The 72,089-nt window shown below is 37.2% G+C and overlaps 3 protein-coding genes across 3 annotated transcripts; 1 reads left to right on the forward strand and 2 right to left on the reverse strand.

Annotated features, from left to right (window-relative positions):
• Positions 1-8,025: 8,025 nt before the first annotated feature.
• Positions 8,026-10,776, forward strand: si:dkey-1k23.3 (heat shock protein beta-1). The gene is made up of 4 exons (XM_059336647.1): positions 8,026-8,389; positions 8,782-8,845; positions 9,058-9,178; positions 10,285-10,776. The coding sequence occupies exons 1-4, from the start codon at positions 8,026-8,028 to the stop codon at positions 10,774-10,776; spliced, it is 1,041 nt and encodes a 346-aa protein (XP_059192630.1).
• Positions 10,777-12,589: 1,813 nt separating this feature from the next.
• On the reverse strand, positions 12,590-33,477 carry hspb8 (heat shock protein b8). The gene is made up of 3 exons (XM_059337780.1): positions 32,821-33,477; positions 23,425-23,488; positions 12,590-14,807 (listed from the first exon to the last, which is right to left on the reverse strand). Exons 1-3 carry the CDS (start codon positions 33,236-33,238, stop codon positions 14,633-14,635), a joined length of 657 nt encoding a protein of 218 aa, XP_059193763.1. The 5' UTR covers positions 33,239-33,477; the 3' UTR covers positions 12,590-14,632.
• Positions 33,478-39,140: 5,663 nt separating this feature from the next.
• Positions 39,141-57,979, reverse strand: srrm4 (serine/arginine repetitive matrix 4). The gene is made up of 12 exons (XM_059336648.1): positions 57,963-57,979; positions 57,252-57,335; positions 56,054-56,134; positions 55,932-55,958; positions 54,360-54,410; positions 51,753-51,836; positions 49,579-49,744; positions 44,025-44,344; positions 43,608-43,802; positions 42,914-43,015; positions 42,646-42,801; positions 39,141-41,150 (listed from the first exon to the last, which is right to left on the reverse strand). Exons 1-12 carry the CDS (start codon positions 57,977-57,979, stop codon positions 40,892-40,894), a joined length of 1,542 nt encoding a protein of 513 aa, XP_059192631.1. The 3' UTR covers positions 39,141-40,891.
• Positions 57,980-72,089: the final 14,110 nt, after the last annotated feature.

Here is a 72,089-nt window from a genome sequence, read left to right on the forward strand (position 1 = left end):
GTTTAAAGTATCATGTGTTTTGTAACAATGTGAATTATTCAGTTAATGTAATGTATATAATGTATACATGTAGATGGTATTGGGGAGGCAAAAATAAGCCTTGTGGCTTCAGCCTAGTCCTTTTTCGGTTGCTGTCTGATGGATTCTTTTGTAAAAACATGATTTTATTTTGTTGTTTTTGGGTTTTTTTGTAACCGAAATAAAGCATTCATTATCATTATCTTTATCATATATATGGAAAAAACTATTTCCCAGATGGCCTGTGAAGGAGGAGCCTTCGCCTGTGTGTTTCCATCAACACCCAGGAGTAACACACATACAGCAAACAATGTTGTTAGTATTGTATTTGTCTTAACAGCACCGCAGAGAGCTGAATCAAACGCACTGTAAATGGGTGGTTGACGTGAAAAGTGAAAAACAGAATAATTCAAAAACTATATGTCAAATGACATACAATTATATTCCCTTATATGTAAATAATTCAAAACTGAATGTGTCCATTTCTAATTCTTCATATATTTAGCATATTATTAACTTTTTGGTGTGGTAGTCCTAAAATGTGTCCACCGGTGCAACAAAATAAAGAATGTCATGATTTAATTCAGAGAATGTTGGACAGATAAGATAGATAAGCCCAAGGCATATTAGTTATGAATATTTTTATCAATTTACATTATTTTCAATTATCAATAAATTTAAATTGATAAAAATATTCAGATCAATACTAAACTGCGTTGTACCAAAGGACTACCTTAAGACGACCAGTTCCAACACTGCACGGAAATATTAATATTATGAAAATATTTGAGACAGAAGTGATCTTGTGTGCAGTCCACCTGCTCCAGAGATGTCTTCTGTCTTTCCTGGTTCTGGAAGGACCCCTCTCAGTAATGGGGTGGTCACATTAATGCCTGTTTTATATCTACATAATGGCGTTGCTCCAGGAGGACACCAGTTTTGCGGACAAAATGTAATGTGTCATAATAACTCTACATAGGGACCTTAACACTTATGTCCTCTAGATTCATTAAGTAAATACTCATATGACATGCATTCAAGTATTTTAATGTATTTAGATTAATTTTTCATTAAATTACAGTTGTTTTAAGATAAGTAATGCTACCTAGGACAGTTGCACCGGTGGACATATGTCATGTTCAAAACAGAATATTTGCATAGTTGAAGAACGATACTCATTGTTTGCAGATGGATTAGATGTAGAAGAATGAACTGCATATTAAAACATTAATTTTAATGAAATATTATCAAATTTGTCACTGGGAACACAAAAATTGAGCGTCACGTCAACCACCCATATATCGAAAAAAACTATTTTCCAGATGGCCTGTGAAGGAGGAGCCTTCGCCTGTGTGTTTCCATCAACACCCAGGAGTAACACACATACAGCAAACAATGTTGTTAGTATTGTATTTGTCTTAACAGCACCGCAGAGAGCTGAATCAAACGCACAGTAAATGCAATAACAGAGCAGGAAACTGCACAAGATGAGATTGCCTTGTTTTCCCTCCTTGGTGATTTACAGTGTATACGGGGAGATTCTTGTTCTCTGCAGCCATAGCGACAATAGATTGGCACCAGGCTAAACCAATTCAGCCAATGCACTTCTTCTGCCAATATCATCTTTTTACGTTAGATCGAGGTTCAAGCGTCACTCTGGATTATTTCTGACTCATTGCTGGCCGCAAAAAACGGCTTTCCAAAAAAGATATTTCCATAGATAAGCCGCTCCATTCTTATGTGTCAGTTTTGATATGGACCGCGTCTCTCTATTCGCCGGCCAGCCTCAACGACTGAGCCAGCCGAACAATAACTATGATGAATGCAGTGTCCACAGGAACAAACCAGCCATTTGACACTTCATCCCCCTTGATGCATTAGCTGCTAATACCCCGTGGATCCGTGGCGGGCTGTTTGAAGCGCCATGAGTCGCTGTGACTTGCCTCTGCTGAGCCCTCCCTTGAGCATAGGTGACTGTAATCATCGTACAATTGGCTATGTCTTACTTCAAATGCATTTGTGAGTGGGAACAGGCTTTGGGGGATCAGACGCAGCATCTGTGTTACTGATTATGAGAACTGACTCTGCAGAGCCCACCGGGCCTTCAAAACCATCTCTGAGATCCTCTCCAAACTCAAATTGCACACCGAGGACGGTTAAAGCAAACTGGGTCATGGGTGTGTTTCCCATCCTTTGACTGCAAGGCTGAAATTTATTCTCATCGGGGCTAGAAATTCTGATTTGCGACACACTTGATGCGCTCGAGGGCGGTCAGTGTCCATTAAAAAGCAACTGGTCTTGGATGGGACTGCTCCGTGCAGTCAGGGGAGACTGGGGTTAGAGATGAATGAAAGATAGAAGAGCTGCTGTGAAATGAAAGGGATCACACACGCATACATAGAAAGATATGAAAATATCACTTGAGAGGGGCATTAGCAGTTCAAGGGAGAAAAAGCAGCGGGGACCGTAAGACTTTCTGATCTTTGGCAACTGCCAGATGGGATGGGATGAATCAGAAATCATAAAAAAAGATAGCAAAGACTGACTTTGGGTACCCTTTAAATGAGCCGTTTTTTAATTTCGGTTGAGATGAATAAACTGCCAGCCATCTTTGAAGTTAATCCTGATCCAAGGCATCAAAATGATTTGGTGATGATGTGTTTACAATCATCTGAGAGAAGATATTATAAAGTCTGTCTTTCTTCCTTTATAAACACAAAGACAAACAAAACAAACTGCACTGCATTCGGCTGAAAATGAGCAGCTTATTGAAGCTAATAGTTTAATTACCTTTTACATGTAATGTTGTCCCATATTTTTCAGGATCACTGCTTTGATTTCCAGATGTGAAGGGAGGTCTGGGTGTTCCACTCGGTCTCCCAGGGGCGCTTCCGGGCAGCTCTGCCGGCTCAGCTGCAGCTGTCGGCGGTCATGATTCTCCCGGGAGTCGGGCAGCTTTCTACCGGGGATGCCGGACTTTTACTGTCCTCAAACATAACGAATCCACCATAGGATTTCGAATAATCAATATACATTTCTAATTTAGTTAGTAAATGAATGTTGTACATAAACAATGACAGTTTAAAGTCTACAAACACTTCGACAAACTTCGGCTCCGACCGCGCGCTTTTTCCGTTTTTCTCCACCTGCTTCGACCTCCGTAACGGCAACTGAAGCTCCGCCCACATGAAAGTGAACGTTACTTTATTTATTTATTTATTTATTTATTTATCTATTTATTTATTTATTTATTTATTTATGCATTCATTTATTTATATGAGATGGGACACAAAAAAATAAAAACCCACACAAATTTAAAAAAATACACAAACATTAAAATTAAATGTCCGGACTTTGATGGGTAGTTATTAACCGCTACATATTCGTACATCAAATGTAAGAATAATAATAATAATAATAATAATAATAATAATGATAATCAAAGAACACATTTACTGTTCCATAGGACTATATTATGAATTTTGTATTAAAGCATTTTTTAAATACAGTCTCTTAAATTGATTTCAAATTTCCTTTTAATTTCTCATGTCCTGTATTATTAAGTATCACAGTAAGTGGCCATAAGTATGTATGACACCTTTATTTACAGTAAAAAGCCATAAATCTGGTGAAATATATAGCGCTTATATGAAGTTATTAACACTTGTTTGGGTAGTGGTTGCTGCTACTTGCTACTAATTATATGCAGATTGCGATTTAAACAACATTATCATGAAGGATTGTAGCAGGTGGATGAAAATCTGACTAGTTAGTGTGATGTCGAGGCTAGTAGCATCATGACTGGCCAATGTCTATTCATATCACAAGCTATATATAAAATGGTTGTAATGATTTATTTTAGGTTGGTAATTTCACATTGGCTAAAAAATTGCCTGAAATCTACACAAAACATCAACTAAAATGTAGTCTTCAGAGACTGAGAGTGGAAATGTACCAGCATGTGTTATTTATGCTTTACATTATTTCACTATTTATTTATTTTAACTACAATATGTGATATAAAGACATTTAGCCACACAAAATCATCTTAATTCCACTAATAACGTCCAACAAAGTGGACACCCTAAGATAGCTAACGTTAGCAAAAGTTTAGCTAGCCTATGCTAAAGGTTTTTTATTCTGCATCATTATGGACTTGCTTCATGTAGTTGTGTGTTAAATATATATAATTGAATATTCAAGATGTCAGTTAATCAAAATACACTTTATTTTCAAATGCATACTTATTGTTTCAGTCTTACATAACTGTAAGACTGAAACAATAAGTACACTTAGCTAAGGCTAGTTGTAGGTATCTTAACCGTTAGCTTGTGCTTGACCATAGCCTAGCCTAGCATTAGCACTTTTGCTTTAGTAGTCTGGTTGGTTGTTGTTAGTTAGGCCTACACAACCAAAGTGCATTTATTGTATCTTGGCTTGATTTTTACAGCTGTTTTCAATTACATTTATGTAAATGGTAAATTAAGTGCACTTATATAGTACTTTTATCCAAAGCGCCTTACACTACGCTCATTCACCCATTCACACACACATTCATACTGGTGGCTGAGGCTACCATGGCACACTGGTGCCACCATTGGGAATTTCTCCACACACAGATGAATGCAGCATCTGGAGCCAGTTGGGGTTCAGTATCTTGCTCAAGGATACTTCAACACGTAGGCTGCCACAGTCAGGGATCGAACCACCGACCTTCCAATCAGTAGGCGACCTATCAACTGAGCCACAGCCGCCCTATGTGGCTGAATGTTGTTTTTACAGTAAAACACATGCCAAAAAGTCACATTAATTGCGTAACTCAATTGACCCAATATGTATTTACTGCATTTTGCCTATATATAGCAGTATAAGGCAAGCAAGATATGTTTGAGGGTTCTGCATTGAGAAAAAACAACTACCAAAAAAATAAATAAAACAGATTATAATACACTGTAAATTGTGGTCACTTTTTTAAAATTAATAGAAGCCATTTTCAAGATGTTTTTCTTTCAGCAGACAGTGCAACAATAACAGTTATGATGGCTCTGTTCCATTTAGAGTCCCAGTAAGCCTTGCCAATGAGCCAGCAGACAAGACCCTGAGAGTAACACACATTGGAATCCTATTACTATTATTAATTAAACATGTGTTTTATCCATAGTAGGAAAAGCACGGGTAGCATACTAATGACGTTAACAATGGCTCTGTACTATTCAAGACATGACATTGTAACAAAGAAACAGTGCTGCACAATGCCAGAACCCCAACACTGAAGCAGCTAAATGGAATTCAGCCATCATTAATTTCATTAGGGATAGATCTTTCTTATTCAAAATGTCTGCCAAAGTCTTACAACCTGTAAACATAATTGATTTTTGAATGACATGAACGATGAATGCCTCTGCTTGGCTTCATTAATTTGTTTTCTACATCTAGATTTATATCACTCACCACTGGTATTATAGACGTTATGAAACCATCAATCACATTCAAAATATTATGACTTTATTGATATTGGCTGATCTGAGCCAAAGCTTTTGCGACAGTTGGCATTGCCAGAATCACCCCACTGGGTGGGACTGTGTGCAATCAATCCAAATTAATAAATCAAGATAATGTTGCAGAATCAATAATAATTTTCTCGCAGTCTTTTAATCTACCTTTTCATGCTCCATCTCTTCAGTGCCATTTCAGCCCACGCAGCTCTGAGATCAACCTGGAAAACCTGCTAATTGTAAAAATTACACTCTAATCACCTTGTGATCATTTATCTGATCCAAAACATGTTGGATAACAAGAAAGACAGACACAATGAGTTTACTCCGTTGAGCTGCATTGACTTGACCCTCTAATTATCAACCAGAGAAGAGGAACTAATCAGTGAAATCAGCTGCCGGTGTTTGGATGCAAACCTGCAAGTGTTTAATTGTTGTTTTCTGTTATTTACAACAGCAATCCCACACCTCGTGTTTCGAATGTTATCAGACAATTCAATTAGTGTTATCAGTGGTTATCAGCAGTAAGAATGGGCGAGCAGGTGCCTGCTCCACCTGCTGGCAGGTTGAGAAGGTTGTTATCAGTCTATTTAATGTCCTATCATTGAAAACAAGGCAGACATGTTTAGTTAAAAAGCTGCAATTTCCTTACAATTATGTTACAGAGCTACCTCTCTAAGGTGAGGTCAAATAACCTCCTGGTTAGGTCTTATAAAAGGTAGTTTAAAAAGTTGAATAAATCCAAATAAATGCCGGAGATTAAGGAGGACGATGTGAGCACAGTAAGTGACACAGTTGTGTTGGTAAAGTAAAAAAACATGACACATGGATGCTAACTGACGGACCCCCAGTTCCTTTCTGAAAGTCCTGGTTTGTTTGAGCCATCCACCCCACCCCACGCACTCCCACTCGCCTAAACAGCGGCTTTTTGTGCTTTATACTCCATTACCTCGCTTCCACAATCATTTTCACACTTCATAACGTCACTTCTGCCTTGGCTGCTGGTAAAAAAAAAACACGTTAATACAGTATAGCAGCATCTTCAATGGGCTAATAATGATCTACTGGCCTACCAGCAGGTGGAAGAGGCCCCTATTCACCTATACTTATGGGCCGATAATGCACATTCAATTGTCTGATAACGTTCGAAACGGGTGCCCACATATACTCTATAGATGTACTATTTATCTTGAAAGAAATTATGCCATAAAGCAAAACGATCAAAAATAGAAGGATAAGAAGCTTAGAATAACAATAGACTTGGGTGAATGGAGGAATTGTACCTTTTTTCAGCAGGAAAAACTCCCAACATTTATGGTACATTAGTTTGACATTGTAAAAACAAATTGGAAAATAATACCATTATTTGGCTTAACACATATATTTGAGGAAAAACAGAGAATAATTTGTCTCTATGGTTAAATAATCTCACCAAAAAGTTTCATCTTCCATACTCTCTTCCGACATATTTGCCTTAGCTTTCCAAACTAGTTTTGAAGCATGAACATCTTGGTGCACCGTGGGCATATGTGCTTTTAACGTGAACAGGATGGAAGTGTCTATTGATGGTTGAAACGGAGGAACCAATTTTTCAGGCAACTCCAGCAGCAGCGGCAGCAGCAACAGCAGCAGTGAAACCCAATTTAACCTCTCACAGCATATCCTACAGACAGAATCTGTGGGTGAGGCATCACACAAAGTGTCAGAAACATCTGTTCAATCTGTTTTGTGCTCCAGTGGACAGAATGCCGAGATCTCAGGGCACACGGCTCTAAAAATGAAACACTGACAAGTCTGTCACACTTGATAAAAGAGGGAACAATAATAATCCTGTTGAAACTGCCGAGCGAAAGAAAAATGGAGTGGAAGGGAGCTTTTGCACACTCAGTGCACACACATGCCGCCGAAACGTTTCAGATAACACAAAACAGATAATTTTGGTGTCCTCCTCAGCCCTGAGCAGAGGTATTTCATGCTCCAGACAAACCGCTGCCACTGTGAGGGGTGAAATGCACTCTCACTGGCTCATGACAACACTGAGTAGCCCAGTCACCGCTGACAGAATAGAGTTCACTGGGATGTGAGAAGAACGGTCTTCAGGCAACAGATGCAACAGTTCAAACACAAACTAGCCTCGGCCAACTGCACGCTATTTGCCATCGCGCCCTTAAAAGTTATAAATACAACTAATTAGTCTGCCGCCTTCTTTTTCGGGCCAGCAAGAGGTAACGGCCTCCTCTCCACACCCATCACCTCATGCCCACACATCCCTCTCATGGGATCGGCATGAGTGCTTAATAAGTGCTAAAACAGACAGGAGCGGTATATAAAGCCCCTCTGAGATTTCTCCGTCTCACCACCCTGGGCTTTCTTTTATCATTCCCTCCCTCATTAAGGAGTTTTTTTTAATTGCAGAGTCCAAAAGATACTCACTGACTGTCATCACAAAAAAGGGCCGCCTGTTTTCAGTCTACAGAGGGGGTGTTTTGTGTGTAATTTAATTTCTGGAATTATGAGCGAACAGGCCAAAACAGAGCCGTCGTGCGGGGGGTACGACAGTGGAGTCCCCTGGTACCCTCTGAGAAAGTGGTGGCAGTCCAGCAGGCTTTTCAATCAGGATCTTGGCCTGCCGCCTTTCCTGGAGCCAAGGGACCCTCGGTGGATGGATGTGGACCAGCTCCAGAGGAGTCTGGCAGCCTGCTCCTGGCCAGGGTACATACCCGCTCCACTGTTTGTGCCCTACATCTCTGGGTCGATGCATCATCCCGGCCAGATTAGCAAGGAGCAGTACAAGTGGAGGGTCAGCCTGGAAGTGGCTCACTTCTTCCCCTCAGAGATTTTTCTCAGCGTCATAGACGGATTCCTGGAAGTCAGAGGTACAGAGCATTAGCGTACAGTCCTGCTAATTAAACAGCCCTAAAAAGTTCACTTTATTAGCATTGCTAATTACTTTTTTTTTTACACACTGGATACTCTCTACTTTTAATGAAGTAATAATAATCTTATCTATCTAATATTATTATCTCTAACAGAGTTATCTAAATTGACTTCTCTCACAGTTCATGGAATAAACCCCCTTAAAACTAAACACTGATAGAAAGAAAGCTGAATGTAACAAAATTAGAAAGCTGCTTAAATAATGTGCTCGGGGAAATCACAGCTCTGTGGCAGAAATTAATTTCTGTGTTGAGTGGTTTTTCTGTGTTGCTTGATTTGATTCCTGTGTGTGTCCTCACATTCTTTCCCATAAACGGTAATCCATCCCCAGGGAGACACGAGGAGAGGCCAGACGAGCATGGATTTATTGCCAGATGTTTTACAAGGAAATACAGGTATGCAAAGTAAACATATTAACCCACAGATGATGACATACCCACAGTTCAATCTATTCTAAATTTTTGTCAGCAGCCACAAATGCAGCTTTGAGGGTCTGTTTTTTTGCCAGTATCATTCTCTAAAATGCTCACTGATCTGAAAAATTGAATTTGAAAACACTGGCACTTTGCATGTAGAGACATTCTAAACAGGATCCTGTCTTTTTCAGGCTCCCAGCTGAGATTGATGCTACCAAAATCGTTTCCACTCTTTCTGTTGATGGTATCCTGACTGTGGAGGCTCCAGTTTCTGAAACCTCGGTTCCTGCTGCTATCATCATTCCCATAAAGGTGATCGGGTTTCTTTACATATAAAGAAATGATTTGACAGTTTGGTGGATGTGCTTATTAGCTTTATTGGCAACAGTTACATGAGAAGGCCGATCCCACATGTGAATAAGTGTATGTCTACAGTTAATTAGTGAGCTTTAAAGGTTAATTTTGTTATCTTTGTATAGAGCCATGCTAACTCTTTCCCCATGTTTCCAGTCTTTATGCTAAGCTAAGCTAAGCTAATCAGCTGCTGGCTTTAGCCTTAAACCGTTTTAAGCAGACCGTTCTCATCTAAAAATGGCTGTATGTCAATGGGTCATCTCTGCATGCAGTTAATTACAACCCATATTTACGTTTGTTATGAGATGGCGACCTCTAGTGGCCAAAGTCCACAGATTTCTTATTTAACATAAATAATCCCTGCAGCATCTAACGCCACATTCCGGTTGTTTGCAGATGACACCGACCTTTTTGTCTGAAATAAAGATTTAACGACTATAATTAGAAAACAAAGTCTTTATCTTCGCAATTATATAGCACAGTTTAAAACTAATACTTTGTCATTAAAAGTAAAATATAACCATGTCATGTACTATGTCATGGAATGTAACCATTTGTTGCGTAAACTTAACATTTCATTTCATTTGTATATATATATATATATATATATATATATATATATATATAGTATATATATATCTGGCCAATTTTCATGGTTTTCTTGATAATAACCAAAATCATTATAAAAAAACCCATGAAAAATGGCCAGATATCAGCTTAAATTAAACTCTTATGAGCTATTTTTGTTGTTATCATTATATTTGTCCAAACATGTACCTTTAGTTGTACCAGGCATTACAATGAACAATAAATAAAATAAAACAAGGGTGGTCTAATCATTTTTTCTTTGACTGTATACGGTTTAAAACTGGAGATTTTCACAGTTCTGAACAATATCTGCTGATTGCATCCTATTCAGAGTGCCTCTTGAGTTCTCTCTTGTACATTGACAGGCAAGCCGGTTCAGTGTTGAGGTGGAGCATGAAAGCCGAGTTAACCTTTAATCATAGCCACTTATTTGATTTCACTGATGACCTTTTCTACATATTTATGCACAAATACAGGTGGAGCTGGAGGTGACAGGAGAAAAACAGGAGAAAGAAGAAGCTCCTGATACGGAGCCCGACAGCAGCAGAGCACCAGAGGATGATGTGGAAGAGTCTCCACCAGAGGTCCGTGGTGATGAGGCCCAGTCTGGCGGCGCCACAGCTGGCCTTCAGCAGCATGAAGAGAGGAGGGGACAGGAGGAGGAGACCCATGAAGAGCCAGCTGGAGAGTCCCACCCTACAGCACCGGTCGATGGCGAAGGCCCAGAGAGTCTTCAAGATTCTTCTGAGCAGCGTGAAGCCCAGGAAAGCCCAGATACAGATATGTCCAAACAGCCGGAACACAAAGAACCAGCCGTGGATGGAGAGATCCAGGTAATGGCAGGCTCAGGGGAGGCTGCTGAGGAGATCACCCACCCTGAGGAGCCGGAGCTGGGCAAGGGTCCACCGAGTGAAGTCCCGAGCCAGGAGCTGGAGGGTCCAGACATAAAACAAGGACACACTGAGTAGAAAAAGATGTTGAAAACACTGAACCTGCCTGCATAGCTTGCCCTGCACCAGTCCTACAGATGCATTCTAGTCCATAAAGATAACAGCCATATATAACCATGCTGTCTTTGGAGCTCCAATAAAGCAATAGCATGTGAAAATGTCAAATACTGTGTTTCTCATTATTTCTACATGCTTCCATGTCTGAGTATGAACGATAATTATCACATTCATGAGCATCATATTCATAGCTACCTCTGAAATTTAGTCACCAATTAAACCTAAGTGCATGTTTTTGGACTGTGGGAGGAAGCTGAAGGACCCGGTGAGGATCCACGCTGACACGGGGAGACTGAAACATGGAAACTCCACACAGAAGAGCTGCAGGCCGGAGTTGAACCAGTAATTCCAGTGATACACTATCATGCCATTTCAGCTAAGAAGTTAATCAGACATTAATCAAACTAGTGCAGTGCCCGTAGGAAGTATGTATTCGTATAGAGGGAGATGCAACATAATAAGTGAATAAAGCTAAATCTCCGCTTAGCATGCTAATCGCGAATAACAGAATTTTCACATTGCATGTAGACCACTACAACGTCTGCAAACACTTACTTTTCATAAGGTACCACACAATGCAGCACATACACATTGAACATTGATATTAGCTGGAAACTATTAGAATATTATTGGAAAGTCAAACCTTGTAGCGCACTTTAAAGCTCTGAAGGAGGTAGGTAGGCTAAATAGACTTACAGATGAGATGAGTCAGGGTGTAAATCCAGAGTGAATTGTGTTACTGACCAGGTGTAGGCCTATCACACAATGGGGCGGAGCTCCCATAAAAGGGTGCGGAGCTCCCCTAAAAGGCGTCCCTACGTAAATAATGATATTTTGAAAAATCAATTCAAAAATCTTCAAAATCGAGGATGCACACCTTCGTGCCATGAGCAAGACACATACGAAATCTGAGGTCAGTCTGACTAACGGTCAGAGAGATTTGCCCTAGACCAGGGGTCCCAAACTTGCGGCCCTTGTGACGGTATTTTGTGGCCCCCACCTTGATATGAAAGTTTAATGTGAGTTTCATTTGAATGGCACTTTACCGTGTTGTTTGTGAAAGGTCCCTTTAATTACTTTTTTTGGTAATTTTGTGTTTTTTTAAATAATTGTGTATCTTTTTTGGGTCATTTTGATACTGCCTCCAGCGGCCCCCAGGTAATTTGAGTTTGAGACCTCTGCCCTAGACACACATCCACACACACACAGACGCTTCTTGTTTTTATAGATAGATACTATACGTTTACACAGCTGTGCATTAGTTACTTTGTTACACAAGTAACTTGACCAATTATGCTGCTGCCATGGCAACACAAGTCCACACGTCATCTAATACCAATTCTGACAGTTTATGTGAGCTGGCACGTTGCACAAAGCGGCGCCTTTTTTGCACAGCCAAAGCTGTGGAGGCCTTTTTTGTTGTTTCCCCAGTGTGACTCCAGTTGGGAAAGTTTTTCAAACTGATCATCCCTCTTGATTCTAATACACAGAGAAGATTACATTATTTTGCATCACACAACATGCAAAGGAACTGCCCCAATTTTTTTTCGCACTTGCATACAAAAGCTCTGGCAGTGTTGCCTCCGTGCGTTCGGCCCATTCTGCAGCACACAGCAGTGCCAATCTCACCCAGCACTAAGCCCTCCGCTAATCTGCTGCCCAATTCCTTCTGTTATCCAACAATAACACCACAGGCTCCCTGGATCCCTGGTACCAGGCCAGTGAGTGGCACAGTTCTCAATAAAAGACACAGATGTTAAGACACACTGGGAGATTGGCTGGACGTTTTTATTGCATCAGCCAATACAAAGACATCGACAGAAAAGAAGGCAGGAAACAAACGTCTTTGGCAAACAAGTGAGTCTGTCCGCTCCAACAATCATGCAGCCATCTTCCTGAATGCTCAAATAGAAAAGAGGAAAAAAAAATGCAAACCATATTGCAAAACCTGGAACACGTCAGATTATTATTTATCATGAATTGGCACTTATTGAAGTATATTTACAATACACTTTGGTAGAACACAGTAATAATGCACACAACTCACCCTCTAATGAAGCCACAAAAGGTAACTTCCTTTCGTTTCTTGTCAGTTTACGTGACATTCATTAACTCAAAAGACAAACTAAGTCAAGGCACTCAAGGAAATAAAGGCACATTTGTCATGTTTTTTTTAAAAACCAAAGAAATCACATACAATACGTTTGATGCAAAGACAGTTCCACTACATCAATTTCATGTTAATATAAATACAAATATAAACTTAATTGATGTACAGTGTCATATAACTTTATATGACTAATAATGCATCAGTGGCCCAGCAACTTCATCATGTTTTCTCTAATTTAAGGGCACCTTTAAGTGCACATTATCATGTTTTATCTACCATAGGGGCATTAAACTTGGATTTTTTTTCCAACACAGTGGCACAGGGCACCGACTCCCCATGAGTCCACCAGTGCCCATATACAATATCAAAGCTGCACAAGACAAGTTAACACACTGAGGGCTTCCTGCAGAAGCTATAACTGTTTTTAAGATAAATACAGAAGGTCGTTTAAACACTTACCTACTGAAGATAAACATGCAATAGTGTCCTCGTAAACGGTATCTTACAAACTGTTTAATGTTGAGGAATAGTCAAAGGGTCACTGTTTTAAACACGTAATCGCTATTTTGTGTTTAACGTTAGAAGATGGAACAACTTGGTTATGTTTAGGCAACAAAAGAACTTGGTCAGGTTAAGAAAAAATCTCAGAGTTTGGGCAAAACTAACTACTTTCGTACATGGCGTAGAAAGTGAAGTAGTTATGCACACAAGTTAATTTACAAGTTAAGCAGACACTGAATTTAAGGAAGATGGCACATTACAAGCTTTACCAATGCAGTGAAAACAGTATGGAAGTAATGTGAACGTCAAGAATAATTGATCTACATTCTCTTTTGCCAACCTTAGATAGCCAACAGTCACATTTAGCAATACGATAATTAGTTAGCTTGGACGTTCCTGAAATGTTATTATATAGTTTGTATAACGATGTCTGTTCTCGCAATATAACACCAGCCTCCAGGGAGAAAGTCCTGGGTTTTTCCATCCACCTTAAGCTCCTCCTTTTACGAACTTTCTCACTCTTTATACTATGACCCTTCTATATAATACGTTCCTGAAAGGTTTTTATATAGTTTGGATAATGACGTCTGTTCTTGCGGGTTTTTGGGTAACACCAAAATAACGGTCTTTTTTGTTTTATACGCAACATGAACACCAGCCTCCAGGGAGAAAGTCCTGTGTTTTTCTGACCCCTCCATCCACTTTAAGCTCCTCCTATAACTGACTTTCTCGCTCTTTATTCTACAACCCTTTTTTTTTTACAATAACTAAGGTCAAAAGAGATGGCTGCCATACAACAAACGTTTATACGGGTCGTAAAAGGCTGCACATCTAAATTGCATGATCTAAAAGTTACCGCACATAAAATTATTTGTAGCTATAAGTATGAAAAGTGAATGAGAACAGCCTGAAAGATAATATATACTATCTTTTTTTGTTGGTTCTTCTGGACATTTTGGGTTTACATTCAACATGAAAGAGAAGTGATACCCAAATCTTCACTATTCTGCTTGAATGCATTACAACTTGCCTTGTGCAGCTTTAATAAAGAAATCAAAATAGGACTTACCTAAAGAATATTTTACACATTTTAATTCCAGGTGTCTTACAACATGAAGCTGAAGGCCACACATTTCATATCAAACTTGTAATCGATTGTGCAGGATGATTTGTTATATGTGAGGATTGAGGTCGGGTTTTTTTTGTTTAGACCATAGGGGCCTCTTGGGGCTTAAGGGCCTCCACTTCCTGTTCGTCTCCACCCTGGGAGCCCTCGTTGCTGAAGAGGTAATACGGGGGCGTCTGGCGAGCTTCGATGATGAGGACGCCCTCAGGGGACAAGGAGGCGAACACGGTCAGAGGGTCCACATCTAACGGGATCCTGGTGAAACAGAGAGAAAAAGTGGTGAGAAAGTGAATTTGAGTGTTTTTATGCAAAAGGATAAGAAGTTGAGCAGAAGTTTACTTGGTGGAAAATCTGTAAGCTGCTGTGTGTTCAGCATGTTGAAAAGCATGAGTGGGAGGAACACAATAAGGAGAAGAAACAGCCTGGAGAAACAGTTTGCTTCCTGCTCGGAGGTCATGCAAAAGTGTGACATTTTCCTCCGTAAGAGCTGCCGTGCAAACATTGTTAAATGCTGGGATTTTTTATCGACACTTTGTCAATACCAATAAACTGCCTGCAGTTGGATGATCCTAGAGCTGCATATCTAGGAGAGGGAGAGAAAAAAGCAACACTTGGCTCGAGATTTTGACTGTTATTAAAAAAATGCTCACTCCGTCCTCCTCGTTCTCCACTCACACCGGAGAAGAACTGAAAGCTATCAGGAGTTTTCAGTAAAACTCCTCCCGGCTCTGCAACAAACACGAGGGAGAGAAAACATGTCGTCTAGAGGTAGAAATTAAACCTGATTCCATCCTTAGATGATTAAGATCGATGGTTCTAATTAAGATAAATTGATATAACTTTGAAACGGCCAGTAATTGTTTTTGGTATGTTGATTTGGTGGTCAGACTCTAGGCACAACATAGATAAATTGTTATGGCTAAAAAAAATGTTTTCCCCAAGCATTCTGGATCCCTCCTCTAAATGTCCCTTTTTATTTTTATTTCATTAATTTATTTTGGTTTTTTTTGTTTATTTGGCTACTGTTCACCCCTCCTGTTTTTCTTTGAGGGGGAGAGAGTTGTGTTTGCTTATTATCAGTGCTATTTATTGTATTTTGCTTATTTTATATGAATGTGACTCTCTAGTTCGGGGTGGAGGGGGGGTATAAAAGGGGGAAAAAGTGGGTGAACTGTATCCTTACCGATTGAATATGTATTTTGTCTTGAGAACCCAATAAAGATATATATGAAAAAAAAGAAGAAATTATGCCTGATTCCATCCTTAGATGATTTAAATAGATGGTTCTAATTAAGATAAATTGATATAACTTTTAAATGGCCAGTAATTGTTTTTGGTATGTTGATTTGGTGGTTGAACTCTAGGCACAACATATAGAAATTGTTATAGCTAAATTTTGTTTTTTTCCTCAAGCATTCTGGATCCCTCCTCTAAATGACACTTTTTATTTCTTTTTTATTTTATTTATTTATTTTTTGGGTTATTTATTTGGCTACTGTTCACCCCTCCTGTTTTTCTTTGAGGGGGAGAGAGTTGTGTTTGCTTATTATCAGGGCTATTTATTGTATTTTGCTTATTTTATGTGACTCTCTAGTTCAGGGTGGGGGTCTAAAAGGGGGAAAAATTAGTGAAATGTATCCTTAACGACTGAATATGTATTATGTCTTGATAACCCAATAAAGATATATATGGGGGAAAAAAGAAATTAAAAGCCTGATTCCAATTAATGAGAGCTGCAGAAGTCTGTAAACCTCCATCGGTGTATACGCGTCTCCTAATCTGCTGCTCTTATCTGTCATAAAGGTAACAGCTAATTTTGTGTCTGGCATTTTTTGTTGCCTCCTCGCTTCACTTTTTTGACACTTCTCATGCTGGAAATGTTATATTTGCCGGAGCAGAGCGGGATAATTGGCTTCCAAACCTTGCAAGTGATGGAAAAATCAGCCAGAGTTGCAGTATGTGAGGACATAAAACTAGATATAATTATATATAATGATGTTACATATCAAACTGATAGGTACTTCAAGTTAATTTTGAGCTTATTTTTCAAAATAAAACATGTCACTTTAAGAATGAAAGTCCTCTAATGTAGAGGGCAAACACACACACGGAGCTGCTCTTCGTCCAGACGGTGTGTGTGGCCAAATATGGGCATGGTGGGTTTTCTGCGTGAGCAGCCGAGTGTCTCCGGGAGTTAATATAAACATCAGGCTGCCCCGTTCAGACGAGGAGACTGTGGCTTTACTCTGCTTTTAATTAGAGAGGACCCTCCACTGGCTTCCCACTCCACTGAGAAATACAAGAACATCAGGAGGGACTGAAGACAGACAGAGAGGTCCAGTCAGGTCTATTTATGTAGCCAAATATCACATACAGTCTCATTTGGGTTTGCTGCAACAACAACAACATCCAGAACATAAAACCAAGTTCACAAAGACAATGAGGAGAAACTCAAGGAACACAAAGTCAAATCTGGATTAAACTTGGGATGCAACAGGACAATGTGTAGGTGGGAAAAAGGCAATTACATAAAAAATAGATAAAGTTGTAGCTATAATAGAAATACAGCATCCAACAGTAAGATTATAGAAAATCCAATCTAGATAAAACAAGACAATACACGTCCAAAACAGAGGAGTTGTGGGGTGCAGGCTAGTGGAGCCGTATGAGATGGATGGTGATTGTTGATTTTGTGTCATGTTCTAAGGGAATTTCATTTCTAAAGCACATTTAAAAACAGCTCACGTTGACCCAAGTGCTGTACAAAGTGTATAAAATCACAGTCAAGACAGTGAAAACTCAGGCACAATAGCAACGCTAGTTAACAAACATCGTTAAAACAACGCAGTATCATCAGACACATATGTAGCTCTATCAGGCAACTCTTAAGAATAAAAGTGAGTTTTTTGCCTGGACTTGAAAGACTCAGTAGACGGGCAGATCTGATAGAGACAGGATGTTACTCCACAGGGGACAGAAAAGGAGCAGTCACAAACAATACATGTATATTGTGACTTCCTATTTTTTTTAACCTTCTAGAGAATATAAAATGGCACAAATCTTACTTATTCTTACATACTGACATTTTCTATATTTAGCAAGTTTCCATGGCTTTCTTGATAACCAAAATCTTTATCAAGAAAACCATGAAAAATGTCTCAACATCAGCTCTCAAATTAAACTCTTATGAGCTATTTTTGTTCTTATCATTATATTTGTCCAAACAAATGTACTTTTAGTTGTACCAGGCATTACAAGGAACAAGAAATTGAAGAAAACAATGGTCTAACCCCCCCCCCATGACTGTTCAAAGTAACTTATTGTTAAATGTAATATTGTGTATTTGGGGGGAAAGGACTTTTGAGTATTAGCCAGTATTAATGTTGAATATTTTATTATCATTTAAAGCCACACACAGGCTGACACACGTCTCAGTATCTTTACCCCCGAGACCGAGAGACACACACACACACACACACACACACACACACGGCTTCCTTCAAGGAGCCAATCGCTGCGAAGCAAAGTTGCCCCTTCTGACAAAGTCAAATCACTCAGCCGGCCCATTACGTGGGACTCAGGCAGAAACCTTATCTGTCCAGCTCGTGGAGTTTATTTACCTCTGGCGAGCGCACATTTTATCTCACACATTGATTTTGTACAGGTGCCAAAACACTGTCCAATATGTTTTTCCCCTGCAGAGAAGCCAAGCAGAGACACTGAGAGCAGGCAGGCTGAGTACGTGTTAAACATGTCGTCTTTATGTTCCTGGCCTCGGGTTTTCCAGCTACCTTTGGCCTCAGAACAACATATTTGGTTAATAAATGACATATTTCTCACTTGTTTGAGGGTTTTAAAACAGAAAAAAATCACCCTGTTGCGGTTCAATGCACGTTAACAGAGGATTCTATCAATAATAGTATAAACTATTTTACTTTTTAGGAGAATCTACTTTCTCTTTAAGGTCTCGTTTCCACACAGTGCATAGACTATTTGTAGTCAAATACATGCATAACATATATAAAGTACATTTACTGTGTTTTAGTGTAATTGTGAGAGAATATTCAATAAAATATCTTCATTGCATGCTTTTTTATTCTTCTACTCTACAACATTTTGGGGAAATATGCATGTTTGGTACATTTTTTTGTCAAATTTCTGATTAATTTACCTCTTTTGGCCTCAAATGGTGGTTTTAATGAAGCCATTTGAGAAGATGATCATCTTAGATGATCATCTTTAGACATCTAAAAATAATAATAACTTAATTTGTACAGCACCTCAGCTATAGCTCAAATTCATTCATAGTATACCATTAAATGAAAAAGATACACAAGATAAAATTATTATAAATATAGAAAGAGTAGAAACATAATTGAAAAGATGGAGAAATAAAGTAGAAAATAATAAAGAGTTTGCATATCTAAAACGTTGACTGAAGCCCAAACAACATAGTTTTTTCTGTCGGTAAACAAGGTCACAAGTCAACTAAATCTGGGACTTGCAGGATTAATATGAAACAATGTATTTTATAAGCTTATTGTATTTTGTTTTAGGTGAAATCTCCATCTGCAGAGTAACAAGTAACTACAGCTGTCAGTCGTGGGGCCATCTGGAGCTCCGGGAGGACTCCCAGTGGGCCGCTTGACAAATGGGCCAATATGACGCAAAATATGCACATAAAACATATAAAACGAGCTGTGTGGGCTGCCCCTTTTTCTAGCCAATTACTTTTGGACACGTCCCTTTCGGAGAAAAAGTGGAGCGGAGATAAACGGACAAACAAAAAGAGATTAAAAAAACTGAAAAGTGGTGCTGAAAAGCTGAGAGATATGAGGTCGAAGTCCCTTGAGATTGATGCAGCCAAATGTTTTAAATTATATTTGGTGCTGTTGCTAGTAAATCCTTACTGAGACTAAACACCCAGACAGCCGAGAGAGCGGCCCAGTGAAACCAGCTCAACATGTTTCTGCAGCCGAAGTGGAAAAACAGAAGATAATACGGATAAGATAAGCAAGACTTTTTATCTGTGTATATCAGGGGCCTTCTGTTGAAACTTTCATTAAGTCTACATGGGCTCGTTAAGGTCACTTTTCATGATCCGACCAATCACAGCCTGGATGGGGCGGGACATTTAATAAAAAGTTGACGTACTGCAGCAAACTTTAGAAATGTTGTACTTAAATACATTTAGTCAAGTATTGCCCTCAAGTACAATTTTGAGGTACTTGTACTTGACTTAAGTATTTCCACATATGCAACTTTATGCTTCTACTTTACTTTTTGAGGCAAAGTTTGTGCTTTTTACTTAACTACAATTTGCCGACAGCTTTAGTTACTTTTCAAGGTGAAATTAAACATGAAAAAATACTTTCAATTTAAAAAGATTAGGCATGTTTATGAATTCAACCACATAAAAGTATATTAAGCAGTTAAAATCAGCCCTACTTGGACAACATTAAAATGATGCTTACATAAATGCATCAATAATAATAATAATACATTAATATATTTGGAATATATCAAACAATCTAAGTGCCATTCTGCATAACGAGTACTTTTACTTTTAACACTTTAAGTACATTTTTATGCTGATCATTTTGTACTTTTACTGAGTTTTGAATGCAGGACTTTTACTTGTAGTAGTTTTCTGCAGTGTAGTATTAGTACTTTAACTAAAGGTAGCTGAAGACTTCTTCCACCTGTGGAGCTCACTGTTCTGCATGAATGGCTATGATTATTGACAACAAAATTTCATTTTGTATCAAAAAAGTTTGGGTGGACAGGACAGTCATTGTTTTTTATGTATTCATAAAGCCTTTATACCATCATATAACACCTCTTTATTAAACTGGTCACATAGTTGTTATTCCACTCAGGTGATGCTTGAAGTTCTGTGTGTAAACAAACTGCTTTTAGTTTTTCTGCTGCAAACACTTACAAAAAAACATGATTACAAACTGTTTTGCTCCTGAAACAAAGTGTTGTAACTGCGCTCTGTTATCGACTGTTATTGTTTGTTTTTTTTGTCATTAACTTCATTGTGTGTTTTTATGATTTGTTGTAATTGTCCCCTCGACATTACTGAAAATGGGGCCCTGCCCTCAATGAGTTCTCCAGATTAAATAAAGGTTAAATGAAAATTGAAAACTAATGGGCTGGTTTAGAGTCACAAAGTCCTCGGCTGTTTTTTATTTTTATATTTTATTCCCAGTCCCTCCATCGCTGCCATATACAAGCAGTAGAAAGTATATTTCCCTTATGTAAAGTACATAGGGCCGGGCGATATATCGATATCAAAAATATATCAATATATTTTTAAATGTGATATGGAATTAGACCATAAAGCATTTATCAATATAGTTCAATTTATTTTTCTTTCTTTATATATAAATGCTGCTCTTTCTAGGGTTTGTCTAATTTAGTTATTTTGTAATGTTTAGTACTCTTTTATCAAATAAACATTTATTTGAGAAAAAGATTGGCCTATTTTATTTCACAGGCTATTTTTTAAAATATATTTTTTATCTAAAAGTGCACTTTATGGAGCTTTGATTTAAAACAAAAAAAAAGTTCTCCTGTAAAATAAACATAAAAATGTTATACAATAAACAATTTCAATAAAACTACTTGTGATATTTCATAATTGGCTTTGACTGAACATTTGCTCTCACTTTGTGATAAAAATATCAGGATATATATCGTATATCGATATTCAGCCTAAATAAATCAGGATATGACTTTTGGTCCATATTGCCCAGCCCTAAAACTACCTCAATACAGAACTTCAGTAAAAGTTCTCAATTACTTTCCACGGATGAATACAAGTAAAGTTTCCTGTAACTTGAATAAAAAGTACATTGTCAGCCTTGCAGACAGCCGTGTGACTCCTCTGTGCTATCTCACTGTTTCATATAAGCAGAGGATTTGGGTATCGAGGTCAGTTATTTATATATGACCCCTCCTCCTCCTCCTCCTCCTCCTCCTCCTCCCTCTCTCTATATATCCAGTCACTGGTTTTAGGTTCTGCTTAGCCGAGAAGCACGGGCCTGATCTGAGGGCTTTCCAATTAAAAGGATTGTGATATGAACAGTGCGGGGCGAGCACAACTGCTTACTAATTAGCTAACAGGAAATTAGCAGAACTGGAGTGACGCGCCAGCGAGACGGCGATTCGCACCAGCGATTAGCTCCGCTGTTTGAAGTCTTCTCACGGCCCAATTAAAAGGCACAGAGACGACCAGGTTGTGGAAACTTCCGCGGCCTGTTTGGTTTGGATGAGTTACAAAATGAAAAAGTCGACACATAGTGAGACCTTTTCCTGCAGTTCTGCTCTAACAACAATACTTCTCCTTCATTTAATGTCTGTTTCCAGTGTTAGTGTTGCTCTGCCAGCAGCTGTTTGACAAGTTCTGATTGGAGTTTGTTTGTTGGTTTGTTCACTCAAAGCTGATGTGAGTTTGGAGCAGCTGTTCAAAGTTAGAAGACTGACTTTGTATGGACTTTTACAGTCTTAAGATGGAAATAAAACAGCAATAACACATGCAGGATGCTGTTTTGTCTGCACAAAAAGTTTAAAAAAAGTAACCTTCTGATCAATTAGCATTTAGTTTTCAGTGTATCTTGAATTTTCTGGCCATCTTTTAAGCTGAATAGCCATCTGTTGCTGCTCTGGACTGCATCAATTTAAAACCATATGTGGTGTTTTTTTAGCAAGCAAAGTTCACATAAAACTTTTTCAAAGCAAATGTTACATACATTAGTTTAAAAAAAAGCAGCTACAATGTTGCTTACAGAATTAAGCAAAGACAATGGGGGAATAAAATTGACAAAGGAAACAAAATTGCTGAAAATTAAGTTTAAAAATTTAGAAAAAAATCTTTATTTTGGCTCTCCCAGTCTTTCTTTACTTTTGACATTGGTTGCATCTATTGCTCTATATTGTTTTTGTGGTTTGAATGTATGTTTAGTAGCATTCATGACGGTCGACTCTTTAACTGATAGTTCACAAGATTTATTTAAAATCGTATCTCCATGAAAATAAAATATAAGACATTCCTTGGTCACCTTGTGAATCCACCGTAAGAGCTACGAGGTGGAAAACAATAGCAAACATTAGCATTAGCACTTGAGCTAACAAGCACTTTTACTAAGTTAAGACAACAAATATAGCCACTAATATATATGACAGAAGAAAATAAACTTTAACAAGTTAACTTCAACTTTATATGAATTACGACGCACTCGTTATTATTAACCGTTCGTTTTTAATTTAACCGTTGCACCTGTTATTTCCTGTCACTACCTTTCAAAATTAAAGCACCTGTTTCACACTGGACGACACCTTTTCAAAATAAAAGCACCACAACATTGTAAAACACCAAGCAAATGCACAAACATGAAAAACAAGCTATATAATACAAAAACACAAATGGGAACCTTGCTAAAGGTAATTTACAGTTGTGTTTAAATAAGTGGAAAAGTGATATAGTGATTGGAGTATTTACTACTTTTTACTGCTATATTTGATTTACTCCACTTTAACAGTCTTATCATAACATGTATTCTTATCAGTAGCAGCTCAAAACCAGATAATTTACTGTATTTTATGAAGCGATTAAATGAATATTGAGCAGAATTTAGTTCAGAGTTTTGGTATGGCCCCCGCAACCTTCGTGGTATTGGTCATGTGGCTACGTACTAGAAAGTAGAGTAAGCCCTGGATCACCTGCTGTGTGTCTCATGCAAAACCAAAAGTCATTGTTGACCTATTTTAACTTCAGTATGTAACTGAGTAACAAAATCCACATGAGGACATAAATCATCCACCCAGAGGAGTTACAACACCCACATGGACACTCCTTCATACTCACTGTATCTTTTTTGTGAAATTCTTTGTCACTATGCCTCCTTCTTCCTGCTTCTCTTCATGTTTCCCTGTCAAAGAGAAAAACAACAAAATGTCAGCAAATAAGTGAATGAGCCGAGTAACTATTAATAACCTCAAATATGACTAAGTTCAGATTGTAAATGAGTGTCCTTATCACCAGTTGAATAGGACCTTTTAACCTTTAAATGGAGCAATGAGCTTCATAATTGATGTGAATTCGAACACTGGTGGTGAAATATATTTCATTTGGCAGCTTTTTCACTTTGTTGAAATAATATCTCCATTTTCAGTATCTTCTAGGTAGGGCTGGGCAATATATCGAAATAAAAGATATATTGATATATTTTTTAATGTGAATTAGACTATATCGCATATATCGATATAGTTAAAAAAAATGTCTTTCTTTATGTATAAATGCTGCTCTTACTAGGGTTTGTCACATTTAGTTCTTTAGTAATTTTCATTATTCTTTTCTCATATAAATATATTTATTTCCGAAAAATATTGTTATTTTATAGGCTATTTTTATTCAACTCTCTATGGTACGGTGTTGCCCCATTTTTGGCCTGTCAAATTTCTACAATGCATCTTTTTTAGTGATGCAATACCTTAAAAAAGAGGGAAGAGTATAGGGAACCAATAGCAATGCTTTAATTTGTCACATGACCTCCCGGAGGCCATATTGAAACCCCATTTTGCAGACTTTTCCAAAGGACAACAGCTTTGCCATTTTGCGTCACAAAAAAAAGCTCTCAAAACGTCATTTCCTGGCCCTTTTCCATCTGGGATAATATATTGCTACTAATAGGAGAGTAAACTAAAATTTTCGATAGTTTCATGCAATTTATTTTCTAATTAAATAATGGAAAATGTTAAAATGCAACTGTTGCCTCGAGGGAACAATGTGTTGCATTTTTCTTGTTGTTAAAAATATTTCTGTTAAATTTTGGGGTCTTTGTTCGGTATCGGTATCGAATTGAAAATCTCAGTATCGTGACAACCCTAATCAGGACATGTTGGTCTGAAGTTGTACTGCAACCTAAAAGTTGGCCTAAAACTGTGATTTAAGTTGGTAAAACTTGGAAATATAAATTATTGACATTTAGGGCAATAATGTAAGTTAGCACAACAAAGGAAGTCAGTTGTCTGCTCAAAAACAAGTTTGTGAGTTGTTGTTACTTATATCTTTAAGTTGGGGTTCACAACAAGGGACAATAGTTCTGCTAACTCTTATTTCTTTGTTGTGAAATGCGGGAAAGCGGTGAAATTCGGTCATTAGCGAAAGCTAGCGGCTAACTGATGCTAGCGGCGCTGCTTGTTACAGCTATAAGAGTAGCCATTAGCGTATCAATGCTAACTCAAAATTGTGGTCGCAACATTAGCTGACATTTCATAGCAGCGTTACAATCATACCACTTCAGCACATTGCAGAAGTTAGCAGAAGTAAAGATTAAAAGTTATTACAATGTAAAATTATAAGTTAGTACAACTTACAGTTGAGTTGACAAAAATCTGAATTCAGAGTTGAGCAAACTCAAAAACAAAAATTAAAATATTTAGTTTAATTGTCCAACTTAAAATTCTATCGAAGTTTGGTGCCTTGAAATTTTGAGTTCACCCAACTTTTCTTTTTTTGCAGTGTGGGGAGACTGGAAAGCCCCCTGAACCCTCCACCTCCTCCTCCTCCACCTCCTCCACCTCCTCCTCCTCCCGGCTCTGTTTATGGCTGTTCTATCTCCTGGGCTTGCTAGCAGCTGCTGTGGGGCTGCTAAATATCACTGCGGCGGCCAGCAGCAGCGTGGCCTCCTGCTCCACCCCTCAACCCCCGGCTGCACTCCACTATGTGCTACCCTATACCCCCACAGTGACGTCTCTGACAGGAAGAGCTCCACCACAGAGAGGTGGAGGGTGGAACAGAGAGAGAGAGCTGAGCTATAAGATCACCGGTGAAGTCATAACATTATTATTTAAACCTCACAGAGACTCTGAAGTTATCCCATTCCATGAATAATGGACGTTCGGTCAGAGAGAAGTCCAACAAGGCGCTGCCTCTCCGTGTTTTCAGTCTCTTACGACAGAGATGCCAAATTCCAGCTGCTCTATGTAATGCTCATAATGTTCCGGGAGGAGAGATGACGGACGGGATCTTGCCGTCATGCATAACTTACTAAAATTGTTTTTCTGCCTGTGCTAGTATCAAGGACAGAGCTGTGGCTTTCTTATCTGCAGATGAAGCTGTTATTCTTTTGTTACTGAGTCATGAGGGAACACATACACCTATAAAAGTCCTGCATTCAAAACCTACTGAAGTAAAAGTACAAAAGTAGCAGAAAATGTACTGAAAGTATCAAAAGTAAAAGTACTCGTTATGCAGAATGGACGCACTCGGATTATTTTTTATGTTCTAAATGTATTATTAAATTATAATTATTGATGCATTTATGTAAGCAGTGTTTTGCTGCTGTCAATTTAGGGCTTATTTTAACTGTTTAATATACTTTTATGTGTTTTAATTTATAAACATGCATATTCACTTCAAATGTATCATGTTTTTTATGTTAAAATCCCCATTTGAAAAGTAACTTAAGCTGTCAGCTAAATGTAGTGGAGTCAGAAGTACCATATTTGCCCTCATAATGTAGTGAAGTAGAAGTATAAAGCTATAATTTTGGAAATACTCAAGTGACAGTTAAATTCCACCACTGATCCCGAGGAATGTTGGAAGGTTTTCACAACAAGACAGGGTCATTTTATTTCTAAAGCAAATTTCAACTCAATTCAATTCAACAAAAGTTTCATGTAAAATTGCTGCACCTCATGAGCCCTTTGGAGTTCCACAAGGCTCACTTTTCGACCCTCATAAGATTGTGTTGTGAAGAAGTCCACTAAGTTTTCAACTATTTGCAATGTCAAGTTCACTAAAGTTCTGATAAATACACTGTGCTTCCTTCTGTATATACAGTCATGGAAAAAAATATTAGACCATTGTTTTTCTTCAATTTCCTGTTCATTTTAATGCCTGGTACAACTAAAGGTACCATTTTTCATGGAGAAAACCATGGAAAATGACTATATCAGCTCTTAAATTAAACTCTTATGGGCCATTTTTGTTGTTATCATAATATTTGTTCAAACAAATGTACCTTTAGTTGTACCAGGCATTAAAATGAACAAGAAATTGAAGAAAATAATAATAATATTTTCCATGACTTCCATGTAGTTATAGTTTCTGTAAAGCTGAGCTGAAACATAAACATTCAGGTCAAATGACTACAGGTTTGTGTCGTGACAAAACAGGGCAGAGAAGAGAATAACCACTAACTTCTACAGAGGATTTCAGTGTTTTTCTGCTCCATACTTTGACTTTATGCCCTCAAACTTCACTGTTTTGATTCTCTCTCATCAACATAATGTTCAGTGGCAGCAGGCAGCTGCTGGTGTCACGATTCCATTAGACTTTTAATTCTAAGGTCATGACTCGATTCAGTATTTTGATTTAATGTTTTTTCAGCACTGACTGCAAAGCAACTGTTAGACAATAGAAAAACAGCTATTAGAAAATCATGGTTTTAAGCCATTCTATCTGTCCTTTTCATTTTCAAATTCTTATAATGTTACAATTTAATTTAGCAGATGAACAAATTCTTCTTTAAAAAGATAGACATCTTGATATAATTGTTTTTCTGGAATGGACCACAGTAAGGCCATATGGTATTTTTTTTAATTATATATTTCTGTATTTTCTTTCTTTTTCTGTCTTCCTTACATTTCTTGCATATTTCAATAATTCAAGGTAAATTCAAGGTAATTCAAAGGTAAAATGTCTTCAGTAAAACAAGCTGATAAACCCTCTGTATGCTATCCACCCTACACAGAATTGGCAGACAGACACAAGGAGCTGTTAAACAAAGTGGAACATTAAGCAGCTAAAGTGACAGATAGTTATTTCAATAACCTATTATAATTCTTGTTTCATTGCTATGTTGTGCATTTGTTTTGTTTTTCTAGTTTCTTACTCTGTATGATTCTATGTTCCTTGTTCTTTTTTATTTTTATGCTAAAAATGCTGGAATCCCACTATTCAAGCCCCATGAGGGTTTTTTGGGCTTTCCTGGCATGTCTTTTTTAAATTTCATATAAATATTATGTTATTTTCTTTCTTTTAAAACTGTGCCAAATAAATCAAATCAAATAGTTTGCTCAAGTTGGTGGAGACCAAAACTGCAGCAAAAGGGTCAATATTAAACTTAAACTTTAATTTGTCGGAGGCCAAAAAACACGACTGTCTCATTTCAGTGTCGTCTTTACAGGGTCAAACTGCAAATTAACTTCAGTTAGAAACCTGTTGCACTACTTTTTCCTATAGGAGATCTACCTAATTGATTATCTACCTTAATCTGTAAAAAAAAAAAAAATAGAACAGTTAAATAATAAATAATATAGATAGAATAACGTCTTTAAAGCCGGGGTAGGCAGTTTCCCCCCCTTTTTTCTTGGTGTATTGTCATTCAGGTGGCCACTTAGAAAACAATAATTCTGCTCCTCCTGGCTCTGAATGGAGACTTTAGCCAATCAGAGGTCAATCAGAGGGGTCATTCACACACAGATGTACATCCCTTCAGATGATTCAATGGTGGAAAATCCTGCAGAAAAAGGAAGTGCAACTGTACTGGCAACAACTGCCTACTCTGCAGAGCAACACAAAAAAAGGAAGTCGGACTCATCAAAAAGAGTAACGCAATACAACACGTGTCAATATCGGCGAATCGTTTCAGAGATGGGAGGAAAATGTTGCTAATAGTTTAGCCTTATGCTAACAGTAGCCAAAGGCTCACAGGTATTTCAATTCCATGTTAATGTAACTAACTAGAGCCTCGAATCACAGTTTGTCATCTGAATGCTGCGTTCAAATGAGAGCAACGAGTTAAAGGTCTCATTTGTGTGACGTCATGTGCTTTTTATGATTTCTTGAAGGTGCTTGAAGGCAGCTTCAGGCATTTCACAGCAGCTAAACAAAAAAAACAACAGAGGGAATGTGCTTTGTGCTGGAGCTTGTTGCAGGAAAAATGCCAGAGTTTCATTATTTACTTTCATTGTTTCTTAAACTTTGTTGCACCAAAGTTGTTTTTGGCCCCCTCGTCCTATAGCAGCGATGTTTACGGATCTCTCTCACTGACTTGCCGGTTACATGTTACATTCAGGCCCAAAAGTTGCAACTAAAACACCATCAGGATCAGGATCAGAATTATTAAAATGAATGACCAGTACTCATACAAGTGTGTTAAGTGCGTACATGTCCACATGCTCGTCTTGTGGAAGTTGCAAAAATGAGGGCTGTATTTTTTCAAATTAAGGCTTTTTTTGGGGAGGGGGTTGCCTTTTCCATAAAGCTGCCTACTCTAGCTTTAAACTAAGTGTTGTCATATTACAGAAACTGGATTCGAAGTAACTTTCATCAGTTGCTGGATCAATTAGCCCAGTTAATAAAGTTAATTTAACTTGTTGTTGATGTTATACATATGTTTTTTTCCTATTATCAGTTTGTTATTGCTTTCTTATAGCTATGACATTTTAGGTGGAGGATTTAAATAAACTCATCTGGGTTTCTGTCTCTCCCTGCACTTTACACTATTTGTTATCTTTTCTCATTGTATGTAATTCTAACTGTGCAGACAAATAAACCTAAATAAAATGAACATATCTGTTTGAATGATTCCTTGACCAAGAAAATGTAGATTTTGACACTAAGATTGACCTTCTGAGTGGCTTGGAAGATATATTAGTTCTCATAGATTTTATATGGCTGCCATCTCCGATCCGCAAACTTGATGAAGTGGCTCCCATTAAAAATTGAAACTTATGGTGATGTGGAGCTTTTGTCCGACGTGTCCCCTTTATTTAGCTCAGACTGAGCCAGATGCAGAGTAAAGCACATAAAAGCACCATTTCATTAATAACCGAGCAATAAGACAGTCTTTTTTTTGTAAAATTTGCTTCTTTTTAAAAAAATGTATTGGTAACGCTTTATAATAAGGTCCTTAATAACCATTAATTAACAAGTAATAAGGCATTGTTCTCGCTTTAGATCCGGTAGTTGCAAAAAGCATAGTTAACTTATAGTTAACTTATAATAGATGAGCAATAAAGTATATTTTAATATCAATAAGCAAACAAAATAAGATGAATAAAGGCATGGCAAAGACATAATGGGTGGGGTCATGGGTGTTTGTAATGCCATTATTAACACTTATATAACCTTATAAACACACAGTAATGTTAATAAGCATCTTGTAAGGACTTACAAGGGCCTTATTACTTGTTAATTAATGGTTATAAGGACCTTAATATAAAGCGTTACCATTGTATCTTTCAGAAACCTTCAGTGAGACTTTAACCAACTTTTAAAGATTCAGTATCATGTGAATGGTGCTTCCAGTGAGTGTCAGCAGCAGAAAGGAGCTCTTGGTGACACTCAAAGCGACAGATTCTCTCGGTGACAGCGCTGATGAGTCCACTCAGTCATCCGGAAGATTCTGTGTTGAACATTTGTTGCTCCGTATACTAATCACGCTTGTATCACACTTTTAGAACAGCGGGGTCGAGTCACCGCGGCAGGCCCAACATGGCGCTGATTGAATGACCCAACTGGCATACCAACAATGTGTTTATAAAAAACTCTGAGGGTCCGGGGGGCCGGCCTGCCGTCCTCTGTGCCCTCCGCGGTCCGGCCGGGTCTCCCTCCCTGGAATCCTCCTCGCTCTCTTCAAGCACCGACATGAGGAAGCAAATTCTACAACTTGTTCCTTTAATGAGTGACCGACTTTAACGTGAAGACGCTGCCGGGTAGAAAAGTGTGATCCTATTTCCAGAACATTCTCTCTCCAGTGTTTAATGGCAGCTTGTCTTATTGTAAACAGAGACTGTTGTCACGGGCCTTGCCTTAAATCTAAATCGAGCTCATGGGCGACTGACTGAGGGAGTGATTCTGCAGGAATCTGAAACAGGTGTCCGAGCTCCACGATCTGCCTGCCAACGTGCAAGTCCCAGTCCCCGAAATCTGTTTAGCGAGACTCATGGAGGCCGAGGCTGCAGAGGATTTCACTCTGCCGCTTCAAAACCGCTGCCAAAGTGAAAGAGCTAATATTTCTCAGCTCGGTTAGAGTGAGGATCCTCAGAGAGGCTCAGCGAGGGCTTGTTTATGATTGGTTTCATTAGGATTCAGGCCTTTAATTTGAAGGGACAGAGCTTATTTTACTTAGGCTTTTATTTTATTTTTTATCTCTAACTCTGTTCTTGGATTGAGTATTTATTACTATTTTATTGTTTTACTGTTTTTAGTATTTTATTGTTTTCATTGTTTAACTATATTTGTATATGATTTCTATTTACTATTATTATTATTATAACTATTCAGCACTTTGGTCAACTGATAGAAAACTGTACAAAGATGATAGATTTTATGTTCAAACTGATAAACTTTTATAAACCTGCACTCTGAATTTGATAAATTCTGTTGTTTTTTTATGTTTTACACAGTTTCCCAACTTTTTAGGAGTTAGGGTTTTACATTTTGTGTGAGTGTGACTTGTGGACATGGATGGATGTTTGTTGTGTCTCACAGTCACATGATTGTTGTTTTTGGCTGTTTAAGAGAATATGACCACCTGGTGAAAAAATATTTAAAAAATAAAATAAATTAATAAATATCCAAACTATTATTATTAATATTGTAATAATAATAATAATATTAATAATAATAATAATAATAATAATTATTATTATTATTATTATTATTATCAATAATAATAAATATTATTATTATCATGACATATAATTGTTCTATATATATTATTAGTATTTATTTTATAAATATAAAATTATTATATATGTATGATATAATTAATAATAGCAATATTACAAAAATAATAATACATATAGAATTATTATTATTATTATTATTATTATTATTATTAATAATAATAATAGCAATATTACAAATGATAATACATATAAAATAATTTTATATTTATAAAATAAATAATAACATATATAGACCAGTTATATATAATAATGATAATAAATATTAGTACTGCTACAACTACTACTAATGATAATACATATAAAACAGTTACATATATTTTTATTATTTTTGCTAAAATATACTGCAACTGCTTTATTATAATTTATTATTATTATTATTATTATTATTATTAATAATTTTTCTTTGAGATTTTATCTCTATAAATTCAGGTGTAAATGTTTATATTAATTCTAATTCCACAGAGAAACTGTGTGTGAAAAAAACATATCATTTTAGTATTCTTTGTCTTAAAAGCAATATTCATAGATATTTAGTTTTGAAATACTGAAAAGTCTTAAAAATAATAATGTGATGTCCATTCAGTAATACTAAGGGCATGACCTGAGTGTCCTTAATGACAGCTACAGCTAATTAATGTTTTCACAACAAGATGAAACTATTCTGTCAATTTAAATAGTTTATATTCCATGAATGTGTTTATTGATACCATGCCTTAAGGATAACCTGTTGTTTTTATTCTTATTATGCGTTTGACCTATTGAATTCTCACTTTAAAGGAACTTTGGACAGCATGTGTTGTTGTTTTAATGTGCTCTATAAATAAAACTGATCTGATGGTCACAGTGGGGAATCAACAGGTGGTTTCACTTTGACCTCCAGGCACTAAAGACTAAAAGTAACAAGTTATCTAAAGAAAATCTCATTTATTTATCAAGGTGTGGTGCTGTGGAATGACATAAAAAAATCTAACAGAATCATGTCCAAAAGAATCTTTAAATTCTTTTAAGACCAAGCTCAAAAATCCCTATAGATGTTCTACGCCTTTGTTTTATTTGGTTTGTTTATATTTTGTTTGTATTCTTTATTTTCATCTAGCTATGTAATTAGTAATACTAATTATATACTAATATATAATTATATATACTAATTATACTAAAGTATAGTTATTTATAGGTTTAAGAAGCTCTTTGGGCTTTTTGATCTTTTCTTTAACTGTTTCTTGTACTGTTCTTTCCTTATGATTGTATGTTTTTTTTAAGTGCAAACAACAATACATTTTAAAAAATAAACTTGATTATATTGCATATTTTACTTTGTGCGGGCAGTACATTTTACATTTTATTTTATTTATTTTTATCCCATTTTTAATGTATTTTATCTTATTGCATTTTACTGTTCTATTGTTTACTTCATCTCTTTGTATTGTGTTATCTATTTATTGTTGTGCAGCACTTTGGAAACCTTGTGTTTGCTAAAACTGTGCTCTATAAATAAAGTGGATTGGTTGGATTGGATCCTGAGTGTGTGGTTACATGGAGTTCAGGCCTCCTTACTCACCTGAAACTTCTACAAATCCGTCTCTCGTTTTCACGTTTAGTTCCTCTGGTTTGAAGCTGTGCACGTTCACGCAAACTTTCCAGGGCTCCCCCCCGGTGGTGGTGGGGGAGCTCCGGGAGGACGGCTCCCCGTACCTGCTGGTGTACACGGCGGGGCCTCCCGTGGACTGCCGCGGGGGGAAACCTGTGCGTAAACTGCTGCTGAAGGGCGAGGAGCTGAGGCGCGTGCCGAGCCGACCCGGCCGAGCCCAGCCCGGCCAGTCCATGGACAGATCATCGGGGAAAGCTGGCATCCCAAAGTCATCTTCCATAAACCGAGACGCGAGCAACGGAGACTGGTCTCTGAACGGCGACTCTCCAAACGGGTCCCTGGGAAACCTCTGCCGGCTTCCCATCGTGTAGAAGTCTCCCTCTGCCATGTCCAGCCGAGTTAAAACCAGTTAAAGTTCTGCCCTTTGCGCCAAACAACCCCCGAACAAAAACTTTTCTGTAAATAAAAAAATAAAAGTGCGTAAATCTTCGTGGTAAAAGTTGTTTCTTGTTATCTCTTTTGGTTTTTACGCATCACCGTTACGCAACCAGGCACCAGTCGATCCAACAGCAAAGTGTCAAAGTGTGCACTGCCTTTTCCTTGAAAAAGTGAATCCCTCCTGGCTCTGGGTTTTATACTGGACGCTGGTTTTCCCAGACGATGAGTCTGCACAGAGCAAGTGTCGGGAAAGTGCTGGGAGGATCTGGAGAGGAGCCGCGCTGCAAAAAATATCCATCTAAGAAGTCAAAGAGGGTCTTTAAATCTTCAAAATAAAGAGAAAAAAGGAAGAAAACACTTATTTTAATCAGAAAAAAACAGCTTCAGATGTTTGTTTGGGTCATAAAAGAGGTTAAGCTTTAAATCGAGATTAAATAACTCTCTTATGAGGACATTTTTTGCAGTGTACGCGCAACAGCTGACCCAAGACCAGCCCCCCTTTTACCAAATTAAGTCGCTGTCCACTTGTCACTCATGCAGAGCTGAGCTGCCTCCGCTTGGGGTGACTCACTGTCTTTTTAATAGAAAACAACGCAGAGCTTCAGGTTTAAACACCCTGATGTCACAGCACGGATAAAACAACACATCTAATGCTACAGATACATCAGAAGACTCTGAAAAGATTTGGAAAAGACTCCCAGAAAACTATCAGCTCACATCTAAAGACAAGAGTTTAGAGTTTTTAGTCACACTGAGATTTTAGACAGACTGTCTAGCAGGGAAACTATTTAAAAGACTACAACTAGATTCTTTGAGCATTTTTCCCCATCATAATCTTGGTAAAAACTTTTAAAAAATGGAGAAGCAGCTTTTGGCTCCAGGTGCTGTTGTGTGTTCAGTGGTTTGTGTTGGAAAAAACAACAAAAAGTGGACAAGACGCCACAAAATGCCCCTCACAAAGCTGGAAAAGTGTTTCTGTTTTTCTGACATGAAAAGTTGACTATTTCACAGTAAAAATAGATATAAGAAGGAATAAAGTAAAGGAACATTTAGAAATGAACTCATGATTTACATTTATGTCCTATTAAATTATAATTTGTTTTATTGAATAATTATATTTATCAGCTCTATCAACTTTCATTTAGTTAATCATACATTAATCATCGATTATTTATTAGTTATTTATGTATACATTTATTTATACATTTTAACTCTATGGAGTCTTGGGCCATTTTGTACATTTTTAAATCTTTTTCATGTCTTTTTTTCATCATTTTGTGTTTGTTGTTGTGTCTTTTTTAGTCTTTTTTAGTCATTTTGTATCTTCTGTGTCTTTTTTGGTAATTCTGTCTTCTCAATTTGTGTCTTTTTTTGTGTTGTTTTTTTTGTCATTTTGTATCTTTTTTGTGTCTTTTTTTAGTCATTTGTGTCTGGATGTGATGAAGAAGTCATGATGCTTTGGCACTTTTGGAGACTCAAGAGGGTTAACTGGGTCTCTTTACTGTTCTCTTTGATAAGAAACATCTAAATATATGACATCACTATATTTTTATTTAGGACTGAGCTTATTATTGTGATGTTCCTTTTTCCTGTGGAAGTGGTTTTACTGGCCGGTCTGGAACCAGTCTGGAACCAGTCTAGAACCGGTCTGGAACCGGGGACCTTTCCCCCGCTCATCTATTGGTTGTCGACTGTGTTTCGTCACTGAGACTTTAGATAATATCAAACATGTTTGATATGATCCAAACCAAGACCAGGAAAAGACTGATACGAAACAGAGCAGATTACTACCTTAAACTTAATGATGGAGATGACGGAGCGCCGTGACTCCAGTAAAACTCCTAGATTTACTTAAGACTTTCAGTTTTTACTCTGGGACTGGGGAAATATTTTGGTGTAAGCCCAGCATTATTTAGACGATTTTAAATGGTTTTTAAAAATGTAATATATTAACCCTCCTGTGGTCCTTTTTGACCCCAAATCATTGAAATTAAAATTTTCAGCATATGTGCCCCCTATAATTTCTATAAATGACATTAGACTAGTTTTAGGACATGTAGAAAAAAATATTACCAACTTTTTTCCACCTTTTAAGGCAACTCATGACCAAAAAAAATGTATTTATAATTTTCATATTTTTTCATAATTGTTGGTCAATTTTAGTCAAATAATATACTTCAAGAGGAAAAAAAGTAATAAAACCTGAATATTTTTTTCAACAGTTATAGTGAAATAATAATTTGAGCCCAGCATAGAAAGGCAACTTTGCTTTCAGAAAATAAAACAGGACGTGTTTTATTGTATTTTATTCAGAACATGATTTAATAGAGTTTATTCTAAACACGCAGTGAGAGGGGGAACGTTGATTTTAGAAGGGGGGACAATTCAATTTCCAGGTGACACGTTATTACAGTTCCTACTGACACAAGATAAAATGTGACAGCATGAAAAACATATGCTTCCGCAATATGGAAAATAGGGAGCGTATGCATAATTTAACACTCAAACACTGGGTCACTATTGCTATATGTTATTGTGGGAATTCTCAGAAAAAGAACCAAAGACGTGATCAGAGGTGATCTTCAGCACAAAGACATCTAGAGACACTTCCTCTGGTCAGAGCATCATACCCAGAACATTTTAACATCCAACAAGGCCCAAATCACATTCTGCAAATCAAATAATCACCTTTTTGTATAATCTATACAATGCAGATGCATATTTACACCACAGTAAATACATATTCAAAATCATCTTTAGCACAATAACTCATTTACATTGTGAAATGGGGAGAGAGAGAGAGAAATACAGAAAGTTTGACTGCACAAATCTTTCCTCTGGCACCTCGTCAGCGAGTCGTCGTCACTTTTTATAGTTTTCTGGACGACTTTTGTGCCAAGTCCCCTTCCTCCTCCAGCGTCATATTTCCCTCATTCGTCCAATTTAGTTGACATTCAGGGAAATAAGCGGAGAGTATTGAGTGCATAGAGAGCAGTCTGTCAGGCCTGGAGCAGTTACACAGACAGGATGACGGATTTGAAATGATTGAGAAATATTACTCTCTTAATTATATGGAAAAGGCAGTTTTTCAAACTTCCTTCACAGATTCAAACTCCGGAGTCAAAAGCAGCCTCCAAGTTAACTTCACAGATTGACATTTCAGGGGGAAAATACGCTTTCTTGCTGAATGAAACAGGAGAAAACTGATGCTGCTCTCATGTCTGTGTATGAAATATAAAGTTATGATCAGCAGCTGGTTAGCATAGCTTAGCTTAGCATAAAGACTGGAAACAAGGGGAAACAGCTAGTTTGATGCATCTTAAGGCAACAATATTCACCTTACTGCACCTTTAAAACTCACTGATTAACATTTTTATCTTTTCTATTTGAGCCGTACAAAAGCCAACAAGGGTAAAATAAAAAATGTGTGTTTTTTGGGGGATAAAAGATAAAAATATTCTGGCAAATAACCACCCATATAATTAAAGATTTAATTTTTTGCCCTAAAATTTTTGTATGTGACATCAAAATCACAATATGAACTAGTGCAGTGATTTTCTACTTCATAATTAAAAAAATAAAATAACAGTGTGTACTTTTTTAATAGTGTACTTTAAAATGGAAATGAGGGTCCAGATTGCATTAAAAAAACATTAAAAATAGAGCTTATTATTAAAAATAAATTATTCTCCGTCCTCAAATCCGAGAGCTGCGGCAATATTAAGTGCCTTTTAGTGTTTTTCTTCATTTTATCTGATTAATATTAATATTCCTGCACAATTAATTGAATATTTTGTTGCAAAAAATCACACTATGGACAAGTGCAATGTCGACATACAGGAGGTGAAATATTTTGTAAAGGCAAAATATTTGTCAAAATAACTTTCTGTATGAAGTATTGTGGTGCTGCAGAGATCCTGACCCATGAAATGAATCCTACAGACTTAAAAATGCTTGTTTGGTACAAAAAAAAAAATCACATTATTATATTTTTTTCAATGAAATTCAGAATAATGATGCAAAAATGATCATTCCCTCCAGTAATGTGAATCATATCAGTAAAAATAATCCTAATTAGATATTTCTTCCACATTGTTCAGCCTTAGGTGCTGATTTTATTCATCTTTTAACCATCCATGGCTGCTGTTTCCCCCTAAAGAAGCTGTAACTTCACATTTAACTGACAAATATATAAGTGTGGTGTTAATCTTCTCATCTACCTCTATGCAAGAAAATCTAATAAGCATATTCACCAGACTGTCAAACTTTTGCACCCAAAAGAAAACATCAGACCTTTTGTTTTTCTGCTTCTCCATCTTTACAACATCTGCTTCTACTTTGAGCTTTATGAGTGAGCGAGGTGGCAAAACCCAAGAATAATTTACAACAAAGCAAAGAAATAAACGACAGCAGCGTCGTAACAACTATAAACTGACAGTGTTGCATAGAAAGATTGACCACCACTGAAAGGGACAACAATAAATATTAAATAAGAAATAAATATGGACGGTGCTGCACAATTAAAAAAAACATTTTGATTCAACTCATGAACATAAAAGCTGCTGATTTATGTGTTTGGTTCCAGTGTTGTTGCAAGAAAACGTGATCTGAGACTTACAATCTGCTCTTTCTGTGCCATTGTATGTAGAAAATAAGAGACTCTTATATGTAAATATATAGGTAGAGACAGCCAAAAATTATAATTTAAGCATTTAAGTCATTATATTTAGCTTTAAACAGGGTTCGTACACTTTAGCAGTGGTCAAATTCAAGCATTTTTCAAGGACTTTCTATGTCACCTTACACCTGTTGTAAATTGCATGTTTTAGATGAGTACTTACATATAACATACATTTTTACATTCTTTATCTTTGCAATAAAATAGTTTAATTATTCAGTATTCCAGGTTTTCCTCAATTAGTTTGTTTTTGATCATCATACATCCTAATTTTATGTTTTACTTTATTCATTTTTTAACAAAATCCCTTTTTGTGTCACTACTTTTCGAATGCACAACATGGGGCAAAAATCATCCATATCCATTTTTTAGCTTAGTAGCTTGCTAAGCTAATTACATAGCTAACTTCGTGGCTTAGTAGCTTGCTAAGCTAACTACTTAGCTAACTTCTTGGCAAAGTAGATTGCTAAGCTAACTTCTTGGCTGAGAAGCTTGCTAAGCTAACTACTTAGCTAACTTCTTGGCTAACTAATTAACTTAGCAAGCTACTGAGCCAAATAGTTAACTATGTAATAATACAAAACCTTTTTTTCTTCATAAAGTATGAGAGGCAAAATGGAAATAATGATTTGTTGTTATCAAAAAAAAAAGATATTTAAAGAATACTTGGAATATTCAATCATAAAATAAGTTGATATCAAAAGATAGAGCACAGAAACACACAGCAGCATTAAATAACATGGGGAATGAATGAGGGTCATTTTTGACCCATGTAGTGCATCTAAGGGTTAACCATACCAACAGAGATGGTATTACACTTTTAGGAGGAACGGTCTTCATTTCAGATAGGCTACTCATTAGTTTTACATTGAACATGTGATTATCTATAGTCTATAGATGGATATAATCAGATTGCAAGAGAGATACAGTAAGAATTTCAAGCATTTACAAGCACTATATTCAAAATCCAAGCACTTTTTAAACCTTGAAAATACAACATTTTCAAGGATTTCAAGCCCCTGTACGAACCCTGTTTAAAGTTTCCCTTTCCCCCCAAAAAAACCTCATAACATGTTTTATTTGCCAGGAAAAACTCCTCTGACACTGTGAAGATTTATCCAAAAAAAACCCCTCTCCTCCTCCTCCTCCTCCTCCTCCTCCTCCTCCTCCTGTCCCTGCACAATGTTTCGATCGCTCTCCGTTGTATTACATGGACTGACATTTCAATTGCTTTCCACTTGATCAGAGGATAAATTAATTTGACATTTGAGCTGACAGGCAGTTTGCTCGCCGTCAGGCCACCCTCGCCGTCTCATTTTTCAGAGGAAACGCGTTTGTTCTTCCACCTTGTGAAGTGCAGAGATCAGAGCGATAAACCCTCTCCTTACTCCTGACAAAGATCCTCTGAAGCCATTTGTAGAACGCTCTGATCAAACGGCTCAAATGTTTCCTCCATTATTCACTTCTTGGCCTGGAAATCCTTAACATACTCACTACGACATACACTGCAGGCAAAAGTTTGGAAGCAAGACCAAATTTGTACAAAAAAAGGTGATTATTATATAAAGAGTCCCTTATTAGAACACATTTTTACTATAATTATGAGGTCTGGGGCTGCAACTAATGATTATTTTCATTATCGATGACTCTGTCGATTATTTAAACGATTAATCGATAAGTTGTTTGGTCAATAAAATGTTGAAAAATATCAATCTGTGTTTCCCAAACCACAAGATGACGTCCTCAAATCTCTTGTTTTGTCCACAAACCAAAGAGATATTCAGTTTATTGTCATAAAGGAACAAAGAAACCAGAAATATTCACATTGAAGAAGCTGAAATCAGAGAATTTGGACTTATTGTCTTTAAAAAAACGGCTCCAACCAATTATTCAATTATCAAAATAGTTGATGATTAATTTACAATTATTGTTCGATTAATCGAATAATTGTTGCAGCTCTAATCAGGTTTTTGGGTTTTTATTGCTTAGACTTTGTGTATCCTTCTTTCCTTAATGTATAAATCTGAACTCTGAACTTAAATTTTAGCCATTTCTGTAGTTTGTCAGAGATATGAACACAGTTGAGATTTATTGGGATTTTTGAATCCAAACTCTCAAAATCCAAAGAGCTAAAGTGAATAATGCAAACTGTGATTTGTTTTTTTACTTTTGCACTGAAGTTGTGACTGTTCAAAATCTTCTCAACCCTAAAACTAAGCCCTTCTTTTCTTTTCTTAACATTTATTCAGCAATGGTCTGCTAACATCAATGTATACCTAAAGGTAAATGGAGGAAAATGGTTCAGTGCAATAAAGCTAAAGTCTGATCATGCAGTAAACATCCAAAAATCCAAAGAATCCATCCTGGTTTTTAAGAAAGCCATTTTGAACAGAAAATTTAAGTTGCTTCCAAACTTTTGGCTACTGTTAAAGTGTTCTCCTGGTGCTCTTGCATGAGCCAAAACACACCAAATACTAAAATCAAGTCATTTTTAAGCATTCTTGGTCCCTTCAGGCCTTAAAAATGCACCATCTGATCAATTTAAAATAAATATAAAGCCTTAATTTAGAAGAAAAATTCAATGTGAAGTGCATAAGGAACAGCGATGTGTGTGGAGACTCTGTTTCAGTCTGCAGTTTCTAGTGTAAGTATCTAAGAGATGAACAGTCTCAGGCCATTGTGAGTGCTGATGCAAGAGGATGCAGTAACAGGAACAAAACAAACAAAAGAAAAAGACATTCAGTCTCCAGTGGTCTCAGAGAGAACAGGACTGCCTCAGTGAACGGCGTGGTCGGACCCCTGTGGCGACATTTCCACTCGAGCATCAAAGCGGAGCACACAGTCCATTACTCCACCGTCCCCCGTTCTCCCAAAATGGCAAACCCCGACCGGCGCTTCGCTCCCTTAATGTGCTCTTGGAAACCCTTAATGCCTGGTTTTGTTGCGTTTGTTCAATGAACCGCGACTCCGGCTGCGGCTGCGGGTCCCAAAGATTGAGTTCCAGGAGGAGCTGCGGCTGTAGCTCCTGTAGGAGGAGTAGCTGCGGCTGCGGCTGCGGCTGACGCTGTGCAGCGGGCTGCGGCTGCGGCTGCGGGTGAAGAGGCTGCTCCAGGACGACACGCTGGTGGAGCGACTGCTGGAGGACGGGCTGGGGCGGAAGTAAGGGATGGGTCTCTTCCTGGCACTGTGGGGGACAGAGAGGTGTGAAACAGAGAATTAATGCTGCATTCCACCTTAAAGCTGCACTGATCATTGTTTTCATGTGAACAATTGGTCAAATTACTTTCTCACATCTTTACAGAACAGTTTATTGCTGCAGTAATTTCACTATTTTAACCCATTGAAGCCTGGAAAGCGGATACGTCGTTTTGTAGTATTTGTATAAGCTCTCAAATACTTTTTGAATTTCATTTCTATCTGCTACAGAGGCTGAAAAGTCTATTATTTAGTAGAAGAGTTGACACTTTTTTTCTCCAGAATTTCCAGAAAATTAGAGGCTTATTTTAAAATCGCCCAGCGGTTTTTCAGGCCTCAATGGGTTAATTCACTTTAACTGCTCTCATCAGGCTCTAATACAGGGATGGGCAACTTAAATGTTGCAGGGGGCCACAATTTTTCATGTTCACTACCACAGGGCCACATATAGGACTGTGCACTTAACCAGATATGATGACACTGAAATTTTAAATATGTTTACACTGCAGTAACTTAGCATATTTCATGCTCAAATACATGTAGAACAGTATAAATAGGAATACAAAAGGTTTGAAGCAATTAAAAAATAACCATTTACTGTGATTTCTTTTTTTTCAGTACAAGAACAACAGACCAACATTAATTGCAAGAAGTAATTTTGTGCATTTTTGCATGCATGTAGTTGTACTGAGGGCCACTTCAAGTGAGGGTGCGGGCCGTATGCGGCCCCCGGGCCTCCAGTTGCCCATCCCTGCTCTAATAAATCCACTGCACAGTGTCAAACAGATAAAGATGCAACAACTGAGCCTGAAAAGTGCCTTTAACATGCATTCTTTCTAACGGCCAGCAGGGGGCGACTCCACTGGCTGCTAAAAGAATTGAAATTAATAATCTTGTTTACAGTCATTTCCTGTTGGTAAAACCGAAACAATGAGCTGATAGAGGCTAAAACGCTCCTCTTCACATGTATGAGTAACCCCATTCACACATGCATCATTTGGCTCATAATTAATGTACAAATATTAAACAGTGCAGCTTTAACACAATACAGATGGATGGAGCAGTAATGACATAAACTGTATAATTTGTTCTTTTGTGCATATTTCTGGTTGTATATAATTAGCTGCTGTCAAAGAGCAGTATGAATAAAAGAAAAGTAAAAGTTATTGTGCAGCAGGCAGGAGAAAAAACTAAATATCACACTTTGCTTGCTCTTTTTTTCTTTCTTTTTCATTTCAGCTCGCCTGTGTTCCACCATCTGTTTGTTTAGCACCTGCGGTGGCTTTAGAGCTGACGGTTATCTCATCCTCTGGCTAAATGCCATTTCAAGGTACACAGCTCATCAATACGGTGAGAAAGATTTCAGGTCGGGGACTTGTCCAAGCGAGGGGGCGGAGGGTAGGAACCAGGAGAACATATTTTTTTGCCTTTTGGCATAATAATGCATTATATAGCTGAGAATAACCCGGCTGGGAGAGCTGTACCTTGTGATTCGGCGTGCTTCCAGATGGCTTGGCGAGTCTCTCCTCCTTTTCTTCATAGGAGAGTAGGATTTGCGTCTTTGTCTCTTCCCACTAACCTTATGTGCATGTTTCACATCTGTCTCTCTGGAGCTATGTGTTCTCCGTCTGGCTCGTAGTCTGGGAGGCAGACGTGACAAAAGGGAAGAGAAGAAAAGACGTAAACATATATTTGTTCAAATGCAGCGCTAAAGAGGATCCATTAGCAGCTGAAAGGTTTGTTAAAGTTCACCTGTCAGCACTGTGTCTGGAGTAGCTTCCTCTGGAGCTCAGGCTGGCCACGCTGCCTCGCCGCCTCACATCGCCAGAATAACTCGGAGATCGTGAGTACGTGCTACGATGAACGAAAGAAATGACAATTAACCCCTGGAATCGAAACGTTGCACACATTTTTATGCAAATTTCTGCAAAAATGAGTGCATCTTCACATGAATTTACTGTTTTAAATACATGATGGTAGCATTTGTGTCTTTGTTAATTTATGAATAAAATTTAAGAAAATTTAGATTTTGACACCAAGATTGACCTTCTAAGTGGCTTGGAAGATATACAGTATTGGTTCTCATAGACTTTATATGGCTGCCATCTCCGATCTGCAATCTTGATGAAGTGGCTCCCATCAAAAATTGAAACTTGATGGAGAGCATGTGGAAACAATTTGGTGCTTTTGTCCGATGTGTCCCCTTTATTTAGCTTAGCCGTCTTACTATTAATTTTGCAGGTAAACCAAAGTATTGGAAAAAGTCAGGGATCGCCAAAGTCTTTAGGATTCATTATTTGGGCATCATGGCAATCCATTAATGCATCTGTAGATGAGATATTTCAGTGTTGTCCCACATTTCCAATCTTTATGTGCCATTTTAAATACATTTGACTGTAAATGTACTTATTATAACTGATATTAGTGGATGTTTGTGATGTACAACCTGCAGGATGACAGCGACAGGCTCCGAGAGTAGCGCCCGGAGTATCTGGAGCTCCCCGAGGACCTGCTCCTGCTCCTGCTGCTGGACGAGCGGGTTTTCAGTCGCCTCCGAGACGTCTCGCTCATCCTCCGAGAACAGCCCGAAGCCTTTGGAGATCTCACAACCTCCACCCGACACCCCAAGGTTATCTGCTCTCTGCAAAGAAAACACATTCCACTGCTTTGAGTGATAAAGCTCAAACTGTATCCAGGGTTGTTTTTTTAGTCTTTTTTTTAAAGAATCACTCTCCCTTATTCTCACTCACAAGACGAGCATTTGAAAAAGGGAAACAGAGCGTGGAAACAGAAGATAAACAGCTTGCAATTTTCCTGGGAAGCATTCATTCAGATGGATTATTTATCATGAACACAACATTACCTCTTGCCATTTCCAGTGAAAAGGGTTGCAGACAAGCCGTCCTCCACGTAAGGTTTGCACAGGGACGCGTAGCTGGTGACAGAGTTTCCTGAATCAGAGGCATTGTCTCTGTCAGTGAACTTCAGCTTCTCTGGCGAGGCCAGACGTTTACACTGGTTCCTCTTGTTGTCAGTGACACTCGCCTGAGAAACACCAGTTTTGCTCGACGGCGGCGAGGACGTGTCATTCCCAGAATCGTAATCGTGCGGACCTTCGGCGCGGCTCGATAAATGCTGCGACCCGTTTCCGTGCAAAAGCTCGCTTCCAGGTTTTGACAAAATCTGCAAACAGACAAAACAGGCTGCAGCTTAAAACCAAATCGATAGATGCAACCTGCTATCTGCTTTGATGCACTGTGAATACTCTAAAAAGGCACATATTCCCTCGAAAACACAGAGAAGTGATTTCTTTTCTTTATTTTTTTATTTTTTTTTTTTTTCTCGGGACAGAAAACTTTTGAAAGATAAAGACATCATGCAAATTTTGAAGCATGCGATTAACCCCAAAGGAAAGTCTGAACTCAACTAAAGTCAAAGAAATCAACAAGAAACAAATTGAGATAAAAGTAAGTCTAAACTAAAACAATTATATGAAAGGAACAACAAAAGAGCAGAGAAGAAAAGAAAAACTATGCGTGGAAAGATCTACCGGCTCTAACTCCAAGAGTGAAGAGAAAAAGAGTAAACAATAGCCCCATTGAAAAGCCTCATTTAAAGAACATTGAACAAACATCACAAAATGGGTATTATGTAGAAATGAAAAGGATTGCAGACAAAGAGAGATCCCATCAGTCTAACTAAGAAAGCCCTCAGAATGGGACAGATGACTGTGCTCTTTCTCCTGTAAGAAGTAAATAATTGGCCTGCACCGACCTACAAGTAAATCCCTAAATCTGCGGATAGCATCGACTTACCAATCAAGATTTCCTCCTTAAGTAGGTAAGGTGTAAGAAAAAGGGAAGAGCGGGCAACATAAGTGCATCATTAGAGTCGTAAATTGCAAGAAAAAGACAATAACCCTCTCTTCAAACCCAGAGCCAGTTAGACTTTTATTGGCATGTTCCTTTTTCTTTCCTTTATGGTGCTTTTTTAAAAATTTATCGGGAGCGAAACGTCCCAGAATACTTTAAGGGGAGACACTACAGGTGAACAAGGTCATTTTTTTTAACTTATATATATCAACAGAAACATCCCCAACTTGTTGCATTACAAGTTTTGCTGAAATTTAGGTTTAGATATGCAAATGAGGTGTGAGCTCATTAAATATGTGTGAATTTGCATATATTTCCAGGGCAAAAATCTGAACATTGGATGAATTTTAAAGTCATTATTTTATTTTGTTGATAAATTAGATTAGGAGTTTTTTTTTACAGTAGGAAATTATGATATCTCCTTTTATCTTTTCATAAATCAGAAAATAATGTCAAAAGCCATAAAATAGATAAATTTTCGCCATGTTTTTAGGAACATAATGTTCTATAAATCAGGGTTTGAATGATATATAGACAAACCACTCTGTACAAACCTTCAGAATATAGTTAGGAATGAAACTGGTCAGTTTGGTGTCTGTAAGTGGAGCTGAAGTTCAGATTTATGAGGAAAAACTAATTTTGAGAAAACGGACTTTAAAGGTTTTTATACATTCTCAGTGGGAATGACTATTAGAAGACTAAATATCAAAATTAATTAATTGCGACAAAAAAATAGAACATGTAAAACACATAATATTGTGCAGGAGAGTGGGAGCTTTCTAAAGATGATATACACGCTGCAATAGAACCAACTTTTAGTGAATTTAAGAGAAATCTACAGCTGAAAATTGACCAAATCCAGTAAAATATACACCTATATGTTTGTTTTGGATGTTTTCTTTCCACTGTTGTGAAAGAAGACATGATATTGGGGGTTAAAATTGACCAGTGCATAAAAAAAAACACTGTTTTTGCCTGTAGTGTCTTGCCTTAAAAGCGTGCTTGTATGTGGGCACAAACACTGCAAACTGAAAGATGTTTTTCTTTTACTGCCGACAGAAAAAGATTCTCCGAGGATCATAGTTGACTAATCTCATAAGAATTATGATCTCTCTTTATTTATTGATTATTACTCAGAGGTTTATTCAGTCTGAGTCTGTCCCCCCCGAAGGTTTCCCCCCATGATCTAAAGTCGACACAACAGACCAACCCCGAGGGAAATTTAAACAAATCTTCTACCATCCTCGTTCTTTCACCACTTGCATCCTCAAAGATTTCACTTACAGAGACACATTTTAATCAGAGACATTCTTCACTGTCACCTCAAGATATTTTTGACAAGACTGCCTTCAAATAAACATTTCAAATGCTTCTTTGTGAGCTTTCTATTCCTTTTGTTGCCACCACAAAAAGAAATTCACCACTTATATTACAGGAAATGTTAATAATCCACCACATTCATGTCGGTTATTCATATTTTTTAAAGGGTTTTTTCTGTCCGGTCATACCTACCTTTCCCTTTATGGATTGCTTTTTTGGGAAAGAAATATTAAGCAAAAATCATCTTGAATTATGTGCTTTTATTCAACCAAATCAAACCCCATAAATAAATGCAAACACCACTGAATAATTGCGATATAGTAAAGCTACCCCGCAGCTGTAAAGTCCTCCTGAAAGACTTTGGGATACTGAATGCCAAGCATGATTCAATATATGGATTAATTTATTGAATTTCAATTAAAAACCCTGTGGTGTGTAATTAAAAACATTCGTCTGTGCAATTAGCATAATTTAATGATTGCTGGAGAGAAATTAAATATATTTCATGCTCCAATAAGCATGAGACAATGAGTTTAAGGACACAGCTGTAAACATCACTTTAAAATAGGGGGAAAAAAAGGTGGAGCGCACCTTTTAAAATTCACAGTCAGTCGTTTAGAAGCTGTCAATCACAGTTTAAAGATGTTTTGTTTACTCTTGGTTTCATTTCAGCTGCAGGTCAGATCTGCAATCTGTACTAACTGTCTGCTGGAAGAATAACACGCAACAGATGCACTGACCAGAGGGGCTGAAAGGCCAAAAAGATACGGCCATCTTTCTTTTTTTCCCTGTTTCTGTATACTACTACTACTACTATTATTATTATTATTATTATTATATATAATACTATTATTACTATATACTGTAATATACTACCATTATTATACTGGCCTTATTATTATTATTATTATATTATATATTATATATAAAAACTGTACTATTATTATATACTAATAACATTATTACCATCATCTTGCCACTGTACCTTACTATCTATCTATCTATCTATCTATCTATCTATCTATCTATCTATCTATCTATCTATCTATCTATCATCCAACCATCCATCCATCCATCCACCCAACCACCCACCCAACCATCCTACCAACCAACCAACCAACCCTCCATCCATCCATCCATCCATCCATCCATCCATCCATCCATCCATCCATCCATCCATCCATCCATCCATCCATCCATCCATCCATCCATCCACCCAACCATCCAACCAACCATCCATCCATCCATCCATCCATCCATCCATCCATCCATCCATCCATCCAACCATTCATCCATCCATCCATCCATCCATCCATCCACCCACCCACCCACCCACCCAACCATCCAACCAACCATCCATCCATCCATCCATCCATCCATCCAACCATCCATCCACCCACCCACCCAACCATCCAACCAACCATCCAACCATCCATCCATCCAACCATCCATCCATCCATCCATCCATCCATCCATCCATCCATCCATCCAACCATCCATCCATCCACCCACCCAACCATCCAACCAACCAACCATCCAACCATCCATCCATCCATCCATCCATCCATCCATCAACCAACCAACCAACCAACCAACCAACCATCCATCCATCCAACCATCCATCCATCCATCCATCCATCCATCAACCAACCAACCAACCAACCAACCAACCAACCATCCATCCATCCATCCATGGCTGGATGGCTGGCTTTTGAAAGAACGCTCGTGTGCAAGTATTTAGACGTAACACACACAAAATATTACATAAAAAACACACTTTCATGAGCCCTTCTTACTGTGTTAACCACAGGGGGGTAATTCGTTTTAACTCTAAACTGCTTTTCTGTTATTTTGGCAGGAAAAACACTATTAACTCCAGATTCCATAATCATTTTAGGTGATTTTCTTTATCTTCGGCTCCCTCACGATTATGTTGACATTACATGAGCATTTAGGTGCCAGTACAGGAAGCAGAGAGGCACGTCTCTAACCTTAGAGCTCAGTTTGCTGCACTTTTGATGACCTCAGACAATAAACAAGTAGTTCCTTCCTGCTGCTTGTTTGCTTGTTTTTATCATCTTTGTTTTTTATGAACAGAAATTGCTCACTTCCTGTGCAGCGACACAGTTTCAGACCATTTCTTTTAACTTATAGATATCAACATGAAACTTTCCCAGTTTGTTGCATTACAAGTTCTGCTCAAATATTATGTTTAGATATGCAAATGAGGCATGAACTCATTAAATATGTGCTAATGCATATATTTCCAGGACAGAAATCTGATTTTAAATCTTATTTTAGTTTGATGATATATTAGATTAAGAGTGTTGTACATTAGGAAATTGGAATATTTCCTTTTGTCATTTCATAATTCAGAAAATACTGTAAAAAGCCAAAAAATAAAACAATTTTTGCCATGTTTTTAGGGACATAATGTTCTATAAATAAGCATGTGAATGATATATTGACAAACCCCTCTATGAAAACCTTCAGAATATAGTTAGGAATAAAATTGGTCAGTTTGATGTCTGTAAGTGGAGCTGAAGTTGAGATTTATGAGAAAAACTAAATTTGAGAAAACGGCCTTTAAAGGTTTTTATACATTCTTAATGAAAATGACTATTAGAAGACAAAATATTGATTATAATTCATTGCAACAACAATATAAAACATGTAAAACACATAATACTGTGCAGGAGAGTGGGAGCTTTCTAACAAAGGTTAAGACTACGTTTCCGTACTATCGCTGCAATAGATCATTGATAGTAAAATATAGGTGGGAAGGAAAATATATAAAATAAAATAAAAAAAACTGTAATCACTTTGCTATAACATAGAGAATGAGGTTTTCTCCCCCCAGCAGTATCATTCTAATTATGGGTTAATCTACTTGACGGCGTTATAGTTTTAAAAACAGAAAAACAACAACTGACAAAGTTACAGCAAAATAAATAATTGATATAAAATGAGCTCAGAGTCAGGCCATGTAGCTGTATGTTGTTGGATTGACATATAATTTCAAAATATTGTATTTCAATTGAAAAACAAACCATAATGTGGAATTCAAATCTTAACAGTGAGCTAATAAAGATTCTCCAAACCCATCTGCCTCACTGTATTTTCTGCCATTTTCTTTTGAGTGACAATAAGCGGTTTTACATGGCCATAACTGAGAAGTCAAACTGAATCAGCAGCAGCATCGTTAGAGTCCTAAAGTGTACTTACGGTGGCGGTTGAGAGGATGGAGCGATATTTTGGAGCCGTTTTACACACTGATTTGGTTGCAGGTCTCCACTTCATGTCCGTGTGGTCAAGCACGCCGTTGGTTTCCTCGACGACGGCTGCCAGCTCTCCTAAAGCCTGATGTACCACAGATTTCTGCAGATGGTGTCTGTGGGAAAAAAAGCTGGATTCAGTTTTCATGACACAGCATCGTGACTTAGACGTTTTTCTTCAGTTAGAGCTATATCTGAACTCTGAGAACAGGATGAAAAGTTGCACATATGCCCACAGGATGACTGTGAAATATCTGGGTTTTCCTCTGTTGTTTTGTTTTGTGCATCTTGAAAAATTAATTGGGAAGGTAGCTGCTGAAGTTTAAGCTGCATTTTATTTTAATTGGGATTTCCCCTGCTTAAAGCTGGGGTAGGGAACTTTCTAAAGTGTCAAAATACTACTATTTTCTTTGCAAACTTGTGCCTGCAAAACCCTTTGACACACACTGGGATTCGAGTCTCTCATTAAGCATGCATTGTACATATTATTTCGTAATTTTTCATGTTTCATTGTGTATTAATTAGGTGTATTAATTAATAATTGTAATTAATAATTGTCTTATGTTCCCCTATCTTATTTCTTTCTTTTTATCTTCTGTAAAGCACTTTGTGATTTTATCTGTGAAAAGTGCTATATAAATAAACTTTACTTACTTAATTACTTACTTACTTACTTACTTACTTACTTAGTTGCTTACTTACTTGCTTACTTGCTTACTTGCTTGCTTGCTTACTTACTTACTTACTTACTCAACAGAAAAATGGACTTGAATTACCTGCAGCTATGAGCCTTTAGCTATGGTTAGCAGAAAGCTAAACTATCAGCAACACTTTCTATCCATCTGAAATGTTTCGCTGTTATTGACTCTTTTTGACTCTGTCTTCCTTTTTTGGGGGTTTTACTTTACAGTGTAAGGAGTATTTGCAATAATGAATAGCAATTTTCTCTGCAGAATTTCCACATTAAATCAGGCTTTCATCATGTGAAGGTCATAAACGCACGTGCATTTGCAGAACAGACAATAAAATAGCTCTCTCTCTCTGAAATAACCTGTAACTGGCCAAATCCTCCCGTCAAATCCTCGATGTTTTAGAGTTAATGACAGAGCCAAGAGTGATTTTTTTAACATAATAAGTATTCGCTTTGTACAGATTTCAATTGAATATATGAGATAAAGGGTTAGCAAATGAATGCATTCCTTTTTTTTTTTTTTACGTCCCAACTTTTATGGAATAGGAGTTGTATTTTTTCCATGTGACGTGCAGTTCTCAGCTAAAACAGGCTTTTAAATGATAAAAAACATTACACCTCACTACAGCCTCACTGTCTATATGTGTAGAATAAGTGACAGGTATTAAAAAGATATTCCTAACTAAACACTTCACATTCCTGCTTTAAAATAAAAGCCCTGTAGCGTTTTTGCTTGCAGAATCCTTTTCATTTTCTTTCATTTCATAAATTAATAGAGTACAGGCTTTTAATTATGGAAATACAATGTTAGAAATTGAAAATGATTCTATTATTAATGGTCACAATCAAAGGCAAACTTAATGTAGTTTGCCAGCAGCAGCAGCAGCATATCGCTCCGTGTTGACGTCGCTCCGGTGCAAGCTGCAGTAGTTTAGTGATGGAGCGGTCTATGTGCCCAGGGGTCAGTGATAAAAAGCTAAAGAAAGATTTATAAATGCTAAATTTCAATGTGTTTTTAAATCGAACCTCAATTTGCGTCAAAGTTCACTAATTGAGCTGCTCCTGAGGACGCCACTCTGGCTCGATCGATCGATCAATGCTTATTTAAAGATTAATTATCACCGGTAGAAATGTCCAGTTATCCCACCGGAGATCATCAAAGCTGTCAGCCCTGCTCAGTATAATCCATAAAAACCTGTGATAAACAACATCCTTCATCTTTCAAGATTTTGCAATATGTCATTATAATTGAGTGCATCGATCTGTGGAGTGAATATGGCGCCACTTCCTGTGAAGCTGCGATAAGGGCCGAGATCAGGAAGTCACCTCTGCCTTATCAGTCATCGCTGTGGTGTGACCAGGAACTCTGCAGACACCTCCAGCTGATAAGATAAACTGAGGGAGTGAGGGAGTGAGGGGGGGGGGCTTCCTACCTGTCCTCTGTGGAAGATTGGTAAGAAGAACTGTCCGACTCTGACCTCCGATAGCGTCGCCTCCGCCGCGAGTGAGTCCGTGAACTGAGGGAGGTGATGAGGAGAGAAGACACGAGTGGATGAGGAGCTAAGAGCGCTATAATTAATTAGTTCACAGGAAGTACTGCACAAGAATTCTAAAAGTTGGCTCATCGTCTAAGTTATTTAACCTCTGAACCCCCAACATGCTGTTTTCAGGGCGTTTCTTTTCACATTTTACTCACTGTGCCTCTCTGCCTTGTATTTCACTGCAATATATTAAAAAAATATATATAAGTCTTACAGCTCTATGGAATCAGCACAATCATGACTAGAAGTATTATACTGCTTGTTTACTATTTATTGTTATTTTGCTATCCACTTTGCTGCTCTGAAAATTTCCTTGTCGTGGGAAATCTTAATCTTAATCTTAAAAAAAGAAAGCTGAATTTATCTGATTAATTGCTTAAATATTTTTTTATAAAGTTTGGTCTCCACATGCTATACATATTGAACTATTTGCCTGTTTACAACCTCTCCTGTCCTCTCCACTCAGCTCTGTGTAAACTGATTTTTCAGTGAATATTAGTCACGTGACCGTCAATCAATCATGGCTTCACTGTGTCGCTGAAGAGCAGAATTTTATGTTTTTAACAGGATCTAGTTATTTCAAACGGTTGATTTTTGGCAACATTTTAAATCAGAGCAGTATAATAAAGTGATTTTTGACAGAAATATCACAATTTTAAGCTTTGTTTGTGTAACTTTTTCCTCACAGAAACCTTCCATCTGCTCAACTTCAACTTCAACTCAAATTATTTTGCTTTTGTGTTCACTGACTTTTCTCTGCGTTTGCAGAAATAATTGACCAATCAGAGCTTAGCAGGAGGGATCAGAAGTGATGATGTCATCTTTTCTGCATAGCTATACCCATAAATAAAATGCTACAGAAAAATATTGTGGATAATATCTGCACAAAACTAAAATAAAATGTTCAAACAATGTCATAAATCATGCTTTAACCAATTAATCTATGACTCCAGATAGTGTGAATCAATATAGTGTACCTATAGCTATTTACTATGGATAGATTTAATGTTTTTAACAAGATCTAGTTATTACAAACGGTTTATTTTTGGCGACATTTTAAATGAGACATGGAGAATCAAGTGATTTTGACAGAGATATCACAATTTTAAGCTCCATCTTGTAACTTTTTCTCAGAAACTTTCTATCTGCTCAACTCAGCTCAACTTCAACTCAGATAGTTTTTCTGATCACTGATGTTTCTCTGCGTTTGCAGAAATAATTGATGGATTTGAAAGGAGGGATCAGAAGTGAGGATCTTTTCTGCATAGCTAGCTACGTAGCTATACACATTTAAAAAAATGCTAAGGGAAAAATATCGTGGATGAGATTGGCACAGCTGTACAGGTTGTTGTAAGTCAAAAAAAATAAATAAAATGTCCAAAAGATGTAATAAAGAAGAGTCATGATTTAACAAGTTAATGTATTACTCAAGATAGTGTACCTTTAACTATTTTACTAGATCTAGTTAGTGCAGACAGGTTTTTTGCTACATTTTAAATATGACATGAAGAATAAAGTTAATCTGAAAAAAAAAACATTTTTACTTTACTCTTTGGTTACTTTTTCTATCAGAAACACTTGTGTGATCATCCAGTCAAGGACTGCTGAAAAGATAAAACTCTGACAATAAGTTTCTTTCTATGATAAATGGTGCATTTTTTTTGGCAATTTTTAAAAGAAAACATACTTTTATATGTGGATGAGATCGGCACAGCTGTACAGGTTGTTCTAAGTCAAAAAAATAAAATAAAATGTCCAAAAGTCATGATTTAACAAGTTAATCTATGACTCAAGATAGTGCACCGATACTCTTATACTATGGATAAATTCATCAAAAGTGAAAATAATCCGTAGCTGCAGCCCCGTAGAGCACATACTGTATGTAAATGTGTCGGTGGTGCCAAATTTTTGGATGTTGTTTTCTCTGAAATATACCGTATGAACTGTGTTTGAAAAAATAGGAGAAAAAGGCTTGAGTATAAAGGAAGAGTGAAGGCATGAAGAGCACAAAAGAGGAGAGAGAAGAGCGTTGAAGTGAGCTGGAAAGCAGCGGGTTCTGTTGGAGGAAGCAGCAACTGAACTTGGCTCTGTGCTTACAAACAACGGCCCGCTCATCCAAAGTCGAATTATAAAAATGTTGCAAGATCACAGCATGAAATTGGTTTCTCTTACCCTCTTTCACCCCCCCCTTTTCCCCCCTCTTTGTGGCTCAAGCTTTAAATCGCTTTTCCTCTTTTTTACGAGGGTTTTTTCACGCTTTGCTCAGAAAAATAAAAGCCTGCACGTTTCTGTATTCACCCGTCGTGCGTCTACACGAGAGCACTTTGGAGGATGCACTCCTCTCTTTCTTCCTCGGCAATGGGTGCTCTGAAAAAGGGTGGATGGGCTTAACATGGGGCAGGAGGAGGAGGAGGAGGTGGTGCAGGAGGAGGAAGGGGGTCACAAAAACGTGTAGGATTTGGAGAGTACATGATTCAGATGCAGCAATCAGAGACTGACCTTTTCTTGTGCTTGCGCTCATCCTTCCTCTTACGTTTTAAACTTGAAGAGCTGGTGGGATGAAAGAGAACAGAGTCATGAGCGAGGCGTATTAAGACAGACAAAGCCTGCACATACTGTACAGCCTGCTTTCTCTCTGATACATAAAGGGCAGCGGCTTTTAAGTTGGAAATCTTAAGAAGAGCAGACGCCAAATGTTCAGCACATTTATGAAAGAAATGCACCCAGGTGAGAGCTGTCTGCCTTTAAAGTTAGCTGTTTAAACCCTCTGAACCCCACTGTTTTTTATTCACCGCGGCCTTGTACTTCTCTGCAGTAAATAAAAGATGTAATAAATATATAATTCCTGCAGGTCTATGCAACCAGCACAATCACGACTAGAAGTGGGAACAACTCAAAAATTTATTTTGTGCAGAATAACACACTTATAATGAAGTATATAATAAAAATGGAAAAACGCAAGTTGTATTTCTCTGATAAATACTTTTTAAAAAAATTTATAAAATGGAATTTATATATACAAAACACTTTTTCAAGTGCCCACAAGTGTCATGAATGATGGAAGAAAAAATTTGGCCACTACCTGTTATACATATTGAACTATTTGCATTTTTAAAACCTCTCCTGACCTCTCCTCTCAGCTCTGTGTAAACAGATTTTCAGTGAATATTTTTCATGTGATTGATTCGTCTCAGCAGAATCAATCATGGCTTCACAGTGTCGCTGAGGAGCAGAATTTAATGTTTTTAACAGGATCTAGTTATTATAAACGGTTTATTTTTGGCGACATTTTAGTGATTTTGACAGAGATATCACAATTTTAAGCTTCATCTCGTAACTTTTTCGCAGAAACTTTCTATCTGCTCAACTCAGCTCATCTTCAACTCAAATAGTTTTTCTGATCACTGATGTTTCTCTGCGTTTGCAGAAATAATTGACCTATCAGATCTTAGCAGGAGGGATCAGAAGTGAGGATCTTTTCTGCATAGCTAGCTACGTAGCTATACACATAAAAAAAATGCTACGGAAAAAATATTGTGGATGAGATCCGCACAGCTGTACAGGTTGTTGTAAGTCAAAAAAAATATATAAAATGTCCAAAAGATGTAATAAAGTCATGATTTAACAAGTTAATCTATTACTCAAGATAGTATACCTTTAACTATTTTACGATGCATAGATTCATCATCTAGTTAGATCTAGTTAGTGCAGACAGGTTTATTGGGGCTAAATTTTAAATATGACATGAAGAATGAAGTTAATCTGAAAAAAAACAAAACATTTTTACTTTACTCTTTGGTTACTTTTTCTATCAGAAACACTTGTGTGCTCATCCAGTCAAGGACTGCTGAAAAGATAAAACTCTGACGATAAGTTTCTTTCTATGATAAATGGTGCATTTTTGGCAATTTTTAAAAGAAAACATACTTTTCAAACTTTTTGGGATTCACGGGGTGAATTATAAACTTTAACCTTTAGATATTTCTCCCACACACACACACACACACACACACACACACACCGAGACATGCTAAAATGCTGCACAAAATCCTGCAATAATCAAACACATACCTGTGTTTTGACTTCTTGGAGGTGTACCTGGAACAATGGGTGGGAAAAAAAGATGATTTCAGTCACCTCAAAAATAAATATTGTGCTGTTTTGCAAATATTGTCTTAGTAAGCAAGACGCACCTATGCCGCTTGCTTTTCTTGGAGCTCTTCTTCTTCTTCTTTTTCTTCTTCCTCAGTGGCGACAGGCTGTAGGAAGGAGACCTGGAGCCGGAGAGAAAATAAACATGACTTCTTAGAGAGTGCCTCCTGTACACCTCTCTCAGTTTATTTATTTAGGGAAACAGGACAAAGACGTCCAACAATCATGTGTGCAGATGGTACTAGGGACGGGGGGGATATGTCCCCCCAGATTCATAGTGACATCACAAACATTGCCAGTAAAACAGAGGATTAATTAATTAATCTATTTCATTGTATTGTTCTTAATTCTGTATATTTTATTGTTGTTTCTTTTTCTATCTTTTTGTACGTGTACGGTGTCCTTGAGTGCCAAGAAAGGCGCCTTCCAAATAAAATGTATTATTATTATTTATTAATATGCTAATGTGCTAATATGCTAATGGTGCGTTCAAGGCCTACACGAATGTCAGAATTTTCGACGTTATTCCGACTTTCAAGTTCTAGCTTTCAGTGTAAATTAAACACACCATAAGGCGTTACGGTAAGAACGTGTTAGACCCGCCTTCAAAATAAAAGCAAACACATGTAGCTTTCAAAATAAAAGCACATGGATGTGTTGGCAGAGTCCACCACAGAATTTGCAAGAAGACTGTCAAAATAAGATGCCTTAAATAAAACACAGAAGAACCCTTATTCTCCTTTACAATAATTCATTAAAAATATGCAATGATTAAGATGGAATAGTGGCATTAGAATGTGCAAGAGGCACCAAATTTAGGATTTAGGGGCAAAAATGTTCTCCAGGGACCATGACCTCGGACCTCCCTCCTTTGTTTGGGTCCCCCCATCATAGTCTTAGAAAATCCTGACAGACAAGAAATTGCCCAGCAGTATGTTCAGGTTGATGAAAGGAGGAGAGATGTTTTTGGGTCCTTCATTGAGTCAGCTTCAAGTCAGTAAATTTGTTTGGCTGCACTGGGAATTTCATGCACAAACTTATTTTTATTTATGTAAATATATTGGTTGTTGTTTACACTACAGCTCATTTAAAAATGTTTAAATAAAACATATTTTGGTTAAGGCATGGAGCGGAAAAATAACTCATTGAGTTGAAATCATTAACTGACAGCAAAAATCCCATCTGACCCCTGCAAACAATACACCTCACTGCGGCGTCATCTCATTTTTGGTTACTGACCTTTTCCTTTTCCTCTTCCGTTCGGACTTTCTCTTCTTCTTCTTCCCCTTGGGCCGAGGGGAGAGTTCCTCATCGAAGGAGGGGCTGCAGAGACAGAGACAGAGACAGAGGGGGACACCTCAGTGGGATATGAAATGTGACATCTCGGCAGCAGGGAGTTACAGCTTCTGAATCCCAATATGTGGGCTTTTTGGAATTTGATTTGCAGCGTTTACTGAATCTGCTGAGTGTGAGTGTTGAAGGGTTAGTCCACCCAAATTGCATTAACAGCAACATTGATACACTGAGTGTACTGTGTGAGAACTTCTTTATGTAACATCACAGTGTAAGTGTTGCTTACAGTTTGTGATTCGCGCCAAGTGTGAAACTCTCACCATGAAAGACGCCTTTTTTTCCCAAATTCTTTGCAGACAAATAACCCTAACAGAATGGGTGGAGTAAAATAATCCACATGACTCATCGCTGGCATCACATAACAGCACATAAATGCATCCTAGATTCCCTCTCACAACACACACACACACACAAGCAAGATTATCTGTGAGCCAAATGTCCCATACGAGATGATCCCATCACAACAGGAAGATGAAATCCTTTTGAGACTGCCATAAAGAACAAAACAGATCACATGCCAGCCAGCTTCAGTCAAGTCGAGGCTGATGGCAACATGGTCTCACTCAGAGTGGGAGACAGATCTGTGATAGGGCTCACTTCACTAGTGATGTCATGTGGGTATCCTTTCTGTTTTTTAGAACAAACATTCACTCACAATGAACCTGAGGACCTCATTTAACAGCTGATTCAGCCTGCATGATTCTGTTAAATAGACATTTGTATTGTTTCTTTTGCTGTTGATACTGAACCTACTTGTGAATCTTGTTGGAGGTATATTAACCCTCTGAAATCTTGGGCTATTATGTCCGTTAAAAAATCTTTACCATGTTATGTTGGTATCAGTTTTTTCAGTGCAACCTCACCTATATGTCCTGATAATTAATTTTTAACTTTGACTTACTTGATCCAAATTTTTAACCCACAAGAAACAAAGGAAAACATAAAATCTGATCTTGAAAATTATGTTTCACACACAGAAATGTACATGTTTCAAATATGAATACAGGTTGCATATATAACATATAACAGGTAAAATGAGGATAATATCTACTTCCATATTTTTTATACTTAATATACTTTACATTATCTACGGTTTTACTTGGCCGAATATCATCAAAATAAATCTGGTATGGAGTTTCAAGCCAGAACTTTAGTCTTCACGTCATGAAGAAGTAATGTGCAGGTGGTTTCATGGACTCCAGAGGGTTAAATAGACATCTTTATTGTTTCTTTTGCCGTTGATACTGAACCTACTTGTGAATCTTACTGGAGGTATGTTAAGTGATTTGTTTCTTAGAGTCAGCTTAATGACGCAATTTACTGGCGAGATAATTCATTTGTTTTTCGAAAGTGCATGAAAGAATCAAAATAGCTCCTATATTAACAATCACTTGTTCTGTACAATGTGTTAAAGATAGTTTTCCAATTTGCAATGTTCTCTTTAATGTCGTTAGTACACAGGTGGGGGTAAAGTCTTATGCAGCAGCAAACATCTGATTTTCCAGTTGTTATTGTAGTTAAGTTTGAAGGTTTAATGAAGTAAATTGATGCACAAACACACTGTTTAGCAGGTTCCTGTTGCTGATCTGGTGAGAACTGTATGTACTCCCCTTACCTGTCCCTACCATCATGTCACCTGTGCCCCAAAATATGCACCAAATCCCTGTTCAAAAAGTGTCCCTAGTGTTTAAATAATACAGCAAGTTAAATCTATTACCACATTAAATGACATGCCAACAATAAACATAAAATGGCTTCTACAATAATCATTAATCACTGAGCATGCATGACTCTTTAAAGTATTTCCTTATTCGTTACTATGTAAAGGATGGGCCTCAAACTCGTGGCATGCGGGCCAATTGCGGCCCTCGTGACGATATTTTGCGGCCCCCACCTTGATATGAAAGTTTAATGTGAGTTTTATATGAATGGCACTTTACCGTGTTGTGTGTAGAAGGTCCCTTTTGTTTTGATTTTGTGTCTTTTTTGGTAATTCTGTGTGTTTTTTTTAAATAATTTTGTGGGTTTTTTGGTCATTTTGTGACTTTTTAAAATAATTTTGTGTCTTTTTTGGTAATTCTGTGTATTTTTAAAAAATAATTCTGTGTATTTTTTAAAAATAATTCTGTGTATTTTTTAAAAATAATTCTGTGTATTTTTTGGTCATTTTGTGTCTTTTTTTTCTGACGATGCTTTCTTCATTGAAAGAGCTCTATGTGTCCAACCCCAACCTGGAGAAGTGGATTGCACTTTGTCAGGCCTCTACCTCCAGACCTGTCCAGGTGTCCCACCTGAAGACTAGGCTCCTGCTGGTTTAGCTCTTAAGGTGACTGAGGCACACAAACCCCCGACCACAATAAGGTGGCAACCCCTCAGAGGGGGGAAACTGAAAAATAAAAATAAAATAAAACATCCTTCATCCAGATTTCAACCAACAATCGTGTATCTTGTGTCCCTTTTTCGGCAGATTTTTCCGCTACTGCAGATAATATTGTCAAATTGTAATGTATATTAATTTTGTGAGTATATTAAAATGTGCTTTCTCAAATCAAAATTTTAGAAGTTGAGAAAGCACACAGCGTAGAGCCGGCCTTGGTGTGAACGGGTGAATAAATACAGTCTGTAGTGTAAAGTGCTTTTTGGCAAAGCGACTAGAAAAGCACTTTATAAGTGCAGATCCATTTACCATTTACATCAGGGATGGGCAACTTAAATCCTGGAGGGGGCCACAATTTTTCATGTTCACTACCACAGGGCCACATATAGGACCGTGCACTTAACCAGATATGATGAAACTGCAATTTTAAATATGTTTACAGTGCAGTAACTTGACATATTTCATGCTCAAATGCATGTATAACAGTATAAATAGGAATACAAAAGGTTTAAGCAAATAAAAAATAACCACTTACTGTGATTTTTATTTTACCGGTACAAGAACAGCAGATCAACATTAATTTCCAAGAAGTAATTTTGTGCATTTCTACACTGCACTTTTAAGATTTCATGCTCAAATGCATGTAGTTCTACTGAGGGCCACTTCAAGTGAGGGTGTGGGCCGTATGCGGCCCCCGGGCCTCCAGTTGCCCATCCCTGATTTACATAAAGAGAGGTTGTATTACTGACAAAAAGACAAGAAAACGTTTCATTCAGTCCTCAAGTGGACCTCTGATGTGTAAGCAAGAAATGTATGACGCATTACGTGGACGCTGCACACATATTTATGATCATTCTAGTCTGAGATATTCTTCTGTTCTCCTCTTGAAGTGCAAATGCATCATTACAAAGAAAAAGAAACCTGTCAGATTCCATCTGGTGGACAGCTTGATTGCTGTCCGGAGGTCCACTTCATTTGCTCGTGACTCATGTGGAAAGAGGAGTTGAGGGCCTTTGAAGCACCGCGGGCTCATCCAATGAACCTTTCAAGTGCAGACTGAGTGAGTTTCATAAGAAGCAGAGGCAGGTGGGAGTGAGCCAACACGGAGAGTGAGCAAAGAAGATGCTTTTGACTGCAACTCACCTCGGCTTTGATAATGAGGTTGGAAATAAGCTTGATTGGGGGAACTGGAAAGGATGGCTGGTGCAGGTTAACCCATAATTTATGTGTATTCCATGTAGGAGTGATGGAGTGTTTACAGCATTAATGACAGGGTAGTAAATAAGGCAGAGGAGGGAGCTGGCATGGAGACATGCACACATTTACCAGCATACAGACGGAGGAATAAACGGCTGCATGCACATTGAACTGTTTCATGAATTAACAATTGAAGCGTGAAAGATGAATCCGTCCACAAGCTGCCTCACGGCGACTAAAGGCAGATATCTTACTGTTTATCACAACAATCAAAGCAACATGTCGTTTGTACAACATCAAGTTTCTGTAAAATATTCACTGTTTCGCATTTATTGTGCGTTTCAAGCTTCAAGCTGCTCAGATTCTTTTATTTGATCGTCCATCAAGGCGATCAAGAGAGAAACAACCAAGCTTTGAATCTTTTCGACCCATTTCCCCAAATACAAGTACAAGATATATCAAATCTTTCAACAAAACCCCACAGCAGAAACAGCAGCAGCTTCCTTTTGAAGGAGTGCTTTGCTTGTTTTTTCATCCAGTCTCCAGCTGAAATGAAAAAGTCGATTAACCCTCTGAAATCTTTGGCTATTGTGTATAATGTCAATAGTCAAAAAATATTTACCATAACATGTTGGTATCAGTTCAGGAAATTCCAAATAAACCATCATATCATTCAATTGCTCCACTAAGGTGTCGGCCATCTTAAAAAATGGCCGCCATCTTGGAATTTCAAGTAACTGTGGGTGGGTTATTGTCAAGTGACCAACAGAGACTGCTCATGCCAATTTGTATGCTTATATCACCGAATAAACCATTATATCACTGAACTGCTCCATTTAGGTGTCAGCCATCTTGAAAAATGGCCGCCATCTTAAAATTTCAAATGTCTCGGACAATTTTCTTGTCGAGTGTTGATGCCAATTTTCACGCTTGTATCATAAACTGAACGATTCTGCCAAAAATGAGCACTTAGCCACTAGCTCCACTAGGACCTATATGCCCTGATAATTAATTTTTAACTTTGACTTACTTGATCAAAATGTTGAACTCAAAAGAAACAAAGGAAAACATAAAATCTGATCTTGAAAATTATGTTTCAAAACACAGAATTTTAAATATTGCAAATATAACATATAAAAGGTAAAATGAGGATAATATGTAGTTCAATATTTTATATAAATATATTTGAAAGTCGCTTTGGATAAAAGCGTCTGCTAAATGACTAAATGTAAATGTAAATTTGACAATATCTCCGGTTTTACTTGGCCGAATATCATCAAAAAAAAATGGTATGGAGTTTCAAGCCAGAACTTTAGAGGGAAGCTGATGGAGAGACTCCATGTTGGTTAGTTTTTATGTCTTCACATCATGAAGAAGTAATGTGAAGGTGGTTTCATGGACTCTAGAGGGATAATTGAAAAACAGAAAATGTATCTGCGACTATATCCAACTATTCAATCAAATCAAATCAAATCAAATTGCATTTATTGTCATTATATAACCATACAACCAAATAAGGAGTGCCACTGCTCAAGGCCCAGAGTAAAAGAAATCATAACAAAACAAACATGAGTAAAAAAATTAAAAAATATGATTAAACACTGAGCTAAAACAAGGACAAGGACATGTGAAGTCATAAATAAATATAAAAATAAATAATGACCACTGAAAAAAATACTACAAATGTTATAGACGAGGTAGAAAGTGTGTCTTGCACAGAAAAATTGTATTGCACATATGAGTTTTATTGCTTGATGGGAATTAAGAATGCAGTTTTTGTATCCTGCTGTTTTCCCCAGGTTCACCAGTGGAATCCTTTTCTGCTTTTCTCTTTTAAATAATTGTAAATTAATTTCTTTATTATTGCCTTTGGGTTTCAGACTGTTGATGGGACAAATCAAGCAATATGAAGACATCAAAATGAGCTTTGTGAACTTGTGGCAGGTGTTTTTTCACCATTTTCTGATGTTTTTATAGGCCAAAAGATTAATTGTAAAAATAATCCACAGATTAACAAATACTGAAAATAATTGTTATCGACCTGGAGCAGTGCTTCCACTGCATCCTATGACTCTGCTTGACTTGACTCACTTTTAACCCTAGGGAGTCTAAGCCAATTTTTTCTGTTTATTTCCGCCTGTTTTTTTTGTTAAATGCATGTATTTCTTCAACCCTTTGATGCAGAATAAAGTAACATACACCCTTTTTTTCAGGACTACCAGTGCTACCAGAATATATGGCTTCTGTCATATGTCACATGAATGTGCAAAAAGTTATACAACCCTGAAGACAAAGGAACAAATAAAGCGGAAATTTAATTTAACAGAACAACCTGGTCTCACAGGAATCCGTGAAATAGCCACGGATTCGCTTAACTCAAAATCCGTGGAATAGCCACGGAATCACTCAAATTTGTGTTGAAACTGACACGGATTTCGCTACAATGCAAGTTAATGACAGTCATATCCCGTGGCTGTTCCAACATACAAAGTGATTATGTACATTCACTGAGTGAATATTTAGAAAATAAAACATATATTTCTCGCTAGAAATGTGATCAAAATCCATTTTTATGCAGAAACTAAGTCAAAATATTGATTTTTTTCAGTAAAAATGAGAGAATTGTCCGCCATGTTTTTTGTTCTGACCGCCGGGACCTTGAAAGTCACGTGACTTGGACACAAAACTGACACGGATTGTAGCGAAATCTGTGTCAGTTTCACGGAAATTTGAGTGATTCCGTGGCTATTCCACGGATTTTGAGTTAAGCGAATCCGTGGCTATTTCACGGATTCCTGTGAGACCAGGTTCTAACAGAAATATAGTAAAACCACACACAAAAACATGAATGCAATGGTCTTTTTCAACTGAATGTTTTATTTTTAGGTATGATGCAGCTGCAGATCCAACGACCAAGCGACCACTTTTTACAGTAAGTTGATACAATCCTATTGTATTATAGAGCTATTCAAATGCAAATGTCTACAAACAGTAGGTGCATCCGGCGCATTTTTTTTAGGTGTTTTCATGATTAGCGTCGGGTCAATCGTTTGCCGTTTATGCAAATAAATTCAAGGAAATTATTGGTCACTTTGTGTCTTTTTTAGTCATTTTTACATCTATTTTTGGTCAATTTGTGTCTTTTTTAGTCATTTTTACATCTTTTTTTGGTCAATTTGTGTCTATTTTGATAATTTTGTGTCCTTTTTTGATCATTTTTACATCTACAGTCATGGAAAAATTCTTGATAATAACCAAAGTTTATACAATCCTATTATATTATAGAGCTATTCAAATGCAAATGTCTACAAACAGTAGGTGCATCCTGCATCAGGCGCATTTTTTAGGTGTTTTCATGATCAGCGGAGGGTCAATCGTTTGCCGTTTATGCAAATAAATTCAAGACAATTATTGGTCATTTTGTGTCTTTTTTAGTCATTTTTACATCTACTTTTGGTCAATTTGTGTCTATTTTGATAATTTTGTGTCTATTTTGAGAATTTTGTGTCCTTTTTGGATCATTTTTACATCTACAGTCATGGAAAAATTCTTGATAATAACCAAAGTTGATACAATCCTTGTTGTCTACAAACAGTAGGTGCATCCGGCGCATTTTTTTTAGGTGTTTTTATGATCAGCGGAGGGTCAATCGTTTGCCGTTTATGCAAATAAATTCAAGGAAATTATTGGTCACTTTGTGTCTTTTTTTGTCATTTTTACATCTATTTTTGGTCTATTTTGATGATTTTGTGTCCTTTTTTGATCATTTTTACATCTACAGTCATGGAAAAATTCTTGATAATAACCAAAGTTGATACAATCCTATTGTATCATAGAGCTATTCAAATGCACATGTCTACAAACAGTAGGTGCATCCGGCGCATTTTTTTTAGGTGTTTTTATGATTAGCAGAGGGTCAATCGTTTGCCGTTTATGCAAATAAATTCAAGGAAATTATTGGTCACTTTGTGTCTTTTTTAAGTCATTTTTACATCAATTTTTGGTCAATTTGTGTCTATTTTGATAATTTTGTGTCCTTTTTCATCATTTTTACATCTACAGTCATGGAAAAACTCTTGATAATAACCAAAGTTGATACAATCCTATTATATTATAGAGCTATTCAAATGCAAATGTCTACAAACAGTCGGTGCATCCTGCATCAGGCGCATTTTTTAGGTGTTTTCATGATCAGCGGAGGGTCAATCGTTTGCCGTTTATGCAAATAAATTCAAGGAAATGTATGTTTGTGTTGCACAAACAGCAGGTCACGCTAACAGGTGAGTGTGATCAGAAGTGATGCAGACAGTGACAAACTGCTCTGCTGCTTGATAAATGCGACCACAGAGCTCTGGAGACTACGTGCCTGTTTCATTGGATGCAGGAGACTGTCTGGCTGTAATAAATGGCCCTGCTCGGTGTAGTCGGCAGTTTGGGAGCATTAGGAACTGAAATGCATTAGGGCTGATTAGACCAACCAAGCCCAAGTACCCTCTCCTGGTAATGAGAACGCTTTGTCACTCATTAACACCTCTACCATTCTGGCCTTGTAGAAAGAGAGCACAAGGCAAGCATTTGCATTTTTTCTTGCCAGCAGAAACGGTTTCTTTTGATGAGGCGGAGAGAATGAAAGGGAAAATGAGAGAGCAGTCAATTGCCAGCTACACTGGGAATGGTGATTGTGCGAAACAATGGTGTATGAAAAAGGGATTTGGGGACATCTGATGCTGAATGTAGCCTATTTTCCTCAAGAGCATGTTGCCGGCAATCATGCACGAAACTATAAATGTATACGTGTAGCTACATGGTACATGTCCTGTTATTAAACCTCTGGGGTCCAGGAGAGTTTGGTTCAAATTCATCAACTTGCTATGCATTAATTTCTGTCTGTTTAGCATCTTTCAGTCTGTCCTTATATCACATGCATGGCTCCTTTTTCTCCACACAAACTTGGCTATCAGTCAGATTTTTCATTTTATTTTAATTAACAACGTATAAAGCTGCCAGGAACAGGTATCTATGGAAATGTACCATTTTTCTTTTTTTTCTTTTCTTTTTTTTTACCATTTATACACACAAAAACAGCAGAAATAATAATAAATAATAAAACTTGCCGTCAATTTGCATGTCAATTAAAAATAGTAATAGTTTTCATTGTAGAAAGAAAATTCATATTTTAAAAATGGTCTACACAGCAAAAAAACCAACTTGTATTTTTTGGCCCGTGATTTAAGTTGGTAAAACTTGGAAATATCAATTATTGACATTTAGGGCAATAATGTAAGTTAGCACAACAAAGGAAGCCAGTTGTCTGCTCAAAAACAAGTTTGTGAGTTGTTGTTACTTATATCTTTAAGTTGGGGTTCACAACAAGGGACAATAGTTCTGATAACTCTTATTTCTTTGTTGTGAAATGTGGGAAAGCGGTGAAATTTGGTCAAGCTAGCGGCAAACTGATGCTAGCGGCTAACTGATGCTAGTGGCTAACTAATGCAAGTGGCACTGCTTGTTACAGCTATAAGAGTAGCCATTAGCGTATCAATGCTAACTCAAAATTGTGGTCGCAACATTAGCTGACATTTCATAGCAGCGTTACAATCGTGCCAATTCAGCACATTGCAGAAGTTAGCAGAAGTAAGGATTAAAAGTTATTACAATGTAAAATTATAAGTTAGTACAACTTACAGTTGAGTTGACATAAATCTGAATTCAGAGTTGAGCAAACTCAAAAACAAAACTTAAAATATTTAGTTTAATTGTCCAACTTAAAATTTTATCGAAGTTTGTTGCCTTGAAATTTTGAGTTCACCCAACTTTTCTTTTTTTACAGTGTAGAAACACAAATGGCACACTGTGAAAGCTCCTATGATTGAACTTTAACTGGCTTTCTCAGCTTGTCTACATATTATATATAAATAAAGTCATTACTGTAAATTAAACATGTGTATTTTCAATAAATAGATAGACTCCAGAGGGTTATATAAAAATAATGGGTTATATAACATAGGGTTATATATAAAATACACCCCTCAGTTGGAGTCAAGCACTGTATTTAATTAGTACAGCAGGGTTTTCAATTTGATTAAATGTTTTCGACAAAATGTGATGAAAATGGTTCATTTTTTCTACCAGGTTTGGTAACAACTGCTGTTTGTAGATGGAGCTGGTGTCTGTGGCCTGTGGTTTCATGTTATAATTAACATTGGTTGCTCTGCTAAATTGCTGCCGGCCAATTAGCAAGATAACAATCCAAACAACAAATGTCTTTCTCGACAAAGGGAAGTTCTCACAGGAAGCGACTGGCGGTGCTTTGTAACCCAGACAAAGACTTTGGAAATAAATCCACCTCATTAGCCACTTTTTGACTGAGTGGGAACAAATAAACACAAATATGATATATTTCATGCATGTCTTTTGTTCTTGGTTGTTTCTGATGTGTTAATAATGTGCTTATAGTTATGTGAGTAGCTGCAGAAGTTCAGTCACGACTGGATGTTTCTGCTGTTTCATCTTCTCCGTCTCCGTCCATTAATCTCCACTATCACATCCCCAAATAGATGAATAGGATCTCATTGATGAAGGTAATATTTCAGAGCTTTTCTTTGTGATTAGTGGGCATAAAGTTGTCCAGTCCTGTTTTTTTTTTCCATTCTCCAAAATCAAACCCATGTTTTTACCCTCTGATCTGGAAAAAGTCATTCATACTCTCATATTCTACCGTTTACTCCCACTATTCATTTTTAAAACTCATCTTAAAACCTATTTTTATTCCTTGGGTTTCAACCACGCATGAGACTCTGCTCTTGTTTTAGTGTTTTATGGTTTGTTTTTATTGATTGTTTTTTAAATTGTTTTTTAACCCTCTGGAGTCCATCTATTTATTGAAAATACACATGTTTATTTACAGTAATAACTTTATTTATATATGATATGTAGTCAAGCTGAGAAAGCCAGTTAAAGTTCAATCATAGGAGCTTTCACAGTGTGCCATTTATGTTTCTAGACCATTTTTAAAATGTGAATTCTCTTTCTACAATGAAAACTATTACTATTTTTAATTTACATGCAAATAGACTGTTTTGTAGTTTTATTATTTATTATTATTTCTGCTGTTTTTGCGTGTATACATGATTAAAAAAAAGAGGTACATTTCCATAGACACCTGTGTCTTTTGGATTCCTTGCAGCAAATTCTGTCATCCAGTTCTATCATTTTATACTAAATATATTTGAGCTTGTCTCCAGTTTTACTTGGTATATCATCATCAAACTGAAACTGGCCTCATGGAGTTTACAGCCAGAACTTTAGAGGTAAATTTACAGTAGGGCTCCACGCTGCTTTGTTTTCTAGTCTGGATGTCATGAAGAAGTCTGGATTTGGAGCTTTTGGAGACTCCAGAGGGTTAACAGAATTACTAACTCCATACGAGCCGACCCGCGTCCTCAGATCCTCGGGTTCTTCTGACCGTTTACAAAGTCTAATCTAAAAACCAAAGGTGAGGGGTTTTCTCCAGCAGAGCGCCCCGACTCTGGAACGAGCTGCCCGAGGAGATAAGGCTCTCAGAGTCAGTAACTTCTTTTAAATCACTTCTTAAAACCCACTTTTACAGACTTGCTTTTATGTAATGCTTTCTATCTCACCACTCTCCCTCTCAGGGCTCTCCTCAGGCTGACAGAGACGAGGGAGCGCCCAGGATCATGATATAGGCAATTGGGTGAAAATTAAAAAATGGGTTACAAAAATCATGGGTTAAAAATGTATTAAAAAAACAACAAAAAAACCAAACACGTTTGATATGATCGCAAACCCAAGACTAGGAAAAGACTGATAAGCAACAGTGCAGATTACTTTTTTGTTGTTGTCATTTTTACATTTATTTTGGGTCATTTTGTGTCTTCATTAGTCATTTTTACATCTATTTTGGGTCATTTTGTGTCTTTATTAGTCATTTTTACATCTATTTTGGGTCATCTTGTGTCTTTATTAGTCATTTTTACATCTATTTTGGTCATTTTGTGTCTTTTTTAGTCATTTTTACATCTATTTTTGGTCATTTTGTGTCTTTTTTTAGTCATTTTTACATCTATTTTGGGTCATTTTGTGTCTTTTTTTGTCATTTTTACATCTATTTTGGGTCATTTTGTGTCTTTTTTAGTCATTTTTACATCTATTTTTGGTCATTTTGTGTCTTTTTTAGTCATTTTTACATCTATTTTTGGTCAATTTGTGTCTTTTTTAGTCATTTTTACATCTATTTTTGGGTCATTTTCTGTATTTTTTAGTCCTTTTTACATCTATTTTTGGGTCATTTTGTGTCTTTTTTAGTCATTTTTACATCTATTTTTGGTCAATTTGTGTATATTTCGATAATTTTGTGTCCTTTTTTGATCATTTTTACATCTATAGTCATGGAAAAATTCTTGATAATAACCAAAATCATTATCAATAAAACAATGTTGTGTTAGGTCACTGTGACAAACCCAAGACTAGGAAAAGACTGATATGAAACAGAGCAGATTACTACCTTAAACTTAACCATGGAGATGACGGAGCGCCGTGACTCCAGTAAAACTCCCAGATTTACTAAAGACTTTCAGCTTTTAGTCTGGGACTGTGGACATATTTTGGTGTAAGCCCAGCATAAGAGTAATGCAGTGCAAGTATTATTACTCCTGTGTGGAGTTTGCATGTTCTCCCTGTGTCAGTGTGGGTTCTCTCTCTCTTCCTCCCACAGTCCAAAGACATGCAGTCAGGTTTAATTGCTGCCCGTAGGAGTGAATGAGAGCATGATAAGTTGTCTGTCTATAAAGTCATGTTCCCATCAACACATTTCTTTGCACATTTTGAAGATATGCATGACAAAAACTAAATGGAAACACAACAATTTGATAAAACTTTCAAAAATGCGCATCAAAATATTTACACTTGCTTGCACTTTTTTTAAAAACAGTTAATGCGCTAAACGGATATGGAAAGTTCATTTCACTCACATGACTGATCAGCTGTGAAAGAACAATTATAAGTTGCCCAACTGAATCTAATTCCTGAAGACTTCTCTCCCTTTTCTCTCGTGGTGGCCAAAATATTGTCAGATCAGCAACCTCTTTTTTGTTGTTTTTTCTCTCTTGCAATCTCTTCTTCTTCTACTGTTTACTGACGTTTTAGCCTATACATTAATACATTACACTGCCACACTACATTACACACAAGTATGTTTATGCAGCTGGGAATGTGGAAATCTCTTGGTGTAAGCCCAGCATTACAATAAATGGCGAAGAGGAACACTTCAAGGAGGGTTTTCTGATCTCAAAGAGCGAGAAAAGTTTTGTGAAAAATTTGTGTCTTTTTTAGTCATTTTGTGTATTTTTTTGGGCAATTTTGTGTCTTTAGCTGTGTCTTTTTTAGTTATTTTGTGTCTTTAGTGGTGTCTTTTTTAGTTATTTTGTGTCTTTTTTTGGTCATTTTGTGTCTTTAGTTGTGTCTTTTTTAGTTATTTTATGTCTTTTTTTGGTCGTTTTGTGTCTTTTTTGGTCACTTTGTGTCTTTAGTTGTGTCTTTTTTAGTTATATATATTTATATTTATATTCTTGGTGTAAGCCCAGCATTACACAAATGGCGAGGAGGAACACTTCAAGGAGGGTTTTCTGATCTCAAAGAGCGAGAAAAGTGGAGAAATCAGCGTCCTTTAAAGTTGTTGATCACAGGAAAACATTTCAGACGATGAATGGTTTACGCTGTTATTTGTTTATGGGGAGGGTGGTGGTGGTGGTGGGGGGCTTTTGTAGATTCCAGCGCTGATGATAAAAGCATTTCAACAGTGCACCAAAAACCCCTTCAGGGCTTGACTCTCAGTGAGGAAAACAGAGCTAATCTCTATATTCTGGTGCGGGGAAATGTAAACAGTGTTATCAGGTCGGGCCCGCTGGAGGAACACAAACATGTTGTGAGGAATTCCACACTGTGTCATTCAGAACCTCCCTCAGCAGCACCTTGAACCAAAAGTCTCCTACAACACACTGAGAATAGTTTTCAGGCTTTTTATTCTGAGGTGGGAAAAATCGATTTTTTTTTTTGTTAAAGAAACCTCTCAATTAATCTGACACCTTCAAAGCCTGTTTTGCAGTCGCGCAGCAGGGAAGCAGCCAGTGATATGTAAAACACGAGTGCAGCCGCATCTGAGGTGTTAGAGAGGATCAGAAGCATGAATCACTTCTCTTTGGATGAACTTTACCCGCCGGCTGCTTCTCTTTGTTTTTGAATTTATACCAGCGAGCGAGCGAGGAGAACACGCAGCCACGCCGGCTTCTGAAAATCATTTTTCTGGTTTGTGCGTGCAAGAAGAGACATCTGATAGAAAACGCGCGGTGAGAAAGATTAATGGTGTTTGTTATCCTTGAAACTCTCTTCTGAGCTTTTATTTCTTTTCTTATTTCTTCTCCTGTGTGTTGAAGTTACAGTAGAGGACTTCAGTGAGTCGTCTCGAGACGCCGTTTGAAACGTAAACACTGTGGAATCACAAGAGATGTCAGTAAAGTGGCCACAGAGTGCTCATCTTTACTAGTTTTATTGCTGGAAGAGAGTAGAATAATCATATCTCGCCTCCTTATTAATTTAGTTTCTAGATGTTGGAGAGAATAGAAGTCGCACAAATTAAATATACTACCTTTATTGCGTCTCTGCTCCTTTTCCTCGAGGTTTAACCCTTTGATGCACAACATCAATATCATTATATCCATTTTTCCTTTCATACTTTATGAAGGAAAATAGTTTTTGTATTATTACATCAAGTTTACACATGTGAGTCAAAAATGACCTTGTGCATTAGAAACGTAGTGATACAAAAAGTGATACACTCAATTAACAATTTGAGTATATGTGTAACTATGTTTGTCTTATTTTGAAGGTTTAACTTTAAAAGAGTTGTTAGAACCACCAGATTACATTGGAAAAATCACATATTTTAACATTTGAGACTTATTAGAGCCACCAAATAATAATTTCCATTGGAAAAACACCAATTTAACAAAATAAGATAGTTAATATTTGTGTCTTCTTTGTCAGGTTTTGAATTGGTGACAACATATAAACACCTTCTAATGCACAACATGGGTCAAATTAGCATTAGCATTAGAAGCGTAGTGATAAAAAAA

The sequence above is a fragment of the Centropristis striata genome, chromosome 7, assembly GCF_030273125.1.
Source record: "Centropristis striata isolate RG_2023a ecotype Rhode Island chromosome 7, C.striata_1.0, whole genome shotgun sequence".
Classification (NCBI taxonomy): domain Eukaryota; kingdom Metazoa; phylum Chordata; class Actinopteri; order Perciformes; family Serranidae; genus Centropristis; species Centropristis striata.

Excerpts from the sequence above, each read along its gene's own strand:
- srrm4 (XM_059336648.1), bottom strand. Across the intron at positions 42,802-42,913 it reads TCCAGACACAGTGCTGACAG|ACTACGAGCCAGACGGAGAA; the intron begins GTGAACTTTAAC and ends TCTGCCTCCCAG. Across the intron at positions 41,151-42,645 it reads GAAGCACGCCGAATCACAAG|TGCCAGGAAGAGACCCATCC; the intron begins GTACAGCTCTCC and ends TGTCCCCCACAG.
- hspb8 (XM_059337780.1), bottom strand. The coding sequence starts at position 33,238 with ATGGCAGAGGGAGACTTCTACACGATGGGAAGCCGGCAGAGGTTTCCC. Across the intron at positions 23,489-32,820 it reads CGGATTTGTAGAAGTTTCAG|GGAAACATGAAGAGAAGCAG; the intron begins GTGAGTAAGGAG and ends TCTCTTTGACAG. Across the intron at positions 14,808-23,424 it reads AATTTCACAAAAAAGATACA|GATCCCGTTAGATGTGGACC; the intron begins GTGAGTATGAAG and ends CTGTTTCACCAG.
- si:dkey-1k23.3 (XM_059336647.1), top strand. The coding sequence starts at position 8,026 with ATGAGCGAACAGGCCAAAACAGAGCCGTCGTGCGGGGGGTACGACAGT. Across the intron at positions 8,390-8,781 it reads CGGATTCCTGGAAGTCAGAG|GGAGACACGAGGAGAGGCCA; the intron begins GTACAGAGCATT and ends ATCCATCCCCAG. Across the intron at positions 8,846-9,057 it reads TGTTTTACAAGGAAATACAG|GCTCCCAGCTGAGATTGATG; the intron begins GTATGCAAAGTA and ends TGTCTTTTTCAG.